This window comes from Fringilla coelebs, assembly GCF_963513975.1.
Source record: "Fringilla coelebs genome assembly, chromosome: 2".
Taxonomy (NCBI): Eukaryota; Metazoa; Chordata; class Aves; order Passeriformes; family Fringillidae; genus Fringilla; species Fringilla coelebs.
Window position 1 is genome coordinate 48,875,686 of NC_140029.1, and position 72,089 is coordinate 48,947,774.

Below are 72,089 nucleotides of genomic sequence, written 5' to 3' on the forward strand. Positions count from 1 at the left end.
TATATTTTGAAATTGGCATGCCAGTTTTGTGTTTTGGTCATTATTAAAATGGGCTCTAAGCTAGGCAGCAAAGCAGAGAATGAATCAAGGTACCTGCTGTGTCCTTGTGCATGTGTGCATTGCTCTTCCAAGATTAAATTTTTCTTTCTGCTATTTGGACTCCTACAAAAAAAAAAGTGATCTATTAAAAAAATGCTTCTACTCTGTGCAGACAAGTATTCAGGCCAGAAACAAAAGCATGCTGAGGAGTATGATGGTCTAGTTAAATAGTCAGAAACAGTATGAGAAGAAGGGACAAAATTTTCCATCCCTGTTTTCAGTTTACTCTGACTGCATGAAGCAAGAACACAGCAAAAGTCCTGGCAGAATGTGCCAAAGCCCATTGAGTTGTTGTGTAAAAAGGATAATTATAAAGCCCTGGGCTGTCATTTAAAAAAGTGTCAGCCAAACCTGTCAGTGTGTGTTATACCTGCCCAGAATACATTGGATGTATTGGACCTATCAGGGAACACAGGCAGAGGAATATTCACCATCCAGATTGCAACTTGGTCTCACAAACACAGCTCTGCTTAAAGCAGAGCAAACCTGGGTGCAGCTGGAAACATGAAAGTCACTAAGTGAATTTTTAATGGTATTTGACTGTTTCAAGTTGTGCGGCACCTGAGTGTAGTTTTATTTGTATGCATTTCATTTCAGCTTAAACTCTCCATTACCTACATAATTCCTGAGTTGTGATCTAGTTCTCAATGTGCCTACACCAGCTCTTTTCCTCTTTCTCCTTATTTCATTTCTCTTTATGGCAGATACCAACAAAATAAGGATAGAACTGGTCACAAAACCCTAGGAAAACAGCTCCTATCCGACCCAGCCTCCAAAAGTTAGTTCTTTCAAAGTAGTAATTTCAAAGGAGCAAGATAAATGCTGAAGAATTGACCTTGTTTAAATATCTTGGACAAAACAACAATGCTCATGCTGCATACCAAAACCCATGCCAAAAATGGTTCTGTTTTGCCTTGAGGAATGGTTTCTTTAAAATCTTTATCTAATAGAGCGCACTTCTCAAAAGATTTTTGATTTCAACTGCAGTTTTCTAATAAAAATCACTTTCTTGAGAAATGCCTAACTGCTTTTACCCACTAGCAGGACGTGAGGATTTTTTAAAGTTAGGTTATGACATATGAATCAGCTTTGCCTTTTTGAGAAACACAGCAGACAGTTCCACTAAGCCCCAGATTTGTCTGTTTTGCCCTGGTTTATGGGCAGTCAGTAGCCAGTAAACTGTGCTCCTTCAGTGCAATAACAAAAGCAAAGTGCATGACAGGCTAAAGCACAAAAACCTCATGCAGTTTGGCTCAGGATTGTCCTGGCAAGTTCCTATCAATTCTCCTTTAAACTCTTGAAGGAAAGTTGGACAAAAACATCATTGTTTTGCTCTCCAGCCATGACATGGTCTTGACTTTCACCAGACAATCAGTCCCTTACAGAAGCTTCATCTTCTCTTAGTGGTCCCTTGAAAGTGAGACTAGTATGGGCAGAAAAAACAAGGAAGGATTATACTCAAGCATCTTAAAAGGAATGATGTCAAGAGGGACAAATCAAAACAAGGCAAATTAAGAATGATTTATTATTTTTTCTCTCCTGGAACAAATTACAGCTTGTCACAAAAATTGTTCCAAACACTCGTGTGGTCTGGTTTTGGATTATCACTATCTTTTGGGGCTTGTTTATTCAAAACAGTAAGTGATATATAATTAAAAACACTAGGGTACTCAGTATTTCACACTGATGAGGGACAATTTGGATCAGAGTACTGGCTGCTCATTTGTTCCTTTGCTTGTCTCATTGTTCTTTGGCTAAGACAGCACCACTTGTTTATATGCCTTGATATGGGCTCATCAGTAAAGTGAGGGCTTAGCCCTGCCCTAGGACTGTCCTTAGTCGGGGGAAATTCAGGCCAGAATCCACTGGAGTATTTGTTTAACCACCCTACTGGGTCAAAAGGAGTGATCAGCATATTGGCAGATCAAGTCTGCCTGTATGATGCTTTGATAGGAAAAAAAAACTTATATGGAACCTCTAAATTTAATGTACATTGCACTTCTGGAACAAGCAAGCATTCAGGATTTGTTATGGAAGATAAAGGAAGTACTTTCTCTCTGCTGTTATTGGGGAGACACAAAATATTCTTAAGGTTACACCTGGGTAAAGATAAATTGTCTAAAGACCCTGGAGGTCTCACAAAGAACCCAAATTACTTTTGAAAGGTAAAGTATGGAGCACAGGGCATCACCAGCATTTTACATGAGACATATTCTAACATGCTCTTCATGCTTCAGAAATTATCCATATCTAATTATTTTGGGCTCATAATTCTTCCGTTATTTTCTGCATTTGAGTCTCAGCCAAGGAAAAAAATGGTTTAGCACAAAAAGAAAGCATAACTGAATCAAATGTATTTAGAAATTCAGAAGTGGAAACAGAAAGAAACTACTGACACACAGTGTATTGGTAACAAACAAATCAAATGTTTTACTTAAAAGGTCATGAGTAAGGTGGTGGATAATCAAGGCCCTTGGACAACTGTTGTTCAATTTTAGCATGATTTTATCAGTAAAAAGGTAAGGGAACACTGGCACTATTGGTAGTGGAAGAAAAGGTTTCCATGAATGTGTTAGGCAAAAAGCAGTGTGTTCTCACAGGGTTAAAGAAGATCAGGTTTTACAAACATACACTTTCATTGTATGACTTTTCCTTTGACAGCAAATTGGTTATTGCTGCACAGGCCCAGCAACATGTGGCAAAAGGTACCTATTCATGTTTTATCTCTGCAGCGACAGCATAAATGTATTTTACTAGGATCAGTATAATTTTCATCTATTCCACTCTGTCGACACATCTGCATAAATTGAGACTCAATTTAATTCTAGTTCAGACAGCAATTTCCTACTGGTAAACCACCTAAAAAAGCCTTTTATTTTCTAGATTCTGTGAAGGGTAGAAATCTTATTCTCAGCCAGTTCCAGATTGCAAGGCAAGACGTATTCTATTACCATCAGTATGGCAGTTGTCTTTTGTCAAGTGGGCAATTCTCCTTATGTCTCTCTCTGAGTGATCACAATCACTCCTCCCTCAGGAGGGGTCATCTGCTGATAAGAGGCTATTGAATGTCATGGCATGGCTGATAAGAACTATAGCATCCCATTGTGAGATGCTCCGCCCAGAGGGAGGAGCCAAGCATTCCTTCCCAGATATAATCTGGAGTTCTGAAACACCAGCACGGCTTCCCACTGGACTCCCCAGAGGAACAGCAGCTGCCTCTTCTTCCACTGGATCTTTGGAGGAAGAATACACCCTTTTCTACAGGACCCCCTGCTCCAAAAGACCCACACCTGACCCTCCAGGAGGACTGCAGCCACATTTCCAATTGGACTGCTACCCACACCCTGACCAACAGGGTGTCAGGTTGAGTTCTGACTCTGTCAGTGTTGTTCTAGTGTACTGCATTGTTTATTTTATCCTTTTATTTTTCTTCCCTATTAAAGAACTGTTATTTCCTGCTCCCATGTTTTTTGCCTGAGACCCCTTAATTTAAAATTCATAGCAATTCAGAGGGGTGGGGATGGTTTACATTCTCCACTTCAGGGGAGGCTCCTGCCTTCCTTAGCAGGAACCTGTCTTTCCAAACCAATACACAGCCTTATTTTCACACAGGAAAACTGCACAACCACATATAATGAAACTGCATCATGTCACTGAGGCGTCTCCTTACCTGCCTCCAAACATTGCAAGCATGCAATCCAGATCACTCCCTGCATCTTTACCTGTTCCAGCTGAGTATCAGGACACACTTTTTTACTGAAAGGGTGACTGAGCCGTGGCTCAGGTTGCTCAAGGAGATTGTGGAATCTCTAACCCTGGAGATATTTAAGTCACCTGGACATGGTCCTGGAAATCCAGCTGTACGTGGTCCTGCTTAGCAAGGGAGTGGACCAGATGATCTTCAGAGGTCCCTTCCAAACATCAGCTTTTCTGTCATTTTATGCTAGTGTAATCTTCAATGCAAAAAAAAAAAAATTCTTTCAAAGGACAGAAACTAAGACTTTCAAAGGAAGGATGATATGAAACTGGCTAAGAATAATAAAAAAAAAAGCTGTGACAGGATAGGAAATTCACTTATATTCAAATATTTAGTAAGAAAAGATATCTAAGGCAACATATTATCATAGCTCTTCAGCTTATCTAACTGTTTACCATACATTTTGCTACATAAGCCTGCTAAAATTCAGTCATACATTTGCTTTTTCTAATAGCTGAGAGTAGATGAAGACACTGGTTGGACTTCTGCCTGATAATGTGGAACAAAACTCACATCAAATATGAAATACCTGCCACATTTATATTGCACTTCTATCTTTGTGATTTGGTCGCTATTAAACACCCTGGAAACCTTACCAAAACCACTAAGAGTGGATCCCCACAAATAAATCTGAAATATGGCCACGTCAGGTCTCTGTAGCAGCAGTGAGATTTACCTACTGTCAGCCTCAACAGCTCTTTCAGAATCCCTTTTCTCCCTAATAACTTCATTCTCTGGTAAAGTCAAATTCTATTTCCTTCAGGGTTCTTTATTGACTCATAAGGAAAAGTCCAAATAGTTCTTCACTCTGTAGCATATAGTCTTCCTTTTTGGTCCACAGTTCTCAAGAAGCTCCTTAATTAAGGTTGTTCTTCAACTGTTTTCAGACAGGATCTTCCTGTATTCAGTCCTGGATATTGGTAGGGATGTCCAAAGTCTCTATCTGCATGATCTAAAATAACTTAGACACTTTTTTCAACTTCACAGTTATTTTTTGAGTACTCATCCTCTGATGCCATTTAAAGAAGTCTTCCAGGCCTTCATTCATCTATCAGTTCAGGAGAGAGCCATATTTCATAATATTGGCATGAGTTCATCTCACCAGAGTTCATAGGAGTCCTTTGAGATGGAAACTGAAGACTTCCTTTATTTTAAGCAGTCTTGTAAGTGAAATGTCTTGCTTGATCTGCAAACCACCTTAAAAGAAAAACCCTGTTCTGTTACTTTTCCAAGTTTACTTAATTAGCAGCCTATTCACACAATTTGCAATTGATTGACTTTAGATTACTTTAGATTACTTTACTTTACTTTACTTTACTTTACTTTACTTTTGGACATTTGAAATCACATTACAAAGATCTGTGATGTTTCTGTCAGGTCACATTCAATTCAGACTTGGTAACTGGCTAAGTACTTAATGAAGTGTTTTCATACAGAAAATCATGGGCAAATTTTGGAAAGCTTGGATAAACCAACAGATGTTCAAACATTTAAATGTTGTTTGAACTTAATAAGTTGTGTTTCGTGACAACCTCATGGCATGAGTTTCTCTCAAATACTTCCTAACTGTGACGGTGCCAGAAATACATGAATGTTGTAATTTCTTAAAATATACTGACATATGAATATCTAATTCTTCAGCAAATGATGCCCTCTAACCATTCAAAAATGATGTTAAACAGATTTAATTGGTTCGATTTTGGAAAAGGCATTATGAATTCTGGGTCTAACTGTTCTTCCTATAATCTCACTTTTTTTTTACAAAAGAAGTTCTTTTATTAAATATTACTGAATAAAATTTTACTGAACAATTGGCAATCAGTTATGCTAAAGCAAGTAAAATCCTGTGATGGCTTCTTGAAGTCCCTAACACCTTTGCAACTTTAGAGTATTTATCAGCATAGAAGTAATGGTTAAAGTCTTTTGTGAGATGAAAAGGAATGCCCAGAATCTTACACCTTCCAAATTTATCCAATTAATCTAGCTCACCTAATCAGTGTTTTAGGGCATAAATTATTATGACAAGATTCTTTTAATAGATCAAAAACAGCCAATAAAAATGGGTTTTTCCTCCTCACACGTGTAGAAATAAATCATCTGCATAAAATAGAAATTGCCTGTGTGCTTTTTATGAAAATAACAGAGCAGCTCAGACAATGTAGCCAAGGGTGGGACTACCAACAGTTATAAATAAAACATTAACAACGTCATTGTATTTCCCTTGACTTCCACACTTATATCTCTGGGGAAATAAAGGCCCTGTTACTTACTAACTTGAATTCCTGTCATTGTACTTTGGGAATCGGTTGCTTGAGATGAAAACCTACAACATATGCCTAAGGTTATCATATCTGGGGACATTCACAAGCACTGATGTAGAGTTTAAATTTTTTTTCCTTTTTTTTCTCTTTTTTTTTTTTTTTAAGAAAAGCACAGAGTTAGAGAGACTTGTAATAAATCAAAATAAACAACAATCTATGTGATGGCAGAAATTGCAGTGGAAAGTGAAACATGTCCCACTCTTTTTTAAAATTAAAAAATAAACACAATGTACTGTTATAATCATAACCTGTTTTTTTTAAGTTTTCAGCCCATCTGAAGTGGTGATGTGTCAAGCTTTGCAAAAACATCTATTCATCATTTCCTTCCTGATATCTTTCCCTCCTTTCTACCACTACTCTGTTAAAGTGAACTAATCACAGCAAAACCTTAAGCAAATTTTTTTCCTATTCTGGCATATGCCAGTGGGTAATTTTGTCTCAGGATTAGCAGGAAAGGAGGAAAGGGAAGGGGAAGGGGAAGGGGAAGGGGAAGGGGAAGGGGAAGGGGAAGGGGAAGGGGAAGGGGAAAGGAAAGAGGAAGGGGAAAGGAAAGAGGAAGGGGAAAGGGGGAAGGGGAAGGGGAAGGGGAAGGGTAAATCATTTTTCTCAGACAAATTCTACCCATTGAACTTCACTGGTTCGACCTACATTTGTAACTATTTCTAGTGAAATTAGGTCAGGGACTATTCTAACAAAAAGATTGGCAGATGCAGAACAGTGCATGAGCTCACATTTTCATTCTTCTTAGTTTTCTTGTACCATATGATGAAAGAGACATCTGAATCAAATGCATTATTGCTCTAAGTTTCCTTGCTTGTCAATAGATCCAAATCGCAGTCTGCATATGTCAATCTTCTCTCATCGAATATATGGGTTCAGGGAAAAATAAACTCCAAACAAACATGACTCTGTTAAGTTCATACATTAGTTGGAACTAAACCAGTTCAAATTTTGATACTCACATTTATCAAACACCTTGTATGAGAATGTGAAGCTCTCAGGTCAAAACCTGTATTCGATTGCTATTTGTGCATAGTCAACAAGGCTTAGGCCATCAAATTCAGTCAACTTATTTTTTGCACAGAAATTGTTTTTAGAGTTTCAGATGGTCTCAAAAAATGTATTCGTCTTGATGATTCACATAAAAAAATCCCATTTATCAGAAAGCATTGTTTTTCACTTTTAAGTGCAAAAAAGTTAGAATGTAAAATTCTCTTCAGTAATGTAGGGCATCCTGCGTCCTTTGCTCATGACATATCTATTACACCTGGATTTTGTCCAGAAAAATAAACTACTGATGTGAATTTATTTATTTTGGTATCACTGCTTTTAATATAATTGAATTCACAAAATATATTTATCATTAATGACCCCATCTGTCCCTCCAGAAGACCAATGGAAGTGCTATTATTGATTTCTCGAAGAGAAAGATTAGGTTAAAAACATCTGAATCAATGCCAAGGAAAAGTTTGTTTTGAGCTTATGGCTAATTCATTGAGCCCAAAATAGAGATAGAGGAAATGTTTAATCCTGATAATTAATATTAACCTATTTTAATCAAAGTATCCTAACTGTGATTTTAAATATGGAAACTGTCTGGATTATGCAGCCATTGTCTAGAAAAGGTGATCCAAATTTACTGGTGGCTTAATTGGTGACTAATGTTACACGTGGAGAAATAGTTGGTTAGGAAACAGATGTTAAGATGAGGAATGAATGATATAAGAGACAATATGACATCATTTGTCCTTGAGTGTATCTAAAATTTATGTGACAAGACATAAACAAATTTAAGAAATCCTAATAAACTCAATAAACAGATGTAGGAAACGCCTTTTATTTTTAACTTATTTATCCTATCCTACACCTTCTTGAAGCTTAAATTAAGCTTCACCTTATCTAGTTTTAAACAGCTAAAAGATTGAAAATTAAATCTGAATTAGTCACTATACTCTCACCAGACCCAAAGGAGAGAGAATAATAGATTACCCAGAAGACAAATCCTCTGAGCAATCTTACACCCATAAGTCCAGATGCAATTAATCACCTCCAGAGACAACTGATTTTATTCACGCAAAGAAATCTTATAAAAGCTGCTTCAGGTTTAGCATCCTTCATGCAGATGTCTAGCTTGGAAATTACTTTAATGCAGAGTACAGCCTCCAGCACACTTTTTGTGGGTAAACAAGGAGATCAGGAAAAATAGAGCTCCATTTATCCGAAAAACATCAGCCATTGTCTAGTCATCGATGAAAGTTTTATTTGTCTCCTGCTCTTGGAGAATTAACACAGTGCTGTTTAGACATATTATGGCCAAGCTGCAGAGACTCATTAGGCTACTTAGGTCTCCACCTAGCTTTAGAAAGGGAAGGGTTCTTTTTTCCCCTGTTCCACAGCTGCAATTCCCTTACAGTTCAGACTGCAATGCTCCATTGTTTTGCCAGATGACCTTTTCCATCGGCTGCTCATCTTCTCTGCTATCTGCATTACAAGTGGATCCTGCTCTGACTCTGCCAGAGCTTTGTCTGCTTACATTGTGGCAGTGACTCACGAGCTGGATGTCATTCCTTGCTGGCAGAAGGCAACTCCAAGATCCACTGTAACTCTGTCTTCAAGGCTTCCCTGGAAATTGCGGGATATGTCTGTAAATAGGATTAGCGATATGTCTGTAAATAGGATTAGCCAGGATCCCAGGCATGCTGCAACTTACTTGCACACATCTAAACCCTCTTCTCCACAATGCATCCCATCCTGTATCCACCAAAAAAAAAAGTGGTTGTGTCTAGATTCTTTACTGGAACAATCTGAATCATGCATCATGCCATCCACAACACACCCAGGCATTATCTGGGTGTCTAGCTGGTCCAGTCTTAACCACACTGCTATGTTGGGGTTCTCTCAAGAGTGGTGAATTTAACTCACCCATCCATCAGCTGATTAGAAATATGTGAAATTACACTTCCCAAAGCTTGCTGTTGAAAGTAAAGTTTAGGCCCATAACTGTTCATGGTGTTCAGTGGGCTGGCATGCTCGCAAAGCAAGTCATCTGCCAAGGGGGCGGCAATAAGTGGGACATTAAGTCCTCAGAAATGATGGTTGATGTACATTCTTAGGAACATACTCATCAAGATCCAAGGGAATGGCTTGAAGTTGTGTCAAGGGAGGTTTAGGTTGGATAGTAGAAAAAGTTTCTTCACCCAGAGGGTGTTTGGGCACTGGAACAGGATTCCCAGAGAAGTGATCACAGCACCAAACCTGTGTGAGTTCAAGGGGTGTTTGGACAATGCTCTCAGGCACATGCTGTGACTCTTGGGAATGTTCCTGTGCAGGACCAGGAGTTGGACTCAATGATCCTCGTGGGTCCCTTCCAGCTCAACATATTCCATGATTCTGTGATTGCTCAGCTGCTGATATGTGGTAGGAACCACTGATTACACATTTACAGCTAGCATGAAAAATTAGGGAAGGAATCTGATTTTCTAGTGTTTCCCTTCCCTTTTATTCCAGATGCAAGAAGTTTATATACCAGTTTCCTCTTTCACCTATTGAGCCTACTGGGGTTTAAAATATTAAAAGGGGCAAAAGGTTTGCTTAAAATAGCAGCTGAAAAAGGAATGATGAGAAAGAGAGTGGAGCATATCTTTTATTAATATTGAGGGCAAGCACAGAGATACATTGGCAGGCTCATTATTGGTCTGAATCATAACAGTGTTAACTAACCCCAACTGCCTTATGCCACCAATAAGCAGCAGTAAATCTGCCTATTTGCATTATAAGTCCACAAAAAGAATTCAAATTTAGTAGGAATTAATTTTAACATTTTTACATTTGTACTGATAAGATACTTTTGGTAAATTGGATGCTACTACAAAAGTTATCAAAAGCAGAGAAAATTACAGTTGTGTTCTTAAATGTTACGGCATCTTATTTTTGCCCCAATTCTCCTGGGTTCTTGCTCCTTGCATCTGGACTTCTGGCATAACACAGATTTCTATGAAAGAAATGCTTTCAGTCAAGTGATTCAAAGAAAGGTTTGCATCAATCTAAATGCACAGCAACCATTTCTGAAGGATTAATTTGTATTTAACCAGGAAATTCACACTAAAATAAAGTGTCTTGTTTGAAGAGCCTTCTGTGTTTAAAGATAGACAAAGGAATGATGCTCATTCACGTCATTAGAGTAGGTAGGCAAGGAATCTGTATGAGAACATGGGCTAATGGGTTATCATTCTTTTATATTTAACCTAAAAATACAACTTCGTACTTTATTTTTAACATAATAGAAGCTAGCTCATTCTGCTGACTATGGACAGAAATAGGGGAAATGGCTAAGATATATTGAAATCTTCTTTGACATTTTGCCCAAATAAGAATGACCCTTTTGGAAGATGCAATATTTGCACTTGCTTTTCTTCACTGTCATTTAATTTTCCTCCTTAACTGCTGGCTAGAAAAAGAAATTATGAAGAACCAAGTACAAGATAGTTATTGCACAATTTCATTCCTGACTAGAAACAAACAAACAAACAAACAAACAAACAAACAAAAAATAGACATGGACATAGACTGAGTTCTAGAGGGTTAAAGTTGTTTCCAAAAAGTGCCCAAGGCTGCATGTGCTAACCCAAACTGAATGCACATGCCAGCTAACATGAGGTAATACAGTACTGTGAATTTCTGTTCAGTTACTTTGCCCATTTTACATGGCCCCATTCCAAAAGACAATAGTATATGAATATCAGCCACACCAGAAAAGAGGAACACAGGGCATGGGAGTAAGTCTCCAAGTAATTTTATCCATTGTGCAGATTAGTGAGCACAGGAAGACAAAATATGCTAGAATAGGATTTCTGGGTCACCAGGAGACTGGCATGGTGGAGAATGAGAAATGAACGCCAAAGATCTGGAATGGTGAGAATGATGCAGAAGAATCTTGGAAAACACAGCATCCAATTGTCATTTTCAAGAAGCTGAATATTTATTTACTTATTTCAAGGACATTATCATTATGTGCAGGTGAAAAACCTTGAAGAATTTATTCCCAGGTTACAAAGAGCCTTTAGCAAGATAGATCCGTGTGGACCACAGCTAAGTTTGGAATAGGCTTTCTAAGAACTCCTCACCTGTTTGAACAGTCTTTCTGAAACCTGAAGCTGAAATTTCAGCACAGAATTAAACACATTTTATTCTGCCTACAGAATTACAACCTTATTCAGTTACAGTAAAAAAAGACTATAAGTACATCTGTAGGAAAATACTGGCATTATGAAGGAGAGAAGGTATCAGCTTCTGCAAACAGTAAGGGAGCAAGATCAAGTTTGCAGAGGTAAAAAATGAAACACTAAAATGAAGTCAGCAAATTTCACCTATGAAGGAAGGTAGGAGAATAGCAGCAACATTTGAATATCAGTTTTGTTAGAACAGATATCTGAGTCATGCTGTTTGGCTGAGAATCTGTAGTATGAAAGTCTCTCAGGGTGATACATTCCTGTCATATTCAGAAGCCTTGAAGCAGGAGAGTTGGAGAAGACATCAGTGGATTGCCTTGAGAAGAAATAGTATTCTGTGGCTGTGTCCTCCAGTAAAGTTCAAGTTCTTCTATGGGAAGATTTCAATAGATGTGGTCAAGGCTTCAGAAAGTATATCAGGTATAACAGAAACAGATAGACCAGCAGCAGGATTTCAATGACAGGGTGATAAAAACATAATAATAATTTGAAAAAAAGGAAAGTAACAAAGAAACAATAACAAACAATAACAAAAAGATCAGGGAAAAGTGAAGAAAGTAGCTGTGGAGAAGAGTAAACAATGAAACAGAGATAAAGCTGGACCTTGAAGACTACATTTGTACCCCATGAGAACTAGGGGAAAATGAATTGTGCACTGATATTCTGCCATAATAGGGCAGAATATCACTTGAAAAAAAAAAAAGAATGGCAGTAGCAAAAAGTGTCCAGCTTAAAAAAATGAGGGAAAGAGTTTAAGGAGTTAATTTCTGGCTGACATTGAGGGGAATATGATTTCACTGGCCTGGAATCTTAAAAGAAAGAGATACAGGTACACTTCTCTAGAAAAATGGAGAAAGGGTCATGAAGGAGAGGTTGCAACAAAATGGTACCTAAAGGTCAAGGATGGGAGAGAGCTAAAAACAGGTTAGGGAGAACATTTCCCTGGAGAAATCAAAATGTATTTTTGAGCAGGAAGTAGCTTTGGAGAGTTCCTCTTGAAACAAGAATACTCCATTTCCTGGAGATAAAAAATAGATTGCTGTTAGGAGCAAAGAAGTCCACTTCTGGGAATGGTGGCTTGGTCTAAGAGCAAATGCATGACCAGGCTTCTAGAGTATCTACAAAATATTATTATACATCTGTGAGCTCAGAAACATGCAAGGTAATGCTCTGTTAAGGGCTGCAAGAGGATTGACTGTACCAAATTCACATTTGTGCCAGCTGGGTACCAGAGTTCTGGGCTCCTCAGCCCAAAACAGATACAGAGTGGCTGGAAAGACAGCAGCAAAGAGACACAAAAATGATGACCTTCACAAGTCCTTTCCAACATCAGCCCTTATGTGATTCTGATGGTAGTGTCTGTGGCTACCAAGCCTTCTCAACTTAAGGACCAAAGACAGCAGGAGAAAATGTCACACAAAACCACAGTAATTTAGAAATAAAAATGGATTCCAGAAAAACAGATCAAAACAACTCAATGCACCTGGGAGGAAAAAAAGGCAGCCAACTAAGAGAAGAGTCCATCATGTAGCAACAGAGTGTTCAGTCTTTTATAGGGACTTTGAGGTTACAAGTCAATCAATACCTGTAGGAGTTTATATTCAAGGATTATTTTAACAGTGACCATACACCTAAACAAAAGGACCCTCTTAGGTCTTTCACCCCAAATTCCTCAGTCTGTTAAAATAATGTGACACACTTTCATACAGGAAGGAAAGTTTTTGAACCCAGAAAATCTTGGTACAACCAATAAAAAGTCAGATGTTGAGGCTTCTTGCGGAGGCCACCTTCTACAAATAAAACAGCATCTGGAGACATAATTCCTGTGTTGTCTTGGCTGACAGCATACAATCTTCTAGCACTAAATATAGATCTATGTAAAACTGGATATTAACAATTTGAGCCTTTACCATATAAAAGGAGAAGACACTACCCCATTACAAAGTTTTTAAATGCTAGAAGCTAGATTTTGTTGCAAAATCTACAAGGTAACAATAATACATGCCTGTTTTCAATATATTAAGGGCTGTGTTTGTTAATGTCCTGAGAAGACACACATCTGTAGTAAATACAGAATGTCTACATAGAATACAAATCCTTCACAAAACACTTTGGAAAATGTATTTAAAGTAGCCATGTCATCAAGCAGCTGCACTGACTTGAAAGAGTGTGGTTTCAATTCATTAGATCCCAGCCTCTCAAACACCTCCTGCCAAAAATGTGGTTTCCAGTAGAACCAGAAGTGTTAGGAGCTTCCAAAAGATAATAGCCAGCATCAGCCTTTGCTGACCTGCAGAAGACAGTGCTCTGATGTTCTCTGAGTTGAGAACTGATGAGCTACAAAGATATTTCTATGGCCAACACCCAAAACTGAGAGAATGTCCAAGCACTATTTTCATTCTCAATCCAACATTTGTTTGAAATAAAAGTGAAGAGCTTCTTCAAGGCTGTGATCAGTAAGGACTTACACATGTGAGATCTTTCCATGTCCTGTAAGAAAAAATCTTAGAGCCCGAGGTCATGACAGAAATTTTAGAAAGACTTTTTTTCAAGACCTCTGAGCATTTGAATAGCTTCCAGTCAACCACATAAAGAGTACTTCTACTTCTTGGATATATGGCATCTAAACATTATCTCTTGCTTATTTCCCTGAGTCTGTCAGTGCAGTTTGGTGAAAGCCACAGAATCATGGAATCACTTAGGTTGGAAAAGACCCTTAAGATCATTAAGTCCCCTCAAGGGAGCAGCTCTCGCCTTAGAAATGCAAGTGTCTCCCTCTCCAATGCAAGCAGAGGATCCCAGGGACCATGTTAGTCATTAGGAAGTGCAGCCACATTATTGCCTGGAAGGAACCCCAGTGCCTTTTGGCAAAAACCAGCTCCCATCACCACTTAGGCCTGGCCCCACAGTAATAGATTTGATTTTGTAGCTAGGTGGAACCACCCTGTGCATGAAGTAAACAAGAAGCCTGTGGACAGCCAGCTCTCTGGCACATGAAATCTGTCTTTTAATTCATAGCATGGATTTCCTTGTTCTGAGGATTCTTAACTGAATGATTTTATTGGTGTGCAGCTTATCAGTACATTTGAAAGGCAGAATGTGGGGGCAGATTTTCTCTATCCAGATGAACACAATGCTTGTATTACATGGCCACACTTGCAGAAAAGCATGGATGAGTGAATAACAGCGCCTCTTGCTGAAGTCAGGCATTTTGTCTGGAAATGAATTTAATCCAGACTTGAAAAGCTTGCCTGGAGTAATCTCTGTGTACAACATAAACAATGTATGGCCAGTTATCACCTCCCTTGTATAAATGCATACATCTATTACACAGCAGCTGAAACATGTACTTTTTTTTAACAACTGATTTTATCTAGGCTTCCTGGGCAATTCTGACCCAAACTTATATTACAGAAGTCTTATTAAAAAGACTATAAAACCCAGAGGTTTTCTTCTTAGTACAAATTTGATTGTCTTTCATTGTTTTGATCTTGCAATCATATGCAGTGCAATCTACATTAAAACAGGTATCTGCATCCGAACTTCATGTTTCATTGCTGCTATCTACTGGTAAGGTTTTATTGTAACTTTTTATGATAAATTTTTTTTCATTGTTTCAAAATTAGTATTATGTCAATACACTGCAATTGACAGCCAACACTATTATTTATGGAAGTTGCTTAGCTTTGTAGAAAAAGACAAAGCATAGCTACACATCATACTAAAAAGAATTCCATATTTTTGTGTAAGTTTAGACTAAGAAAAAAAAATGAGACAGATAATGTCCAGTACATGAACATATGCAGTTACAAAACTGCAGTATCTTAATCTCAAAGTACTTTTATTCTTTCAAAATTGCCCTTGGTAATGTTTCTATAGTAACTTCTGTAACACAGAGGACTATTTTCTGACTTTAATTGAACTCATGCATCTAATGAGCGGCTCACACTGAGACAGCTATTCTTTCTATTCATCCCAGACTTGCCCCAGTTAGTGGGCAAATTTCCACCAGACTCGATAAAAAGAAAAGCAGGCCTGATGGGGCAGACTTCTGGGCTGCTTTAGTTGCTGAACAACATAAACAGAAAGTTAATGGGATTTGCAAAAGTACCTGCAAACTCATAACAAAATTCTCATTGATTCAATAAAGTATTATATGAATGAAAACATGCAATCCAACAGTGTGTCTCATAAGCTTATTAATTAAAGCACTTTTTGATGCTATAATTGTGACCACTTCTCATGATTTATCCTACACATAAAATAATAGTCTTTAAAGTCTTTCTGTTGTTAAAAACCATCCTGGTGATGGTTACAAGTTATCCAGCCTTTTTACTTTGTAAATGGTATTCCAAATTAGAAAAAAAAAAAGTCTGAACATTATCAGTCATTGATGGAAATGTTGCATCTGATTTATAATTAAAACAATGACTGGCTAATTCAGGTAATTGTTAATATCTGTTGGGATGAAATGGAGTGGAACTGTAAAATACAATAAAATGAGTAACAGGCAGTCTGGAGGATCCATCTTTTCCTGCTTTGGACAAAAGTGAACTTTCCACAGGACAAGGAGTATTTCTGCTACCCAAAAAAAAAAAAAAAAAAAAAGAGAGAGAAAAAAGGCCAGACACATAAGCAGCAGCTTACATAATCCTATATAATGTATTCCATACAGTTCAGCAAGGAATTTCTTTCATAGCCTAATTAGCAGAGGCCACTTAGAGGGCAGAAGTTTATTATATTTACAGATGTTTTCTCTTGCTGCAGTCTAAATTAACCTTGGTAGTTGATCTTCATTCAAATTAATTTGCCAAGATATCTGATATGGTCTTGGTATTTAATACAGTATTAATCCTCACATAAATTTATGTGAAAATGTGTTTTTCCAAAATTTTCATTAATTAAAGCGGACTTATTCCACAGCATATGCTGGGTTTAATTCCTCAAATATCTGAAAAAATACTAGAAACAATAAAGGATGGCAAATGTAGCTAGTTGCAGCCAGAAGCAGCTTTGATGCTTTGTTACGTGGACTCATTTTGTGCAGTATTAAAGGTTAATGTGCTTTGGGTATCAGCATCTGCCCAAAGTTCTGTATATACTAAGTTTGTATATTGTAACATCAAACATTTCAGAAATTAAATTGCTGTTACTAAAACTTCTGGAGCTGGAGTAAGTGGTGGCAATGGAGATGCCACTAGTACCAAACATCTTATGGAGCTGTGATAATAAAAATGTTAGCAAACATAACTCACTGTAGTCACAATATATTTCTTGATTGTCTGGATCAGCATAGAAGCCTTTGAGACTTATCTGGAACCTTGCAAGTAAAAAAGCATTTTGAGATTAAAGTTAAAGCTGTGTTAATTGGCAAGAGTTTCTGAATGAATATTGCATTTAGCAAAACATTGTTCACTTATGGATTGCTGAACTGGAAATTGAGGGACTGCAAACTTGAAAACTGAAAAGGCTTTAAATCCCCAGGGCTCAGAATATAATCTTGAATTCAGTGTTCATGCTTTTATCTTTGGCAGAGGAATCAGCCATGGTGTTTAAAAATGAATCATGTTGCACAACACAGTCTGGAAAAGTGTGAACTTGGAAAGATCAGTCTTCCAGCTGGAGTGCAATCAGCCTCCAGGTACCCTTGTACAGTTTAGAAGTGACTTTGATGGCTTTATTCCACAAATACTGTCATTTAAAATGGGGGGGGGGGAAAATCACTGTGACCTAAATGAGGAAACTGATTAAGAATGATTGAATGGGAAAAGTGATTAATAGAGAAGTCTTTTAAACAAAGATGGGGATATGAAAAGGAAGCTAAATGAGGATGAGAAAAGGCTCTCTGCTCCAGCAGTGCAAGGGTATGTTAGCAGGAGATACTGGAACGATTAAATAAATCAGATCACCAATTTTGGAAAAAAAGCATGTGGTTTCCAGTGTTTTCCCATATGGGTTTGTCAATAATGTAGGTGAGCAGGTTGCTTCTGTAACAAAGCACGTATATATTCAAGATGAGAATGATTTAAGAAAAAAGAACATCAGGGAGATGTACACAGAGACGATGACAAGCAGTTTTAAAATCAACTCTCTTTAGTTAGACATGCAATTGTCTCCAACCTGCAGAGGCTGTTCTTAGTCTCCCCAAAATCCTGTACAAATCTCTTTCCTCCTTTCCTTACGCTTCACTGAAGGGTGCAACGACTGGAACGAGTTCACTGAGATCAGACGCCTTGCTAAGGCTGCCCAAAGCTGCAACCAACCAGATAACCAAACTGCAACTTCAGGGCAGCCAAAATACTATTTCTGATGTAAGAAATGTTTCGTGAAGAGCTTTAAAACGTGGCACTAAGCTCGCAGACCTTGTACAGGCAGCTTTTTCAGCGTGTGAGCCCCTTGGGGTGTGCACGGGCATTTCTGCACGGGGGTTTCTCACTCCCGTACCCAGCTACTGGGAGTGAGGCTCGGACAGGGCAGCGGGGAAGTGCCTTCTTCTTCACAATTGTCCTCCAGCAATGCCCATACCTCTTGTAACAACCCTCCTAAAAATTGTTTCAAAGCCCGCCAAGCCAGCCGGGTACAAGACAAGGGGGAGGTCGCAGGGCATTTTGCCTGGTCGGTACCGAGGCTGGGAGCCCTTCGGCCGGGGGGGACTCCTGACAGCGGTGATGGGAGGCTCCGCAGGGCCGGCGGGCGGGGGGGCTGGGCCGGGCTGCGCTGGGGGCGGAGGACGCGGGTGGGGTCTGGCTGTGACTGATGGGCCAGATGCGCTTGAATGTTTTAGAAAAGGGGGGGCCCTGCACCGCCGGCGCGACTTTGGCCACGGAGTCTGGTGCGCGGCTGACGGACACCGGGCTCTGCCGCCAGCACCCGTCCCTGCCGCCTTCCCGAGCGGAGCGCCCATCGCCGGCGAGCGGCGGCAGCCGGGCCCGGGCGGGGACACGCAGCCGGGGCGCGGAGCGCGGCGACAGCCAGCGGAGCTCGTCTGCCTTGCCTGGCCGGAGGGCAGGGAGGATCGGCTCGGCTCCGCTCGCCGAGGTGAGGGGGACACGAGCGGGGCGACGCCGAGCAGGTCCGGCCGGAGGGGCTGCTGGCCGCGGCCGCCACCGCGCAGCTTTTCGTCCCGGCGCTGCTCTGCCGGCGGAGCCGCCAGCACCGCCCGGGACGGGCAGCGCCCCGGCCCCGGGGCAGCGAGCGGCGGGCGCGGTGTCCTCGCAGCTGACGCCCTGTCCCCTCTCTCCGCGCAGGTCGGCGCTGACGGCGGCGGGGGCAATCCGCCGTGCCGCACAGCCATGCCCTCCCTCCTCCTCCTCCTGCTGCTCCTCAGCTGCCGCGCCGCCGCCGCCGAGGAAGACGGCTCCCTGCTCCGGCCGGGCCCGGGCAGGCAGAGCGCGGCCGCCGCGCCCCCGACGGCCGCGACCCCCGCGCTGCGCGGCGCCGAGCACAACGCGTCCCGCCCGGCCGCGCTGCCCAAGGGCCCGGGGGCGGCTCCGGGGCGGCCGCGCTCCGCCTCGCCCCCCATGTGCACGGGGCAGACGGAGATCAAGGAGACTTTCAAGTACATCAACACGGTCGTGTCCTGCCTGGTCTTCGTCCTGGGCATCATCGGCAACTCCACGCTGCTGCGGATCATCTACAAGAACAAGTGCATGAGGAACGGCCCCAACATTCTAATCGCCAGCTTGGCCTTGGGCGACCTGCTCCACATCATCATCGACATCCCCATCAATGTCTACAAGGTGAGGAGGGGCCGGGGATGGATTCGGGAGCGGGCGCGGGGATGCGGCGGTCACCGCTCGGTGCTCCTGGCTGGCCCCTGCGGATGCCCGTCCCCGCCGTGGGGAGACGCGTCCCATCCTGTCTGGGACACACCCGTGGACTTCACCTCCGACAGAACCCTGCCGGAGGGTGGTATTCTGGTCAGATGTGGTCGCAGATGCCACCCTCTCTGTGCCTCAGTCCCGTCCGTCTCAGCGTTCCAGGCTGGGAATGGGGCAGAATGGAGGTGGCCAAGCTCTGAAAATCACCTGGAAACAGGTGCTGTCGCAGGGATAAAGGAAGTAAATGCAATAGATAAATGTTCAGTGGGCTGGTCGAGGAATGGAGGGGAGGCACAGAAGACCCTCTCCTGTGGGTACCACTTGGTCCCTTGTGCTCAGCTGTGGCAAGCTTGGTCATGATATTTACATGTGTCTGTACAGTCCCTTTTGGCGCCGGGGCTTTTCTAGGAGGAACCAAGATCGTTCAGCTAAGCGGTTTTATACATCTTTTGGTTGGGAGGCACGATGCTTTCCTGAGCTGTGAACCCTTTCACCCTTTGCCAGTGTTGCAGCATGGGCAGCCGAGAGGGAATGAGCTACACCTGCTCCTCTCTCACCTTCACTAGTTTGTGCTTTGACTTTGTAAGACTTGCCTTGGAGGGGAGACAACCTCTGTCTTCTCTACCCAGCTCGTGCAATCCATTTGTCCTAAGAAATTAGTTGGGCAGTTGAATCCAGCCTCTACTTGTAATCTAGCACTATTTGAAGGTATACTGAAAATAATAGAGCTCCTTATGCCTTGAAAGTTTACAGTCTGGATCTCTGAGCACCCATCAGTGACTTCATAAAGTGAACAGAAGAGCCTTCATCTATCACCTTCTCTTCACTTTGTATGCATGATTGTACACTAGGGGTTGTTACTTGTACTTTTAGAAAGCCACGTTGAAGGGACAGATTTTGAATCCATAATAATTATCCCAGAAGCTGCTGAGATGAGAGAATCTTCTCTCTTTATCCTTTTAAAGTATTTAAGTATTACAAAACAGAGAATGTGATCATTGTGTTGAATTCATGATCCAGTTAATTTGGATTACATGATAGGTCTCAGATTTGAGGTTTCAGTGGTTTTTATACTTATATACACTCTCTTAATTTTTATGAGAGGAGAGGGCTCTTTTGAATGACGGTGGAATTTCAAAAGCAAATGCATTTTTGTAAAAAAATATATTGAACAAAAAGATTCTTTTCATCTGTTCTCAGGAAAATCAAAGAGATTAAATTGATAACAGCTGTTCAGTATGAGATTGCAATGTCAGCGATAATTTCAAAATTCATGTTAATATGCAGTAATATACCTCAGTTCTTATCTTGATTGAATGTCACCAAGTATATCATCATGCATAGTTAGAGCAGGAGGAGTAAAGGGTCAGACTGCTAACCAATAAATATTACACCAGCTGCAAGTATGGGATTTTTATTGTGCTATTGATAATGCTAGGAGGTGTGCAATAGCTCTCAGGTGCTAAATCCCCCTCACTGCTATTCAACCTTCTGAAGAGCCCATAATCACTTTATGTTATCCCTTATAATAATGAGTGAAATATTTGCTATTTTTAAACAGAATTTTTGAATAAATGCAAGTTTTAAAAAGCAAGGAAAAAACACCTATTAGATACTATGTTTATTTAATCAAACTTTTGAGGGCAGTTTGAGTTGATAACTTCTTATCAACTCTACATCTCATTTCATTCCAGAGCAACAGGGAGAATACATACAGTAATGCAATAAAGCCAAGGCTCCCTCAGTAAATCAAGTATACCTAGCAACTGTAGCTTGCAGTTTGAAACAATTTAAGACTGCAGGAAACAGATCCAGATTCAAAATTTGCTGCCACATTGTCAGTAAGGCAGCTGCATGAAACAGTGTGAGAGAATTTCTCATGTTAATAAAATGCCAGCAGTTTCTTTCCTCAACACTTGCCCTAGAAAGTGTGAAAGTGGCCGTGAATGCTTTCCAGACAGACCCGTAGGAGACAATTCAAAAGCTGCTCTAGAAGAAGCTTTTTATTAGGTATTAAAAGGGATAACTGCAAAAGATGTCTCCCCTGTGACTATTTAAGTGTACACATAAGTAGCTGAAAAAGTGCACAAATGAAAAGTGACATCTCCTAAGCTAAGGGTATCTAAAGAAAAATAGGTGTTACCTGGACAGGGAGGCAAATGCACTCCAATGCATAAGATGCTAATTAGTCCATTGCATTCCTAAATTTGAATATAATGCAATATGTTCAGTGGGAAATGGAAAATATCAGAATCTGTCACACATTCAGGAAATTGGCTATGAAATGAGGGCTTGAAGGGTGTTCAGTTCCAGCATGTAGGACCTGGCAGATCTTTTTGGTGTTCTGGTCCTGGTAAATGGTATGGCTCTGCCTGGATCATGAGCTGCAGAATGGGAAGCAAAGGGAAGTCTGAGACAGTCATTCTGCAGCAGGTAATGTTTTGGCAGTGTAGAAACTTTGCAAAATTGCTACTAATTGGATGTGCAGGTGATCCTATGCAGCTCCACTAAGCAGAGTAAGTGCTTGTTAATTTGAGGCCGCAAACAGCAATTAAGGAGCAGAGGGGTAGAGTAGGTGGTCAGTGAGAGGAGAGTGTTCTTCTCTGCACTTAAACGTTGGAAGACAAGACAGTGGCAGCTTGTGCACCTGACAATACAGGCCTGCAGATTTGGACAGTTTATGCTGGCTTTCCCAAGTAGATAAAGTTGTTAAGTCCCATGTCTAAGACACCAAAACATCAGGACTGAAAATTCCAGGCTTACACTAGCTTTGCCTCTCATAGGCTTGAAATCGCATACTAACATGCTTTCTCTTGTGATGCACAAACAACATCTCTCTCTCTCTCTCTCTTATTTTCTAATATTTATTCCTGTATATTAAATTTATTGTCATATCCCAGCAGAGTTTTAACAAGGGGAGCAATTTAGGCTCTGCACATTATTGTGGGGTGTTCTGAACTCTTGAACTCTTGACTACCAACAAATGTCTGAGGAAGAATGTCTATCTGGCAATACTGTCATAGGGTCCTTTTTCTCAGAGCTCAATGGAAAAGTGGAGAAAAAAATTTCAAGGGTAGGAAAAAAATCTGGTCTTCATCCAAGCCACTAATCAAGGGCCAGAGTCAGCTTTGTAGGCACTGATTTCTTTTCATTAACTTTATTTAGGGATTACATAAAAATTATGGTTAACATAATATGGCATTATCAAGCACTGGAAATACAAGAAAGACCAGGTTAGGGACTCTATATACCATGCAGACACAAATTGGCTCCTTTTTTAATCTAGCTATTCTCTGAAAAAAACTCTGAAGAAGATTTCCATGGAAATTTATTTGTGATGAACTTACTAACTCTTGTAATGCAAGTACCTGTAGGCCACGCATTATGGTAAAGCCAACCTTTTTCTAACTTTCTAATCAAGGTGCTTCTCTTTAGAAAGGATTCTCACTCTTCCGTCCTAGAACTCTTGGTTGCTGGTTCTTCTGATGTTAGAGATAGGGCCGTTTTATTGGAAGAAATGCATTATTTCCTTTCTTTCAAGGTCTGAACCACTTACTTGAGGTCTTGCAAAGTTCATCTCAGAATTTCTTACTCAAAGTTTATTGATTTCTAACCCTATTAAGCTAGAAATCTGTTTTGCTTAAGAACCCTTTATGGTGAATGAGTGCAGGTTATAAGCGCTTGAGAAAGATCTGAATTGTCCAGTGGAGGAACCTGTCTGGACTCTGCCGGCAGTGGTAGGGAGGGGTAACTTTGTTCTGTATTTAGATGGGAACAGTCCATTCTGAAGTCAAGTATACAGAGTAGTGGAAATGTCTGAATGCTGTTAAAAGTGCGCATACATAGTTTTCATGGTGGATCTCCAAATTGAAGTTAGATTACGCTAGTATAGATTTGTAAATTGAAATTAGTTTTTTTTCATTATGTATACATTTTTCATTATGTATGCATTTTATACATTCACATGTATAAAATATGCATGTGACAAATTTCAAAGCAAGGTTTGACCTCTTTTGGCTTCTCCCCAGTATTTATGCATCCCAATCTGACAGCAGCATGGTTTTCTAAGTGATTACTTTTGATGCAGTCTCTCCACTGGAGTTATGAAATTGCAGAAATATTTTACTTCAACAGCACATTACAAGGTTTCTGTCATTTTCAAGATTACTCTATAAAATTACTTTTTCTTAATTTTTTAAATTAGGTTTCCAGCAAGAGTTATAATAAAGATACAAGAAAATAAAATGATTGTGTGGCTCATATTAAGATTTTACACAGTTTATTGGATGGGTCAGTAAAGCATTCCAAGCTACCTTTGAAAGCAGGAAATATATTTTCTTGTCTGTAAGGGAGATCTTCACCCTGATATAATTATCACTAAATAGTAATAAGTTTGTAATGTTGTCTGACTTATCCCTGACCGTAACTGTAATTTCCAGGGCAAATTTTCTGTTTAGAAAAATGCTTGCTCCTGTAAAATATCTGTATGACCTCCCCGTGTCAAAAAAAAAAAAAATCAGATGAAAATCTACCAGTCATTTCAGAGATACCTGGAAAAACTGTTTTGTGTGATTTAGGTGTAGAGCTGCATGTCTGGTTTCTCTTGTGCCTGCTGTTTATAATGATGAAAATCAAGTCCAGTGTCCTGCGAATGAGACTTGCTGTGAACGCGCAAAGGCTTGGCGGAAGCGTGAATTCCTGCTCTGCGTTTCCCGTGGGCATTCACTGCTTGGGACTGGAACACTGGCGGGAATATTCGCACGCTTTGCTGCTTCTTCCTGCCCCACTGCCGCCCCTGAGCAGCGGTGGGTTGGAGCCAGGTATCAGCCTTCTGGCTGGGGACCACAGCAGCTGAGCCCCAGAGCAGCACATCGTGCTCTCAGCCCGGCTTGTTCCAGCAGCAGACTGAGAACATCCTTCAGCTCTTGCACAACTAAAGAGAAAGCAGAGTGGGAATTGTGATTTGCAGGTGCGTCTGTGAGTCACAGCATCTCTTGGGGCTTCTTTCATAGCTCTGCAGCTTGCACATCAGTTTAGGCTCAGATCTGTCTGGTCTGAGAAAGCGTTGGCTAGGCACACATCAGATGTATTGGTTCTTTTAAGTATGATTTCACTTCATTCATTGCAATGTTTTCGTTTTCCTTTTGATCTATTTCATCTTAAACAAATCTCTGCTGCTCAGCAATTAAAACTTTGCCTGTGTAAAATAAGTGGCTGTAAAACATTGGAAAGGTCACTCGGAATGCAGCCAGTGGTAGAGTACTCTTGGCATCTTACTTATGAAAGCACAACATTATTTTTCTCTTTGCTGCCACTTGGCAGTATCTCCTCTCATGGCTCCAAGTCATTTGTCATTTGTAAAATGACAATCTTTTTACAGCTACGCTATTGTGAGGCATAACAGAATAATTTTACTCATATAAAATTGCAATACTGTATTTACTAAGAGTTATCATTGTCTATAAAGGTGATGTTCCCAAATACTTTACATTGGATCTTCACGGTACTTCAAGGCCATATTTGAAGGGGATAGCAGTACAGAGAACAAACAGAAGCATCGAGGAAGCATAGTTCAGCAAGCAAAACTTTTCTTTTTTCTTTTACTTTCTTAATGTTTTCAAGCTTTTGATGTAAAGCTTGTATCATTAACCACTTGCAATACCATGATGGAGAAACTTGTGACTCATGCATTAAAATGCTCAAATTTCACAATACATCAGCTGCAAGACATAAAGCACATGTTTTTGCAATCCAATGCAGACAGCTGCATGTCCATTCTGCCCTGATATAAGCTGGCTGAATGAAAGTAATGTTTTTATGTTACGATAAACCGAAGCTAATGCATCCTTTCTCTGAGTAGACTGCATTCAGTCGTGTGCCACGCCTCCATAATCCCAAACTGGAGCTGGCTTAAATCCAGGCAGTTTGGAGCACAGGTGTGACTGTCTGCACCTGAGTGATGAGTATTAGTTCAGCAAAATCTACAACATATGGCTGAACCGCTGTGATTTTAGGGAAGAGAGACAGGGAGTGTCTACACAGCAGCTAGATGTAAATAAAAGTTTTCAACAGGTCCTGCCAATAGAGATTTGACCAAATTTCTGCGTTTCAATAGCAAAGAAAAGAATATTTAACTTCAAAGTGCTTTTTAAATGAGTTCTCTCTCGTCTAGTATACACTCATGTACAATGTTCATCAGGTGCCATAAATAAGTATACAATGTACTTGCTACCCAATCCTTGATTTCTGTGGCAAATAGATGTGAAAGGCTGGAATTTCACTGCCTGATTGATATAAATCAGTCCAGGTGTCATTCACTTCTGTAGGGTGTAAATTTAGAATACATGTAATTATTCAACATTACAGTTTTAATAGTAGATTGTTACTGTCACCCCCTTACAGAAATTCAGAAGTTGTTTCAGGGAGAGGCTTTACTGAAAATACTTTAATTACAGACTGTGTTTTTTTCCCACATCACATAAGCAAAAGATACTGTGTGGTTATTACAACCTCATCCCTACTTCCTCTGCTTTTTTACTTTCCATAAAGTTCTTGAGAAACATTAATCCTTAGAATTTATTTCTCTGCTTCATTTCTGCAGAGGCATTGTATTTATTGTCTTACTTAAGTAGATCATTGAAGAAGTAGAAAGCTGGGCCATGTTGCATTTTGTCTACTGCTGTTCTTTAAAAGATTCCATTACAGCACAGAGCTAAAGCAGGTATTTGGAGGTATTCTGGTTTGTGAAAATACTGGTGGGTACTTCATAGAGGTTCCCATAAAATGTTCTTAATTTCCTTTCTGTTCAAATAAAATTATATTTAAACTATATCAGGACTCTTCAAAAACCTCTCATTGACCTTGTAAGTGTTTACCCTTAGATGGACATGTATGTTTGCTGAACCAAACCAATGTGAGCAGGCAACTCTGTGGCTGCCTTCAGTTATGGAATCGTGGAATAGTTAAGGTTGGCAAAGATTTCTTAAGATCATCAAGTCTAACCAAAGTCTAACCATCAGTCTTGCCACCACTGTGTTCATCCCTAAACCATATCCCCAAGAGCTACACGTACATCTTTTTTTGAACTCTTCCCTGAGCAGCCAGTTCCAATGCCTGACAGCACTTTCAGTGCGATTTTTCCTAATACCCAATCTAAACCTTCCTTGGTGCAGCTTGAGGCCATTTCCTCTTGTCCTGTGGTTTCTTCCTTGGAGAAGAGGCCAACTCCCACTTTGTTAGTCTCCTTTCAGACAGTGGTAGAGAACAATGTCTAAATAATTCCAGCTCCCTCAGCTGCTCCTCATGCAACGTATTCTCCAGACCCTTCACCAGCTTTGTTTCCCTTCTCTGAACAGACTCCAGCCCCTTAACCTCAATGTCTTTCTTGTCGTGAGGGGCCCAGAACTGGACACAGCACTTCAGGTGTGGCCTCTCAGTGCCAAATACCAGGGTCCTTCTGATACAGGCCAGGATGCCACCTGAGCACACTGATGGCTCATGTTCATCCAGGTGTTACCAGGGCTCCCAGGTCCTTTCCTGACAATCTTTCCAGCCACTTCCCCACCACTCTTCCTGCCTGTAGCACCGCATGGGGCTGTTGTGACCCAAGTCTTGTTGAACCTTTTACTCTTGGCCTCAGCCCATCAATCCAGCCTGTCCAGAACCCTCCTTAGAGGCTTTCTAGTCTCTCTGGTTCCCAGAAACATCCACGCAGTATGATGAGCTCTTCTTCCTTTCTTACAACCCTCTTAAATGAGTTGTTTGAAGAGGCTCTTATTTGAAGCCAAGGGAAAGATTTTCCAGCCTCTTTTGGGTAGTCCTCATTCTTCCTTCTCCTTTTCCATTTTGCAGCCCTGTATTTGCAACAGATTCCGAAGACCTCATTTGAAGAAAGTTATGAAAAACAGAGATGGGTTTAGATAATCTAACTAATTACAAAAACTCCAAAAGTTTACTCTTCTATATAACAATTGCGTCTATTTCTTGGCACAACTTTTGTTGTGGAGAACATTGTTTTAATGAAAACTGGAAGATTTGGCTGCTGCTCTGGTGTAATTGACCATCAAAGAAGCTCATAGCAGAGTTCAAAGGCTAAATGTTGCTAAACTGAGGCTACAGATGTTTGTCTGTTCATAGAATCAGCTGTGAGTAAGGTGCTTTCTGTGTCCAGTAAATATTTTCCCCTAAATCAGATAAAATGTGCAGCTGGGGATGTGACAAGATTTCCATTAAAGTGTGTGATTCAAAGTGTAAGTGAGCCATCCTGAAATGCATTGCGCTGTTTTCTCTGTTTCTTAGTACTTAGAGGTATGCTGAATGTGCAGGTAGTCCTTTTGGTATTGTTATACAGAATGTTGGTGAACTGGTCAATAAAGACCATTAGTGAGGGATTATTCTGATGTTTTTACCTGCTACAAAACATTTAGATCAAACTATCTGCCTATGCTCCTTGAGTATCTTTTCATTTGTCATCAGAAGGTCAGCTAAAAACTGGGGGAGGTACATTTCTCTCCAGTGTTGCCTGACTTCTCAGCTGATGGAACCCAGACACTAAGCTTTAAATAAACCCCACCCCAGATATGCACCTCTGGCTTTGTCCCTGTTACGATCAGCCTCAAGTAATTTTCTGATCAAGAAATTTGTTATTTGCAACATGTAAGAAAAGGAGTGAATGCTCAAGGGAGATAAAGACAGTTCAAAGATGTGGAAGATCCTCACCTGCTCTGTCATTTTTTCCCATAAACACTGCAGTGATGAAGTTAGAAGCAAAAGGAGTGGAGTTTGCAGGGCTTAAAGAAGCAGGGCTAAGACTGAAGTGATACCCTTGTCCCACCAGGGTGTGACTACGCTGCTACTGTCTAGTTTTTAGGGCACACACCTCAGGGGCTCCCTCCTGGAAAGGTTCTTCTTGACTAAGTTTTGCATGGTTGAACTTGAACGTTAGAGGTTGTCTAGTTCCAACCTCCATGGCATGGCATGGGCAGAGACACCTTTCAGTGGACCAGGTTGCTCAATGCCCTGTCCAGCCTGGCCTGGAACACTTACAGAAGTCAGGCATTCACAATATCTCAGTTTAAAGCCAGTCCCCCTTTGTTCTATGACTAAATGCCCTTGTAAAAAGTCCCACTCCAGCCTTCTTTCAGGCCCCCTTTAGGTACTGAAAAGGTGTCCCCATCACCTTCTCTTCTCCAGTCTGAACAAACCCCATTCAGCCTGTCTTCATAGGACAAGACCTGGTGGAAAAGGAAAACAGTCAAGACAGAGCTCCGTGTTTCAGCACTGGGAATGACTTTTTAAAAAATAGTTGTTGTTTTCTTTTCACAGCTACTTGCAGAGGACTGGCCCTTTGGTGTTGAAATGTGCAAATTAGTGCCCTTCATTCAAAAGGCGTCGGTGGGCATCACAGTGCTGAGCTTGTGTGCCCTCAGTATAGACAGGTGAGACCCATTTGGCATTGAAATCTCTAATTTGTTTCCTATACAAGCATCAGCTCAAATTCACCTTTCCACTCAGCTGATACAATGCAAATAAAATGAATTGTTAAACTGGGTGGGTTTTCTCATATTTTGGATTTGTAAATGTGTGCTGCCACTTCAGGTACCGAGCAGTCGCTTCTTGGAGTCGCATTAAAGGGATCGGAGTGCCGAAGTGGACTGCTGTGGAGATTGTCCTCATCTGGGTCATATCAGTGATCCTGGCTGTTCCAGAAGCTATTGCATTTGACATGATTACCATGGAGTACAGAGGAAGGTATCTTAGAATCTGCTTGCTTCACCCCACGCAGAAAACATCCTTTATGATGGTAAGTCACTAACATGGATAAAGGAACTGGGATAGTTCCTTGGTCTTCGCAGTGTTGTGTGGATTGTAATGTGCACAGATGTATGTGACATGAATATCATGTTCAAATGAAATACTGACATTTCTGAAGCCTACTGGTTCAAAGAAGAGCATTCAGAAATCTTTGACTTTTTGTGGGCTTTGAACACACTGCTATCTTGTCCTGTTTTCTCACCTGCAATGTACACCTAATAGAAATGCTTTTCAGGACAGGCTGACCAATTAGTTACATCACACTTAGCAAAATGCTCAGCATTTAGTTCCTAACCATGTTTTTTGCTTTGCTTTTTTCTTTGCAGTTTTACAAGCAAGCTAAAGACTGGTGGCTGTTCAGCTTTTACTTCTGTTTGCCACTGGCTATCACAGCATTTTTCTATACTCTCATGACTTGTGAGATGTTGCGAAAGAAAAGTGGGATGCAGATTGCTTTAAATGACCACTTAAAACAGGTAAAAATTTATCCCTGGCCACTCTGTAACTGGGTTAACCAATATCTTTATTGATTTTCCTGCAACATCATTCTGTTCTTGTATGACTTCAGGATTAGAAGCAAAGTGAACTTTCCTAGCAGTGGTGCTGCTGAACTCATATACACATGTATGTATCAGAGCCCTCAGGAACCTAAAATTTTAACTGAAAATCAAAGCATTGGTTCATTCTTGTTTGGTTTTATTGTTTCAGTTTTTATAGGTTTTATTTCCTCTTTGATTTAATGAGAGTTGGCTATTTTGTAATGCAAACTGAAGTCATGCTCTAGTCTAGAAGGTGGTGCTATAAAACTGTTAATTACTTTGAAGAAAGTTCTTGCTGAACCCTAGTGAGGTTAGCAGTATGTGTTAGCAGAACATATTCCAGCAGACATTCTGAGGTACTAGTGCCCCAGACACAAACATCAGACATCACTAGAATTAAACTATGATTGTTCTATAATGTGTATTTGTGCTCCTTTCCTCTTACCTGGTTAGAGCTGCAATTGGAATCTCTTGGGGCATTTAAAATAAGATGTGAGATCAAAGCATAAGGAAATGTAATAGAAAACAAGCTGGTATTTGAAAGTGATCTGGAAGACAAATATGTTCTTAATTTTAATTTAAATTATTGCTTAAACTAGTGTTTTCATGATCTCTATTTTTCATATTATTACTCATACTTCTTGAAATAAAAGATATCAGTGTGAGATATCTAGAACAATGGAAAAGATCAAGCACATATTCCAAGAAAATAAGCTATTTGATGTTTTCCTAACTCCTATTGTGATAGGCTTTTTTATCTTGTTTGTTAAACTTTTGGATATTAGAAGACAACAACAATCCAGAGGGAGAGTAACTGTAGCACTGTTTTGTCCAATTTTCTTTCTCAGAGACGTGAGGTGGCCAAAACTGTGTTCTGTCTGGTACTTGTTTTTGCCTTGTGTTGGCTCCCACTTCACTTAAGCAGAATCTTGAAACTCACTATTTATGATCAGAAGGACCCCAACAGATGTGAACTTTTAAGGTGAGAATGCAAAAATAAAATGTCTGTATGCTGTGGGCATAAGCATGTTTGGATTTCCTATTGAACTAGCTTACTCTCTATGTCTAGAGTTGTCCCTGCTTCTTCATCTGGGACTCTCTGCTTTCACTCCAATAGCAGAGAAAGAAAATTGTGAGAAAGAAAGAAAGTTTTTTGAAAGAAAATTTTCCTCATTTTCCTCCTGACCCTTTTTGGGACTCTTCTTCTGTCATCTGGTGCTTTGAGAGTAGAAAGGGGATTTCTGTCCCTGTTTTCCCTTGCAACAGAGCAGCTAGGATTCAATTTGTGCAAAAAGACCTTGTGAACATCTTCTTCCAAAAGTTAAGATGGTTGGATCTCTTAATACTACTTTCACAAGAATGGTCTTCTGAGTCAGACTTTATTGTTGAGTGTAACTGTTACCTGCTTGAGTTAATCCTGTTAATTTAAGCCCCATTGCTATTACATTTAATAGCTAGTCTTGATTAGTGAAACAGAGTCCAATTTCCATGGTTGTATACCTCTACTAAGCCTTTTCAAAGCAAATGAGAAGTGTCTCACTTTAATTTCCACACAGCTTTTTTCTTGTGATGGACTATATCGGCATTAACATGGCTTCACTGAACTCTTGCATCAATCCAATAGCTCTGTATTTGGTGAGCAAAAGATTCCAAAACTGCTTTAAGGTAAGTGACTGCTGGGAGTTGCTCCTCTGGTTAAAAGATGATGTCAGTAGTAAAATTCATTCCTTAACAAGCACAAAGTGTTTTAAACAGTCATTAAATTTTACTTTAAATTTTAATTTGGTTATGGTAAATGTTCTCTCCCTTTCCTGCTGAAGCTCTGTAGGAAGGAACTGAGGTTTGGTGGTAACAAAAAGAGAAAGCAAAAGAGCAGTGTGTAAAATGAACCCTCTGGGGACCATGCTAATCAGTGCTGCATCACTTCCTGACTGAGGCTGGCACCCAGCTGCTTCCAGAGCTCTGGCAAAGCAGACTGTGCTGCAGAGATTCACGTAGCCATATCCTCTGCATCCTGACAGGGAGGGTGCTGACCCTGGGCTCCCTCATCCTGACTGAGCACTTCATCAGTCATGTCAGGCAGAGGGTGCAAATCTGTTCTTGTCCCTTTCCAGTGCCAACATTTTATGAGACAGACCTGTTTGTAGTCCTGGCTTGGTCTGGGAGAGTAGAGCTGGACACTCATGCTCCACACAGGATTTCAGGCTCTGGATTGCATGTGGCTGACAGCCCATCAGTCCTTCAGCCTTCGTGTCTGCTTGGAAAATATGAAGAGTTGGGTGCTTTTTCTGAACCCTTACTATCTTTACACACTGTATTGGAGTCCTTACATTGCCTATGGCAAATTGTTAGATTCTTCTTTTCTTCCCAAGCATTTAACCACTGGCCACAGCTAGGGTTATTGCCTGGCTGTTTAAATTCCTTACTAGCAAAATGGAAACATCTTTCAGTCAGTAGCCAGTCAGCTCCACATCTAGTAGTGTTAATGTATTTCCCACATAATTGTGACAGCACAGGTTGCAGAGGTTTTAGTGTTGGTCTTGTCTTCCTTGGCTCCCTGAAAGAGTCACTGGAGCTGAAAGCACATAAGAGATCTCCAGCATTCTGAGCATGGCAGTAAGTGGGTGTGAGGAAGGCACTTCCAGCACCCAAAGACCAGACAGGACCATGAGAAAAAGGTCTGCAGTACATCTAGTAAATGTATTAATTTTATGTAGCTTTTCACCCTTCTAACTTCTCCTTTTTCCACCTCAGAACAATGAGCTAAATAGCAGGATCTTGCTTAGAAAGCATAGATAAGAATACTTTTTTTTTCCCCAAGAAAGATTATCAGAGAAAGGACAACAAGGAGTCATCATTTTATTTTCAGATGCATTTAGAATTGCAGACCAGATTTGAAGGGTAATGTGTGTGTGTGTCTGTTACTGTATACAACTACTCAGTATAACTCTTCCTGTACTCCAGCAGAAAGGTTGTTAATGAGCCCATTTGAGCAGCTCAGAGCTGAACCCCATTTCTGTGCTTTGTGCTCTAATCCCAGAGCAGCAGCTTGCACATTTGCCATTTCCTACCCTACCCCTGAGAAAGGGCAGCTTTTCAGTGCATTTTGCCACGTGTGCAAAAACAGAGTGATGTAAAACGTTTATTTCTTTTATTTTAACAGTCATGCTTGTGTTGCTGGTGCCAATCCAAAGATCTGTTGTCCCTGGAGGAAAGGCAGTCCTGTTTAAAGTTCAAAGCTAATGATCACGGATATGATAATTTCCGCTCCAGTAACAAGTACAGCTCTTCATAAAACAAGCATAAAAGGTATATTCTCTTACACTAATGCTGGTGCCTTTTTAAGTAAAAGTGGCAGTTACTTTTAACAAGATGGCAACATCCAGAAAAATCTAGTTTTGAATTTGCACAAAGAAAAAAACATTTAAAAAAATTGCCCTAAAACTGTGTCACATTGAAAATCGCGGGCGTTTATGAAATCATCATTTATGGAACATGAAGAGAAGCATGGAAAGAACAAGTCATTGTTAGCACTTGAATACTTCTGAATCAGCACTTCTAAATGATCCCCACTTCCTGTACACTCAGTTTGTATTCTCTGTAACACTTGTAGGAACTGAAGTCACAGTAATTATTAAGCAGCATAATATCAAGTTAATTGGATCAAAGCCATTATTATATATAACTCAATGTATTATCTTTTATAAAGCGAATTAACCACCATCACTATTGTGAATTTTTTAAAATAAAACATGAAATACTTTGTAATAGAAGTCTAAATGTTAAAAAGTAGAATTTTTATCAGGTATATTATAGAGGTAGCTACTGAAAATATTAAAGGATGCAGTAAAGCCAAAAAGTGCATTTTACTTGGATGATTGTTTTTACCTATTATTGTCAGAAGGAACCTCCCAAGGGCTCTATAAATTCCTTTCTGTAGCCACTGTGTGTCTCAGTGCATTTGCCAGCATTTTGGGTATGAGTATTTGTGTCTACTGATAGCAAAGAAGAGAAAAACACCAGAAGCAAAAAATTACCACTAGTAGAAACATACAGACAGCAGCTATTATTTCAGCTGTTGTTTCATTTTTTGTTGAAAACAAATGGATGGTATCCTGTGTAAAAAGTGGGCATTCCAGAGCCTGATCGTTCTTTACTGGAGATACTTTTGTGACAATTTAAAACTGTTTTTGCAATCCAAATACTGTCTTGGGACAATTTCTTTTTAGAAATAGTGGGGGGAAAAAAAAACTGTAACCAAGGTAAAAAGAGAGAATTTGAACTTCTATCTCCATTTAGATTTAAATCTTCATAAAGAAAATAATTCATGAACTGTACTTCTAGAGAAGAGTACTGTGTTGCATACTTCTCTTCATACTGTTTTAAAATAGATTCTACTTCTGTAGTTCCATGTTCATGGGCCTAAGAAGATGTGTGATTAGTTTCTGCTTCTGTAAATAGTAGTGAAATGTAATTAGTTGTAAAGTATTAAGAGAGGGGCAGGACCCTGCAAGAACAGAAAAAGATAAAGATGCCTGTAGTAAACACGATGTGTGTTGCCAGGAGCAATGCATGTTTTGTATGTACATGACAGGTCATTCTTTGACTTTGCATTTCCTATTAATTTGTTACAGATGTCCCCAAAGACTTATTAACATATTTTGTGCACTAAGGCATGAGTTTATCAAGAAAAATTGTCATATAACATGCTTTTATAAAAGACATGTTTTCAATAGGCTTGATATTTTATTATAATAAAATTATTTATCAAAACTCAGGAATTTTTTTATTTTAAATTTCCAGATCTCACATGCAAGGATTTTTATCTTTTTTTCCAGTCTTGATTGACTTCATATTTTTTACTAAAGTGCCTTAAAGGTGCTCAGGATGAAAACAGCTTCCATTAAAATATTCAGCTGATGTTACTTTAGATGGGTTTCTGACGTTAGGTAGCTACAGCTACCTTGCAGACAGTTAAAAACGGGGTGGTGAGCCCCATTCCTGGTGTTGCCCCCAGCAAAAGCTGGTAAGTGAATGCTTGTATAATCAAGCTGAAGAGGACCCCTGCACATGCATTTGGGCATGGGCACGTGTGTGTTTGTGTGTGAGAGTGTGCAAGAATGTGTGGTGAGTACCATAAGGTTGCTGTTTCCATCTTGCTGCAGCACATCCACTCAGCTGCTATAATGCTGAACTTTTTTACATATAAATCTATTTTAGGTTTCCTTCTTTACATTTTTACCTTCATTTTCATGGTAACTTTCTCACAGTAAGCCATGAATATCACTTCACGTCACCCTACCTGCATCTATTTCTGTGAAATGCGTTTCATCTGTTAAGGATGGATAGTAAGTGAAATCTTAGATTTGATACTGGTCAGTATTATTTTCATCAAGTTATATCATTACAATATTGTACATGTATATTATTGTTATTTTTATTTAAAATATAGCCGTTGTATTGGCAACTGTGTAACATACTTTTCATTTTTTCCTGGACTAATTCTTTGTTAAATCCTGCTAAGTCAGATATTTAGGTTTTGCAAATAAAGACCATATACACTTTTTGGGTTCATATATAAATATATTTGTACACCCGTTGTCATTTTTTCAGTATTATTCAAAGCAATATTTTTATTGAAGCTTTCATTTCCTGTCATAAACATTTTCAAAACTTCCGTTCTTATACAGTTCTAAGATGAAATCTCTTACTACTCCACACAGGTGTTTGTTGAAATCCTCAGTACAGGTTTGTTCCTCCATTCACTGAAATCAGTAAACATTTAACCATTCAATTCAGTTCGAGCAGAATTAGGGCCCAACATAGCTCTTTGAAAAACCTATCTGACATTTGCTACTTCGCACTAAAACAGAGAAAAAGCTAAATACTTTTTTAAGGGGTTGGTTAGAAAACCTAGAAAAAGAGGGTGAAATCAGCTTGTGGGGTAAGACATGCAGCCCAGTGCTCTAATCCTCAGGCGGGGTCACAGGTAGCAGAACAACTGCACAGAGACTCAGGAGTGGGATGTGCTTGCCCAGAGCAGTGCCACAGAGTAAGAGCCATCTGTCCCAGTGGTCTGAAGAGTTCACACAGTATGGCTCAAGGTAGAAAAAACAACTTGTAAGAAACTACATCACAACTCTGTGTTTTGGTCTTCAGATAGCAGTTAGATTTGAGTTCACAGCTGCTCTGAATTCTGCCTAAACTGAACTGAAACACTGGTACTACACCTCAGAGAATCAAATGCAAAAGTTGATGGTTGTGGAGCATCTGCTGTGAGCTGTGACATTTCAGTGTCCCAAACAGCTCTTAATCAAGACACAGCTGGCTTGGCAAGAGAATGTTGTATGGACTGAAATAATGTTTAAAGAATTTTTAAAAATTGTTCTGTATAGCTGTGTAAAATAATTCTATATTTCATTTTCTGTGATCACTTAAAATAGCAACTTCTGTAGATCGAGCAGTGTAAACATTCTAAATTACCAATAAATATTTGTAATTTTGATTCTTTACAAAAAGGTGTCTGACCTTTTTTCTCCTAGGGGGTCCCATTTAATTGCTAAACAGTGACAGTGATGTAAAAAGAAGTAAGCAATGCTAATCTAAGTATCAAAGCTTTTGGGTGGGATGGTTTTATATAGCTGTTTGAAAATTGGAGAGAGTTCAGACTTGCATATGCGTTGCAAAATTGTCTGATGTTTACTGGAACAATCATGCCTATCTTTGCTCCGCTTGTTTTTGCTCAGAATGTCAGTCGCAATCTGTTCTCTACACACCCTTATATAGTCACAAATTCTCTTGTGTTTGAGACATCACAAATAAAAGGCAAGAAGCTTTTAGTTCGTTAATTTAGAAGTTTATGCACTCAGTGCTGGAATATGCCACATGAAAACTCTCATCCCTTTTTATGCTGACAGCGTAATTTCATGTATATTTTAATTTACCTTCCTTGAAGAAGTGGGAAACTGTATCAGACTAAATATGCTGTAACTAGTCAAATACATAACTTGATTTGCTTGTGGTATCTGTACATCCCAAAATGTTTTTGATGCTACTGCTGTTTTGTTCCAAATAGTTAAGTTTCCTTCTGTTTACTTGGTGGCCTGTTGCATCCATGTAGATTTGTCTTTTTTCATGGTCCCAGGACCTTTAGCACATACTTTCCAGTTTCCTGTGCCTGGAACAGAAGCACCTGTGGAAACAAGATCCCGTGTAAGCAAATGTTCTATTTAATATCTCTCATGGCCTCTTCATTTCTTTTGCCTTTACTTTGTGCTGTGGTCCAAGGTCTTCACCAACCACACATTATGAGGAAGCACTTTTTGCACCTTTTTTTTTAAGATCCTACAGGAAGGCCATAACTGCAGCTTTTTGTCAGTTTTCTAAAGATGCTAGAACTTTCCCAGCAGTGTGCATGTACAGGTAACTTACATTCTTCAAGCACTGCCTTACTCTGACCTCTCTTGAGCAGGCAGATTTGGCACTCTGGTGGAGCAGGATGGTCCAGCTGGTAACCTGTGGCTGGGTCTGGTCCACAGAGTGATTCACATTTTATTGCACTGTCCTGTAGCCTGCTGCTCTGACCACCATGTTCTTGTACTCTGTTCAGGAAGGAACAGAGTTCTCCATGTACATGATGTGCTCTTGGATTCCAGTTTCTAAGCCAAGTTACTGAACCCTTCAGAAGACTAAGGCAGACAAAAGGACTTAAAAGTGCTGTCATTAAATAAAACCATGACATCTCTTTGGTCTTGTCGGCCCTCCTATGTGCTGTCATTTAGCTGTGAAGGCAGTGAAAAGGCACCATGTGCCCCTCCCCTTTTCTTACTTTCAATGAGAAAAATCTACTGTAATGAAAAGTAAAACCTTCAGAAATTACTGTTTTACCTTAGTGATCAGTATCCTTCATGAAATCACTGTGACAATCCAAGGATGTCCTGATTGTGGGAGGTAGTATCTGGAAGGAATTTTAAAGTAAATGTGGCAAGTGGCCAGACTCATCAATATCTATACGATACCCATCAGTACATATCTTCAACTTCAGTGTTGCTATAAAACTTTGCATCTTGTGTAGCCAACCTAGAGGAGTGCTTTGGAAAAAAGTGGGAGTCAAATCCCAAAACCCAGTAAAACCTGAAAGGACACACTGATGAATTAGGGGTATTAGGGGTATTAGGGGAATTAGGGGTAACCAGACCTTCTTCAGGAATCACGTCCTCCAGAAGTTGCTTATACTATTTTTGCTCTTGGGTGAACAGGATGAGGGGAAGCATTTAATGCCCTTTTACCTTTTCATGATCTTCATTTCCCAAAGTTTGTGTGAGTAACTCATACACCGGATTACCCTGAAGAAACAGATCAATGGTGAAACCAAGGGAGTCAGACAATGGCTCTCATTTGAAACTATCAGGGAAAAGAATAATGGCAAATCCCCAGAAAGCTCACATCTTCCCCAGATAATGGGTTCAACACATGCAGCCTTTGCAGGAGCAGGAGAGAAACATGCCAAGTTAGCAAAACAAAAACTGGTGGATTTGATAAGTTTTAGTTGGAGCTGCAAGTGAAATGATAAAGAAATTCCAGCAAACTGGAATTTTTTTTTCCTTAATTAAACTGTACCAAGCATCATAATTGCTAACAGGTGTTCACAGGACCAGAGTGGATCTTGCCAAAGATGCAGGAAGCTCCTTCCTGGAAAACACCTACAGCAGGTAGCACATCCTACAAATTTGGCCCCACTGGCCTCAAGGAACTAGCATAGATACAGCATGAAAGGTTCATATCTGCCGTAGTCAAATACTCAACACATGCAGTAACCAGGTACATACACTTTTGGTGTGTATTTTTTATGAGTACACAGATAAGAATACATATGTATTTATATATTTATACTTGTACATATAAAAGACAAATATATTTCATATTATATAGTATAATCTGTGTGGTATTCAGAATGCTTTTCATTAGTTTTATCTGAAAAAGTTTTCAATGAAATAAATTTTTAAAAAGCCATATCGCTCAACAAAATATGACCCTCTGTCTTTAAAAAATCACAAAGACACCACTTGTAATGTGTTTTATCACTTTAATCTCATATTTTGAATTTTAAGGGGTTTTTAATATATTTGGAGACAGTCTTACATTTGTTCATGCCATAATATGACTAATGTAAGCTGTGTATCACTCATGCAAACTATGAATGTCTGCCTAACCACTGGACTTGTCTATTGCATTCTTAAACTTTGTGTTCATTAACATGAATAATAGAGACTGCAGAGCACCAATGGAAATATTTTTATTGTTTTCTGATGTGGATATCAGCTCATACTAATGAAAGTTTGAAATATTGACAAATCACACACTACTCACACTGAATGGCTAAACTATGAAATGTAATGAAAATATGTATAAGTGTTTATTACATGTTATTCATGAATTCAAAGATAATTGGTTAGGAATATTTTTATAATTTTGTTTTTTTAATAGTTTATAATTTAAATAATTCATAGAATCTAATTTTGTAACTTTTTTAGCTATTAAATGACAACAGAAAATATACTTTTTCAAAAAATTCAGAACTTTATATTTTTATAGGAGATGGAAACAGATTGTGAAATGACCCATGACATGAATGCTCTGCATTGAGCACCTCCGCATAGGTTATGAGGACACTTCCTGTCCAACTAACTACTAAAATTCTCATTAAGTTTGTTTGCCCAAATTTCATGTTGAAGAACAAATAGACAAAGAATAGTGCAAGCATCTTAATATTTTCAACTCATTGTTTAGTATCTTAGAAGAACTTGATCTTTGTAATAGTGTTCATACTGAAGTTGAAATATATCACTTACAAATGTCTTCATAAGAATAACAATATGTCACAAATAGGTGAGGCCATTAACATTTGTTTACATATGCACTCCGTCCATGCAAGAATTCAACAAATTATTTTTAGTTGACTGAAAAAGAATAAATTGATATTGTAATAACGTGCAAGTCAAATACCTTTAAATTACTCTATTAACATATCCATGCATACATGCATTTTTGCTTCTGTGTGTAAATACCTACACAAATATGCATAAATTACAAAAGTCAAGATAATGGTCACAATACAAGAGTCGCTGAAAAAACTAGAGAGGTATAGCTGGGAGTAAAAATGCCAGAAATATAAAACATGTGTGATTTGCTGAGACTTCTATTGTGCTTTTGCCTGAAGAGCTTACAGCTTAGAAGTAACCAAATTTTCCAGCTCTTCAAGGTTTGACCATCCTTACTCCAGACTTCCCAATGAGTTGCAAAACCTGCAGTCGAATGACATTTCATGGCACTCTTACAGCAGAGCAGGAATGCCAGCCGTGGTGTCTTGGCCAAATTCCAAATTAAATAATTACAGTCTGTTTCCTCTGTTCCTCTCACTTCCTGCCAGTTGCAGCGTGGGTTAGCAGAGCATCCTGCCCCACTCTTCAGTTTCACACTCTGCATGGACACATCTGCTCTGTCGTGTGCTGGAGGTGACCACATTTCCATGCTAGAAAGTGGGAGCTTCCCAAATCTCTTGAAAATTTGTAGAGTATTTGGGAGTGTTTCAGAATGAAAGTGAAATTCAAATGTCAAATCAGTATCTCAGAGTTTCTTTAAGCATATGTCAACTCAAGGTTAAGTGGATCGAAATCACCTCTTTTTTACTGACTTTGTTCAGTTTTATAAACATGCCTTAAAAGGCTTTTAAAGCTTTTTGTATCATTTATTTGTATAGTTGGAGAGATTTATTATGATCTGGAATTCCTTAAATAGTGCTCAAATATTTGAGAAGGCATTAAGGATGTCTACAAGGCTGAGTGTAGAAAGCCATGAGCTGCAGAGATCAGTGTTCTCCAAGCTCAGACTTGAAGAAGTTGCAGTGTTTCCTGAGCAAACCAGAATAACTTCTGTTCAACTCAGATCTTGGCTAGACTGAGCTGCTGTCAGTCTGCCGTCGTGCACGTGGATCCTAAGTGAGGGTTAACAAATTAAAAAGGCGAGACTAAGTGTTTGAACCATTAGACTGTGCAAGTATAATGAGTTAATAATCATTTATTGCCTGAATTAAAAAAAAAAAAGAGTTGCTTGCTTATATTCAGAAATTTCATAGACTGGTTTGGGTGGAAGGACAGCAACCTGGTTGCTCAAAGCCCCATCCAGCCTGGCCTACAACTCTTTGAGGGATGGCACATCCACAATTTCTCTCAGCAAACTGTTCCCGTGCCTCACCACCCTCACTGTAAAGGAATTTCTTGCTAAGATCCAGTCTAAACCTGTAGTTTCAGTTTAAAGCTGTACCCCCTGCTCTATCAGTATGTGCCCTTGTAAATAGTCCCTCTCCAGGGCCTCTCCAATAATTTAATTGGATTTGTTCGAAACAATCAACAAAGAAGTGGCAATATTTGCTTTAAGGTATCTAATTACTTAAATACACTTTTGAAGGATTTGACAGATAAGGAGAGGTTGAGAGAATAGGGACTACATTCCCTGGAGGAAAGAGGGCTTTGGAGGATTTAGCTGATGTGTACAAATACCTTCAGTCTTCAGTGGATATTTTGGAAAGATTCTCTTTCAACACACCAAAACTGACTTCATTATTGAGAGAGCTGGACAGCTGAAATCAATGGATATTTGGAAGACAAAGATGTGTCGAACATTCTTAGATAATTAGTTTAATTTAGTTTAGTTTAGTTTAGTTTAGTTTAGTTTAGTTTAGTTTAGTTCAGTTTAGTTCAGTTCAGTTCAGTTCAGCTGAAATCAATGGATATTTGGTAGACAAAGATGTGTCGAACATTCCTAGATAATTAGTTTAGTTTAGTTTAGTTTAGTTTAGTTTAGTTTAGTTTAGTTTAGTTTAGTTTAGTTTAGTTTAGTTTAGTTCAGTGTGGGCAAATGCCTATCAGGTGCAGTGCTAACAGTACCAGGCAAGTATGTTTACTTTTTAGTTTAAATATTCAAAGTCTGCATGTCTTCTTTTTGTGGACTATCTAGGGTTCATCTACCCTTTTATATCCTTCAACAGGGGTTAAGTTATGATGGTGCCTCTCACTGCATTATTATTTCATTGTATAGGAAATACAAAGCCCCGATCTCTCAAGAATTTGTTTTTCTGAATGGCTTTTTTCTATAACTTGATTGAATAAGATGAACCTACTGGATCTTTTGGAGGATGAGAAGCAAAGGCATATGTTATTTGTAAGGTGACACTGGTGATAGTGTATACACTCTCCTCCATTTTGTCCCATAAACAATTGTATGCATTTCAAGTGACGTTGAAGTAGTAACTCTGTTGCTCAGAAACCTTTGATTTTGTTGCACTTCTTGAAAAGCAGGAAGGAAGTTGTGAAACACATATCACATATATACAGATGTCAAGTACAGTTAATGAAGAGAAGCAGATGCATTCCTTAATAGCAATTAAACAGGAGGAAGGAACATGCTGTCCACTTCAATTAGGAATTTTCTCTTCAAGGCTCCCTACTTGACAAGGACTGTCAGCTCCTTCACCTCATTTCTATCAATATATTTTTACATTACTCCGGAAAATATACACCACATCAAAAAGAAAACTTCACCAGACTTCTATGTAAGACAGGATTATAGATTTGCAGCTGCAACCACAGTGTAAGTACTTGAAACGGTGACATATTGCTGGAACAGGCACATGATAGACACTGACAAACTACTGCACAATACTTAAAAGATATTAAAATCAAGTTATATTTATCATACATATGATTGTCCTTTCAGTATGTTCCAAAATGAGCTTTTTCTCTCTTTACAGTGATAAAAAACTTCATATTATCTTAATACATTGGTCTGATCTTTGCTCCTTGTAGCAATGTATACTACTTGCCTTTACAAAGTTTCACACTGCTGGTTGCAGACTGCCTTAGTGGTCTCAGATTCATCAAGTCAGTTTTGAATTCTAGTACCATCTCCCAGATTGCTTCCAGAGTCTATTTCATACTCAATTTCTTAAGTGTACTCTGTATAAACAGCCCAAACCTGCAAAAGTGCTGAACAGAATCACATGCACAAATGACACTTGCAAAGTCTTGCTTGAAATGATCCACGTGCTTGACAGAGAGAGCTCCTGCTTGAGAATGTTTTTAGAACATTTTGAGTTCAGAACAACCTTAGAGCGATTGCCTTTTAGATAAATCTTGTCCAGGGTGTTCACAAGGACATTACACGAGACAAGGTCAAGGAAAGTTGAAGTCCAGCCTCTGAGCTAGTCCTTATTTCTGTCTCACGTAAATCAAGCACATCACTGCTCAAACCACCACTGAATACACAGATCTCTTGAGCAGACCCTTCTTTCTGTTCCTGTTCATGCTGTATCCAAGTGATTCTGTGGTGCCTTCTGCTGAAACTGCTTTCCCACTCTGAGTTTGGACAAATCTCACGGACTTGAGATCCAGTAAGGAAGGACTGGAAACAATCCTATGGCCACTGTGACTATCCCAGCGAGACATTTCTTTCAAAGAGCTGTTTTCTGAGATATCCCTTTTTCTGAACCAGAAGTCAAGAGAAATTGGTGTCCCTCTCATGGCTACTACTTTGAGCACATGTAGAGATCTCAGCTAGAGGTTCTGGGCCTGAAAAAATGGCTTCTTGTTTGTATGCAAAGGGACAGAATTCTCAGCGCTGAACTGAACAGTATTCCAAGGAGCTGTGGGAAGGGAAGGGAAGGGAAGGGAAGGGAAGGGAAGGGAAGGGAAGGGAAGGGAAGGGAAGGGAAGGGAAGGGAAGGGAAGGGAAGGGAAGGGAAGGGAAGGGAAGGGAAGGGAAGGGAAGGGAAGGGAAGGGAAGGGAAGGGAAGGGAAGGGAAGGGAAGGGAAGGGAAGGGAAGGGAAGGGAAGGGAAGGGAAGGGAAGGGAAGGGAAGGGAAGGGAACTCAAAAATCTATTTTCAGGTCTGACACATGAGCAGCTCACTCAGTTCATGAAACTATATCTGAAATACCTTCTTGAACAAAAAAGACAGAGGCAGAGGGAACACTTCCTGGTGCAGCTTGGTGCTCTGTAGATTATATTCTGTACCTCAGGTTTTAAAAAGCACAGTCATGGCACATGATCCTTAAAATAGCACAAACCCCACTCTGGGATGACACAGGTTTTCTCAGCAGCCTTGTACTGTCACATGTCTGTCAGATATGCACTGGCCATGACATGGACTCCATCAGTTCACACATTAATATCCCCATCAGACGCTGGACACTTCAAATGGAGATAAATTTTGTTTCTTGCAAAACTAATCTAGTTTGAAACCACTGAAATGCCCTAAAGACCAAACCAAATCCCAACAGGTGAAGAACATTTGAGAGCTTATTTACAAACTGCTCTAGACAGGAGACAGAAGCATTTACTTTAGGAGGAAGAATTCAGGAGACATCTAAACTTTAAATACAGATTACTCCCTTAGTCTATCATGAGTTAACCTTCTTATGCGTTCACTACTTTCACACCCATCCTCAGCTTCTCAGCTATTTTTTTCAAATTAATTTCTATTTATTTTTCAAATTATTAAAGTGTTTCTGTGCTTGCATTTAGTGAGAATGCTGTGATTTTAATTTTGAGCTTTCATCATTATATTTGTGTATTTGCATTGCTTAGGGAAACCATTTTAGAAAGATGTTGTAAAGTTCTAAGTGACTATAGCATGTAGGAAACCCTTGTTAAAGCAGAGGATATAATATACAGCCCTAGCCCACAGGTATTATGGAATCAGAGAACATCTCTGGAAAATTCCAAGGATGAGACCCAGTAATACAAATAATTACTTGCATTTTGCAAATGTTTATCTGGAGTAAATAAAGAGTGAGAGAGGCTGTGGTGCAATAACTCACCTACTGACTGATATGATAAACAGTTACAAACAACTGTGAAAAGGTCTCAATTTGATTTTTGTCATTTCACAGTTTTTCACAGAAGAGTTATTCATTTCCTCATCATCTATTTCCTCTTCTCAGTATGAATAATGTCACAGTAAATCCTCTGTTCCTTGTTTCTCATTAAATGATGCAAGTAGAAACATCAGAGCCAAAAACCAGCAAAGAAAACCAGGAATAATGTGTCATAATGTGGCTAATATGCAGAGAGAACCAGACACCCTGTCATGTCTCAGCTATATCTGGATACATAAAAGAGTTTAAAATACCACAATACAAGTTACAGTAATGACTCTACCTTCATTAAAGAGACAAACACTTTATTGTGACCATTTTTTTTAGTACACGAAAGCAACCTTGCTTAGGGTCTAAATTGAGCTATACATACATCAAACAGCAGCACAAGCCTGGCCAGTATAGAGCCAGCTCCAGCAAGGGAAGCAGCAGAGTCACGTTATCACAGATGACTGACTGGCCCTTGTGCGTGACACGGCTCATTAGCCCGAGCTGATCACCAGAGCAGCACTGCTGTACTGCTTATCAGATCCAAGGTAGCATCCTCTCCATGTCAGGACATACAGATAAACAGCTCCCTCAGAGCACATATCCATACAGCCACAGATAAGGAGCAGCAGGGTTCAAATACCCACTCTGATCCCATCAATGACAGAGTCTCACAGAGTCTCACAGGGTTATTTTTGCTTCAGAATAAGTAAACTTGCCTTTAGAGACATGCCCAATCTAGATTTAAAAACTGCCAGTGGTACCACACTTCTTCAGTGAGTGAATATAGCCATTAATTTAATGGATTGCTAAGGAAAAAAAGTGCCTTATTTTGTGTTTAAGTTTTAACTTCACCTTTTTGACAGAGGAGCTTGTCAGACCTCTGATTGTTGGACTGAACAGCTCTTTGCTGTTTGTCCTGTTTTGTGTACCGTGACCAGTTATCCTTAAGTCATCACGTTGATAAACTGAGTAGATTGCACTGCTGGAGACTTTCCAGGTCCTTAATATTCCCATGGCTTTTTGTTGACCCTTCTCCAAATTATTCACATCCATCATGAATTCTGAGCACTAGAACTGGACGCTCTATTCCAGTAGCGATTGCTTCTCTGCCAAGTGTGGCAACCCTGTAACCTTCCATCTCTGTCTGGTGGATATACCTAAGGATAGCATTAGCTAATTTTTTTCCATGTGGTCTAAATAACATGTCCTCTTCAGAATGTCTATTTCACAGGAAATTCCTCTCTCTTGTATTTATGGCTTACTTTTTTATTCCTAAATGATAGACCCTCTATTTGGCTGTACAGAACTATCTCTTTTTTTTTCCTATTCTTGCTTACACAGTGTCCCTGGATACTCTGTTCCTGATCCATCTTTTCCTAATTTTTCACTCCTGTTCTCCTGTGTCATCACCACATTTTTCCAGACAAAATGTGATGTCCTTTTGCTCAGTTATTGGTAAAAATGCTCAATTACATGGAGCAAAAATTGTCCCCCTGGGACTTCTTGGAATACAGTTAGCCAAACAAGACACAGATACACTCATATTTACAATTATGTTTGGAGATAAACAGTTTTGCATCAGTTTAATGTGTGCTGCATTGACCTGTTTTTCTGTGGTATATTAGTGAAAATCTCACACAGTACCAAATCAAACCCCTACCAGAAATTTCTCAGTTCTCCAACCAAACTTGGATCTTCATTCAAAATATTCAGTACCTTTGCCAAGATATATTTCTCTCAGTGTTATTGACTGAAATTAATTATATTAAAATATCTTAATATTTTTAATCTGTGTATGTATACTGCTCCATTATTTGTCCTAATACTGTGCTCTGACTGCCAGACATGCATTATTCAGGTCTGGGCTTTTATCCATTTTCTGTTTTAAAATAATGGCACAGTGTTATCTTCTCTGCAGTCCTCTGGAAATTCCAAGGCTTCTTGAAAAGCAACCAGAAGTTCTTTACATTAATCTCAACATTAATCTTGACAAGGGTTTGGTTGCACGATTATTGGAACTGCTAACTTAAAATCATGTGATGTCTTGCACCTGCTAGCTATGCTTAGTGCCACTGGAGAATATCAGCATCATCCAACAGGAAGACATAATTCATTTTTCTCCCCAGTCCATAATAAAGAACTGAAGCACTTATGGAATGCTTCTGCCTTCTCTATGACAGTCATTGCAATTCTCTTAGGGTCATCCTGCTTTTATTATTGTTAGTATTGGTTTTGTTTGGATCTACTCAGAAAATACTTTATCTTTAACCCAGATGGTTACTCTTCCGTTCCATAATATTTTTTCATTAATTTTCTTTATTTGCTGGCTTTTATGCTGTTCACTGACACAACTCATAAATATATCCCTGATATCACTCATAAATATCTCTTCTTTTTTATTATTTGTTCTGCTCTGACTTCTCGTACATCAAAACTGCTTATTTTCTTAGATACAGCACTGTTTTCTTTGGGGTACTGTAGTTTTTTCAACCTCTAGTAACATATTTAGAAGCAAGTGCTAGTTATTCATATTTCTTTTCATATTTTTTCTTCTAACTGGATATGTGTATCATATTGAGTGATAAGGCTTAGTTCTGTGCATACAACTAAGAGATTGAATTGCAGACTGAATTGCAAAGCCTGCCACTCCCAGACGAATCAGGCATCCTGCCACTTCAGCTATCTGGCAGTGAACCAGCACAGGTTTAGCAGGAGAAAACAGCCTCAGAGGGATCTAGTTAGCATTGCTTTGTACAGAAAGCAGTAAGAGTCTCCCCATCACCAGAACAGCAGTAGCACCCTCATGTCAGCAGAAAAAGACGTACAGGAAAGCTTTGCTGACACTGAAGAATGAAACTCGTGTAGCATTCAACAGCTACATCTTTGTAACAGCATATACAAGACCAGTGTCAGATATGAAAAAGAAAAAGAATTATATTAAAAGTTTGTTGCAGTCCTTGGTAGTCTTTTTAATAATATTTGTAGTCCTTGGTAGTCTTTTTAATAATATTTGTACTATTTGTGCATGCTTAAAATGTGTTTGTTTTTTGGTTGGTCTTTTTTTTTCAATATTTATTGCCTACTTTAAGGCAATGAGAGGAAGTAACAGAATAAAAAGATAAATCCCTCTTCCAGTATTTGGTTGGGTTTTTTCTCTGGTTATGGTAAGTAGAAGCTTTAGTGTGCATGTTTGGACACAAATGTGAAGGCTGCAATTTACGCTGTTGTCTGATCCCAGGAAAGGGCAGAGTATCATTCCATTCTTTTTCTTGGCTCCACATATCTAGGCTGCCAGCACGAACACTTCCTGTAGCACCTCTGCAAAAATGAATCCAAGGGTTACAAATCCCAGCTGTTCTTTTGATGTGTGGCTCTGCTGTTTTTCCCGTTAGCCTTCCATGCCAACTTGCTTTCTCAGCACCGGCTTCATGGCAGAGCAGCATGGTGACAGAGGCCAGGTGGAAATAATCTCCCCTAACCTAAAACCCCAGCTTTTATTAAATGTGAAATGTTTTATTTTGGCAAAAAGGATGTGCTATCCAGAAACTCCAAGATCCTTAGAATACCTCCAGTGAAAACTGCTACAGGTTACTATTATGCTTTGGCAATCAGCTGGTAAGAAAATGAAGAAACTGAAACATAAGCACTTACTCATCAGTAAATAATTGATTAAGCAAACTAAAACCTTTCATGCTTTCTCATAGATTAAATCTGTCAATTAAATTATTTCATGTATTTAAAAAATAAAAAGCAATGTTTCAGAAAAGTTATGTAATATATTGTCTCTTGCCCTTTCATAAGTCTCCTGTCTACATGCCAGTACCTCCAGAAATCCCTTCTACTTTTTTCAGCATTCATGGACACCCACTGCTTTCCCTTTGACAACACATCCAGCCATTCTATTATAGAAGGCAATCAGATTTGGATAGGCATTATTTACCTAAATCATGTTAATCAAGTAAATGTAAATGGCATTCTTTTCCTCCATGTGCCTGGAAATGGTCTCCAGGAGGATTTGCTCTATAACTTCTCCAAAGACTGAACTGAAACTGACTGGCCAGTAGTGTCCCAGATCCTCTTCCTTGCACTTTCTGAAGGTGTACATAACATTTGTCTTTCTCACATCTTCAGGAACCTCCTGCACTCTCCACTGCTTTTCAAAGACCATGCTGAAGAGTATCCCAATGCCATAAACCAGCTCCCACAGCAATCTTCAAGTCATTCTGTCCAGCCCCATTGACAGAATTCACCTGTCCAATTTGTTTAAGCAGTCTCTAATTCCAACTCGCCCTACCACAGGTAACAGTTCTCTCCCCCCAGACTCTGCCACAGAGATTTGGGAAGCTGCAAAACAGACCTTGCCAGTAAGAACCAAGTCAACCTGTCTTTATCCTTCATCATTAAGTCATTCATCCTATTTAGTGGTGGATTTGTATTTTTGTTGGTTTTCCTTTTGCTCCCAATGTACCTGTAGAAGTACTTCTCATTGCCTTCCCTATCACTCACCAGTTTAAACTCCAGCCCAACCTGGGTTTTCATGACTTCACCCCTTCGAGCTCAAGCTACCCATATTCCCATATTCCCATATTCCCATATTCCCATATTCCCATATTCCCATGTTCCTTAGCTGATCCCCACTTCCATTTTCTGTGTATTCCCATTTTGTGTTTGAGCTCAGCCAGGAGCTCGAGTTCCCTGTTCAGCCGAGCTGGCTGCCTGCCACACCTGCTGTTTCCTGCACCTCCGGATGGTCCCTCTTGTGCTTTGAGGAGTTGTCCCTGGAGATCACTGCCCTGCCCTGCTCCTTTGAGAGAGGTCTTGCTACGGAAGTCACTACCAAAGAGCTCAGATTTTCTACAATTCTCCTAGAAGAACAGTTTATATTAAGGTTTCCTAATCCACTTGAGAAAAAGCTAACCAGGTAAACTGCTTAAAATAAAGAAATGAACCCAATCATTTTTTTCTGAAATGAGTTAAGTATTCACAAATTGCTTTAGGGTTGGATAAAGGGCAGTAAATAGCACAGAGGTGGTAACAAAACAGCTGGAGGGAAACAGACCTGGTGAATCCATGTCTTCAGCCCAGGAAATACTTAGAGCAAATTCAAATGGGCAATACTTGGAGCAAAAGTAGGAAAGGTTGATCTGGCACCAATCAAAGTGAATGTTTGTCAAGTCAGGTGGCAGAACTCCCACCCCCAGAACATAACTTTATATTCATTCATATAAATATATATATGCAACGGTTGAACAAATGATTTTAAATTAATTTTGATATTCTAAATACCTTATATAGGTAACTGGGATATTTTGATACTTTCATTGTCTTACTAACGCTGCTTCATTTTCTCTTAAATACTTCAATAATTCACATGTGAGAATGAAAGGTTCTTATAATATTCTGAACATGGAATATTTGGTAGAAAAGTAGAAGCACTTTTTAATTATTTTAAATGGCTAAAGTCCTGAAAACGCCTGAAAAATAAAAACTACTCTCATAGCTACTAACTGCTCTTGAACTAGTTGCATCCCCTCCTTGGAGTCCCACTGGATATCTGTACTCCTGGAGCCAAGTGCACAAGCACTCCAGCAGTGATTGTGGGGATTTCTGGTTGTCCTCACCTTGCCAGCAGGCTTGGAAAGGTTGAAGAACAGTAGAGCTGGAAGAAACTCTCTGCAGTTACACATGGGCATTGTCACTGTGCAAAACCACAGCTCCTGGCCTTCAGTGTGCCCCCTCCCTGTTGCTACAAATGCCTTGCTGAGTGGTGTGTCCAGCTGAGCACAGACACCAATTTGTGGGTGATATCCACTTGGGAAATGGTCTCTCCCTCACTCTCAGCAGACATGATATGGAGCCTTTGCTAAGCCCTTGCTGTGCACCTCCACCATGGCTCTCATTTTGTTGGGACCATGAGGGCATGCACAGCAAGCAGAAGTTGGGGAGGCTTAATGACTGTTCCCCTGGTTGTGGGGTACACCAGAGGCCACCTCAGCACACGGGTCCTGTGAGATACCTCTGCTAAAATCTCAAGAGATGGACAGAATCCATCTATCTGTTCCCAACTAAACAGCCAAATTTTGCTAGTTGCAAATATAGATTGAATTTACATGTACATTAACATTTACATTTCAATCATCTTGCTGGCAAATAACCAAACTAATAGGAGAAAATATTATTCAGGTCCAGACTTATAGTCATTGCAAAACTTTTATAAAAACTCAGGCACAAATAAATTATAAACATCAGTGCTTTGGAAAATCAAAAAGACAGCAATTTTCCTCTTTCAAATACATGCACCTTTTTTTCCCAGTTATTTCCTAGCTAAAAATTCTAGTGTTCCCTCCATGGCTTGTTTTTTTCATAATGATTTTGCCTTGGTTAAATCTCCTGCCCTTTACTGGAAATAACATTTCATTTTTCCCTCTCTTCAAACATCCTACTCTGCAGATGAGCAGGATACAGAAAAAGGCACACCTACTTACCGAATCTAAACACGCCTGAGTTATCATGACATCTTCAAAGTGCTCCTCTTCCTTCCACTCTTCCCCCCACCCTTGTTGCCACATACATATTACAATTGCTTTTGATGTCAATGTGTCTGGATTCCTGGTTCTAGTGACAACCATCATTTAGGATACTTAAAAGAAAAATTGAAAGAGGAAGAACGAGTCAGACTAGGTCTGTGCATTGTCGCAGGGAGCCTTCAAAACATAAATCATTTTAGAGACAGGAATAATTGGATTAAAATAGGGGCATTTAACCCATTTGCTTTAAGAAGCTGTGGAATTATGTTGCAAGCCCAAGGTCTAAGGGCCAAAGCTAGATCCATGGTTTTGTAACCATAGCATAACTTGGTAAGTTGAGGCATGCTAGGAGCCAGGAGCCAAAGAGCAGATTAATGGCATCAGCCATGCTAAGGCTCGAGTAGAGGTCTCCAGTTTCCTAAACCCCAGTGACTAGAACAGCTAGAGATGTCCTGCCTGCTCTCCCCAGTGTCCTTTTGTGTGGCATAGTCAATGTTCTCAGTGTAGTGCGGGGTGAGACACCTCCCTGAGGTCTCTGGGTCATCTCCCACAGATCCCCTCCCCAGCCCCCCCCCCCCCCACCCTGCAGTTACTGACCCAAAAAACAACTCTACATGGGCAGTGACGTTTTGGATACAGTCCCACATCTACACCAGTGAATGTCCTGTGACAGCCTGCATCTAAGCAAGCACAGGATTGCTCCTATTTTGGCACAGGTGAGCAGCTCAGCATTTATCTCATGTTTATACATAACTGGGACTTTAATTTATGCCTGTTTTCCAAGAAACCCCGTCTGGCAGGTAGACTCTGTGCACACATAACACACTTCTAAGGCATAAATTCCATGAAGGATACACCAGCCGTGACCACCTTCCTTCTAAAATTCAAAACCATGGCATTTGCTATGCAAAAAAAAGGTATTTATTATTAAAAAAAAAAAAAGTTATTCACTGTCTTATTTCTTCTCAACTCTTTATAGAGCAACTCAAGAGACACAGTACCTTCTAAGAGCAGTGGATGACAACACTGTTCTCAAATGTCAATTTGCCTTTCCTCACCTCCAAAACATGTACTAAACATCAGGCTGCTGGCTGTTATGTCAAGAAGCAAAGCTTATCCGTCCCTGATGTTCATCTGTGCTACTATACATAAATCAAAAGTGCAGCCAAGATTGATTAGTCTGGAAAACAGCAGAGAGCTGATTACTCTTCTCCAGCAATTAGGACACTCACTCACAAATATAGGCTTTTCATTCCTACTCCAATGTCTGCATTTGACACGAAACAGTCACTAGCTAGCATGAGGACTGGGTGCATTCATGGTTTTATTTTCTTGCTAAATTTTGCAAAGCCCTGAATGTGAAGAAAAAAACCAACGAAGTCTTTCTTCACCAGAAAGAATACCTCATCAATACATTTCAAAAGTCATCACAAAAAAGCTGGATTTGCTGTCTGAGACTAAATAGGATCTATTCAAGTCTCTATTTAGAACCAGGACAGTAAGGTCATGGCAAGTCAGTCAGCAGAAGTATTTAATTCAGAAATCAAATTATTTTGGATTGCTCTTTGTATTTCTTGTTATATGTAAAAAGAGAAGGAACCCATTAAGCTGCAGTTTGTGAGACATACTAGGTATTAGTTCTAAATTCAGATTTTTTTAAGGTGGCATAGATAGCAAAGATACATCAGTGTTAACATTGACACAGATACACGCAAATCTAAAATTGCTGATGGAAAAAGTCTAATACTTTTCTTAAAACAAACTATAAATAAGACAGAGTCTATCTAAATGTCATGCAAATATTGCTTTGCAAATTTGGGATTTCTGTCAGTGTATTTATGCTTTTTTTTTTTCTTCTGCACTTGGAAGATTTTCTAAAATGTGTCGAGGGGGGGTGTGTGTGCGATATTTTGGGCATGTAAAAAAACTATTTAAATTCAGTTTCATTTCCAGTACCATATATTATTTCTAAAGCAAAACAAACAACCAAACATGTCTGAAATATCAAACCTAGAACTGCACATGTGGGTTCTTTTTCTTTTAATAAATTTATTTAATGTTTTAAATTTTAACAAGATCTGTGGAGAACATTATGACTTCTCGGTATACAGGTTCTTTGGGCTCTTTTAAATAGATTAATTAACTTAATTTGAGAGTATGTTATAATGGATGTTTCCAGTCCCAAATTCTAAATGTAGCCAACCCATATGTGTGCACATTTCTGAAGAACATCTCACAAAACGTCTGGGAAAATCCAGCCTCAGCAACCAAGGGAAGCTACACTCTTATCACCTCTGAAACCAGCAAAGCCCTGTCTGTGTTGGCATCTGGTCTTTCACAGAGGTCACAGAGAGCAGGCCACAGGCAAGCAGGCAGCATTCCTGCTCCAGGACAGAGGACCATTACTTCCCAGGCTATGCACTGCACACAGCTTTCGCCTGATCCAGGCAGCCAGCAGAGAAGTGTGCAGGATCTTTACTGCTCCTCAGAACTCCTGAAAATAGGCACAGTTGCCAATGGCCGTGCTGCTTCACACAGCTTCATTTTTTGCCTGGAAAGTTAATTTAGATAGATTAAAATATGTCTATTTGGTAGATTTAAGAGAATTTTTTATATATGTCTGAGATTCACTGTGGAAATCTGGAATAATATCCTGATCTCCTGTCCACATAAACTGGATTTTTTTGCAGCATGACTGGAGATTAGCTGCCCAGGAGGTTCACTGAGAACATGTCGCGTTTGCAGCATGTTTCATGTTTACTTTCACAGCTCAAACTGAAAGAGGGTAGATTTACATTAGATTGGGTTTACTCTGAGCAGGGTGAGGCACTGGGAGAGGTTGCTTGAAGTTGTGGATGTGCCCCTCCACCCCTTCTCCGTTCCTGGGACACAAGGAACACTCACGTTCCTAGGACATTCCCTAGATCAGGGATGCAAATGCTCCCCAGAGGAGTCTGAGTTATGGTGCATGCATCAAGCTCTGCTGTAATCCCTTTATTAAGAAAAAGTGGTTGAGCAGTCCCAGCAGAGCTGAGCTGAAGCTGTGCCCTTCTTCCACAAATTTCTCTTCTCCCAAGGATTCAGAAGCAGCGACCTGGCTGACACCCATTACCCCACAGACACTGCCTTCATCACAGAATCACTGAACAGCTAAGCTTGGAAGGGACCCTGGTGGTCATCTGGTCCCACACCCCTGCTCAAGCAGAACCACCTACAGCTGGTTGTCCAGGACCACATCCAGACAGCTTTTCCAGTGGGGGAGATTCTATAACCACTGTGGGAAGCTCAGTCTTCCTCACAATAAACGCAGTGTTTCCTGATGTCTGAGTTTGTGCCCCATGCCTCGTACATCCAGCCCTGCACAGAGATTCAGCTTTAACTGCAAATGAGGACCATCCCTGCATCTTTACTTTGGCAGTGATTATATAAAATAGTGACTAAGGATTCAAAGCTCTTTGCAAAAAGGGCTCAGAAAACAAAGCTCCCGTTTCCTATCTCATGAGTTCCATGTCCTGTCTCTGTTCGCACAGAGAAGTCAAGCAAGTGTTTTCCATGTTCCCGGTGGAGCACAGTTTATCAGCTGCAGAGGGCTTGATCTTCATTTCGTGCAGGTAGTTAAACACTTTCTAGGTATAGAAAGGCTTACAGGCCACAGGAATCACAGGTACCTCAACTGGTAGGTTAATGTAGCCCTACATGTTCTCATTGGCCTCTAAATGGATCAAGCAGTGCACCAATAAAAGACAGAGATTCCTTGACGCACCAGATGGCAAAAGCTATTATATAAAATAAATTGTTGGTCGTATCTAGCGAGCACGTCATGTCTTACACACCATCTTACTTTATTAGAATGTAACAAAGATTGGAAGGCATGAAGACAAGTAGCAATTACATTAATAATTTTGTTTATTGCTTGCTGAGTCACTTGAGTCATCCTGAAAGAGACTGAATTACTAGTTTGGCAAGTCTCTCTGAAGAACAGGTACTTAACATTTAACAGAAGCATTATTAGTTTGCCCTTTAATACCCCCTGTACTTCAAACCTGACAGCAGTTCAGCATTCAGCCTCCTCTGCACTCAATCTAAATCCCATTAAAGTCAATGCAAGTCTCTCCCATTTTAATGGGATTTAAATCAAGCCTTTAATCCTCAGTGTCTCCATCCTTTGTGTCATTCACAGACAGAAAATTATGAATGTGTGTTCCTGATGCAGATATTGCTGCAATGGGAGGTGAATGATAGCAATCAGTGCAACTTATGGTGAAAAATATACCTTTGTGTCTCTTTCCTATTGAGAGCAGAGTATCTTGTATACTTTAAGAAAAATTAAAGAAAATATTTAAGCTGTAAAATCTTGGAGCCCTTCATTCTGCTAAATCTAAATCTCTGAAGGGATTCGTCTGCATTAATGAACTTGGCTAAATATTGGAATCTACTCCTTCAAGTTCCCTTTACAGTGCAAAAGAGTCACCTCCAGAGGGCAATTCATCTGATCTGTCTTTCATGTATTTTCAGCTGAGATGAACACCTTTCTTCTGATGCTTATGTCTTGCCATTGATCATACTGGTTGAATGGATAACTCAACTATCTCGTGTTTAGGTGTCTATAATTAAGGCAGATATAGCTCACCCCTTACAAGGGAGCTTTTAAAACCACAAGAGCCTGGAAAGTAGGCAATGCACCGCTAGTGGGATGGTATTCAGTCACATTTCTAAGGCTAGATGCAAGAGCATAACATGCTGGTTCTGAAAACTAATTTTTTTCTTTAAACCCAAATACATATTTCAGGGAAAGGTGTTTGCCCTACAACTGTTTTTATACACTTATTTTGAATTACAGAGATATAATCACATGTCGTGTTAGGTTGTTGCTATGATTAATTATCCTTACTGCTAAACATATTATTCCAGCTCTGGTAGAACTTCATCATTTCTTTAGTATTTGATGCAAACCCTCTCTAATAATTTGGTGTCCATACATGCAAGCATTGCATTTACCCTTTTAATCACAGGAGTATGTGAGGAGCACATAGATAATTTGTTCACTGAAGCACTTTAGTGCTTTTAGGCACGTTGCTTTTCAAGGCATATATCTTTGAATAGTAATATGATCTATATTCACTTTTCCTGCAGTGAATGCTTCATAATTAGCTGTACTGGAAACCTGTTTCTCTTCACTGAAGAGGCTCTGTGAATTTGCTCTGCTAGCAGAGTTATTTCATCAAAACAAAATACTGAAAGTGTTTTTCCACCAGTGTGTCCACCACGCCTACTTTAATGATGCTCACTAAGCCAAGATTAGAGCTGCACATTGTGTGGACAGATAAATGAGTTTAGGGTGTGGGATTTTTTTCCCCCCCAGCTCAGCTGAGACATCATACTGACAGAAAAACTTTCCATCATCCATATCCATACCTAAAATTTTGCCCACAGAGCTTTACTAATAAAATTATTTTAAGGGAATAAAAGCAACCAAACAAAAAGAAAACTTAATGTACACACAGCTTGCAGTATTTACAGCAGTATAATAATATTGCCTCATTTCTAAGTATTTCGTTGCTACAGAAATCCCACCCCAAAAATCTGTCCCTTGATGTTATCACAGCCCTGAAAAAAGTGTGGGACACCTGTTTGAGTCTAGCATGCAACATGAGCTGCAGGAATGATCTTTCCTCCTCACAATTTAACTGTTAATTCTCCTTGTTATTGACAATACATAACTGCTGTAAAACCTTACTATTATGAGAGTTCTGTTGCGGACATTGTGATGAGGTTTCTTTGTTACATATGATGTAATTGTCGAACCATGAATTCTTTTGTTTTTTTCCTGCCTTGTATTTGAGGGGAAAAACAAAATACTAATTAGAATTGAATAGAGGGAGGTCATTTTTTTTGCTGAAGTTTCTAAAAGTATAAAAGATATCTGGTTAGGGCTAAACTGCCCCTTGTAAACTAGACACTGGAATACGTGTTAAAACACAGGAAAAGTTCTTATCCTTTGAGTCACATAAAAGATGTATAGCTATAAGCAAGAATGCTCTTCAAGTCACGTGTAATTTTATAGCACATATATTATTGGGTATGTTTTCAACTGAGGGGAGAGTTAGGGTGACACAGAAATGTAAGGATGTTGAACAAGTGAACAACTTGATATGAAAAAGTCTTTTATAAAACTCAGAAAGACTTGTATGTAGTTGAAAGTCTCTAACCTTTTTCTGATAAAATCCTTATCAACCAAGATACCCTTGAGAGGAAAAAAAAAAGAAAAGAAAAGAAACAAGTAGGAAGAGTGAAGTAAGTAAAGAAAATTGAGAAGCAGGAGTTAATTTTTAATTTGTGTGACTACTTGAGAGCTTACAGCTCACAGCTACTGGCAGATGTGACCGCAGCAGTCGCAGTAGGTTGCTTGTGCCTTGTCTTCACAAAGCTTCCTTTTGTGTGATGGCTGCAAATGTTTGACAGTCATTAGAAAGTCATCCAAGGAAATACTTCCTTTCCATGTACGAGATCCTTTTCGTGGGTTTTTAACACTGAGCATTCTCAGTAATTCAGCTATCATTAGCAAAAGAATAGTTTCTTACAGCCTGCCTCTGCCCTTAAGGGTCTTTTATAAAGAGGACAGAAGCTCTTTGTTGTCACTCCTTCACACGTTATTAACAGAGGTTTAACAGAAAGAAGAGGGGCTTGTTACATGCCGGCTGCAATTTGTTCTTTTTTGGGTTCATTCAGATTTCATGATGTCCACGAGAAGATGGATTAAGCCAGATCCAGGGAGACTGTTTCCATACTGAATAGAAAATGAATTCAAACAAGGCAGACAGAATAATCTCTCCCTGCAAAGAATCAAATCATCTAACGAGATGGTGAATATTCCTGCATGCCAGACAACATTTTCGTAAAACAAACTGTTGTTTGACAAAGGAAAGTAAACCCCAGTAAGATATATTATCTTGATAATTTGATATGATCATCATTTTGCCATCGTTTTTACTTTTTTTGTCTCTGCTGCCTAATTCTTTCCATGCTACCTATGCACATCCGTTGCTGATCCTCCCGATTGTTCTGCACAAAGCAGAAATTTACGGTGATTGCTTCCAATCCCATCGCATTTGGGTATGCAAACTGATAGCTGCGATGGGGCTGTCAGACGGTGTAAAATGGGAACGCTCTACTGATGACAGCTGACTCAACACTAGCTGAGCAACGGTTCAGCCTTTGGCAGGGTCCAGGCCCCCATCATGACTTGCCACTTTTAGAATTCTAGCAATATTTTCAATGAATTTGGGACCATGTCCAGTATGAATCATATACAACTCTCCAGCACTCCACACAACACTCCAGCTGCTCGGGGCAGGAAGTTGTAGATTTTTCCATAGTGGCCCAATGAGTCATTAAGGTTTCTGTGAAAATTTCTGTTGGTTCAGAATTTCATAAAGGGATGATGAAAAGAAAAGACCCACAAATATGAAAAGGGAGTTCACAACAACTGCCAAGCTAGTGCTACACATCATGCTGATATACTAAAAACTCTACTAAAAAACTTCTCGACAGTCAAGCGGTCTCAGCCTAAGATATTTTAAGAGTATCTGAATGCAGAAGCTTAAAGACAAGATTGCTTATGTGCAGCTTATCCAGGAAAAGGTATCTAACCTACCTTTTTCTTAAAGCCTCTAAATCTTCCACGTTAAGAACAGTGCAGAGCAGGTCTACTGATTTAGTCCACGGTAATTAGAGAAAACTCCTTCCCTACAAGTAAAATTCTTCCAGCTATTGGATGGGTCCTCAATTCAAGGAATGTAACAGTCTCAGAGCCAGGATAGATTTGGTCATGTGTGTGCAATGCAAGATGTTTTGTAAACAGCCTGGCAAAGAGAGCCAACAGTGCCCTGGTGGAGCCTGTGGATGATATTGAGTCATTCACAGTAGTGTAAGCAAAGAGAAGTGTCCTGAGCAACTGAGCAGTAAAATGACAGTTGGAATTCAATGCAGATAAATGTGAAGTAATGAGGAAAACCATTTGGAAAAACAGACCTGGTATCACATGTGAAAAATTGTATCATGTCAGCTCATGTATTCTGCAGAAAGATTCTGCAGAAAGGAAAAGCTTAGGCTAGATAGCACTGTGAAAGTAGCAACTCAGTGGTCAAAAACCAAGCAGAATATCAGAAAACATTAGGAAAGCATGACCAGACATAACCAGAAAATCTTTATGTCTTTGTTTAAATCCATCATTCATTCACACCTTGAATAAATATTGTGTACAACTTTGATGCCTTAATCATAGAAGGAACTGACAAAATTTTGCCCAATTTTTCCTTCCTTTCATGTCCAGCCATGGACATGGACACTGGTAGGGCAGGGTACTGTGCTGGACAGACTCTGTCTGAACCATTCCCATGCCCTAATGTGACTGAGAGGCACAGCTTACAGTTCAGAAAAATGAGTGTTGGCAGCCAGTTCCAGCTGAAAAATGCAATTTGGCAATGGTTTACCTGTTGTATACTCAACATCATGCTTCCATCAGGGGATGGAGGGGAAGAAGACTCAATTACAAAAAGAGCGTTTGAAGCACTAAACATATGAGATCATCTCAAGTATAATCAGCAATCAGGGTAAACAACTTGCTATGCCACCTATACAGATGTAAATTTGAATGCTTATGCAGGTGGAAGTAATGCTATAGAATGCAGTAACTGCTCAGTACTCTGATCAGGATTAAAATGCAGCTCAAAATCTTCACTGTCTGTGATCAAGCCATGACAGGCACAGACACATATTACAATCATCTAAAGCAATGCTCTAACGGGGTTATAAAATAACCAAAGGCTGCTGCACAGATAGGGCTTTTGATGCCATTATCCCATGTTCAGTTCAAGCCCACCCCATCTTTCCCAGAGCTGCACACAGGGCACCACCAGTGCTGGAAATCTCCCAAGCAAATTTATGTGACTTCTCTGTTAATGGTTGCAAATCCCACAAGAAGCTGATTATTCCCCCTTTGTATCTGCAATATTTGTGATGTGGGAAAGTGCAAGCAATTCAAAGGATAAATTTCTGCTGCTATGCCAAAATAAAATGTCATTTTCAGATCTCTGAAAATATCACAGACTCTGGTAACCCAACAGTACCCTATTGTTGGAGGCAGTCACAAGTGACACACACCCCATTCACTTGGCTGCTCAGACACTAAGGGAGGTATTCTTTTCCTCATTCTGCTTCCCCTCCACTCAGCTGCTAAAATGACAAAAGGAGGCCAGCTGAACACTGTGGGCATTTTTAATGGAGTATAAAGCTAATGTCTTCACACGGTCTTAGGAAAACAGTAGTGGAGACACACTCAGCTGCTTCAGAGAGACTGAGCAATATGGAGATACAAGTTGGACTAAGATCAGCATCAACTCACATTAGAACTGTGTCTGTGCTGCTTGCTGACCATGAAAAAAATGGAGCTGAAAACCTAGATATTGCTGACAGTCTCTTCCTCAATTTTATATGGATTAGGGCTCAAAAGCAGTTTGAGTGGCTAGTCACCCCTGGTACTGGTATTTCAGGTACCAGCTGGGAAAAATGGGTTCAAAATTAAGCAAGACCTTGATCAAAGCAGTGATGAGTTCTGGTGGAAGAAGGTCTAACTGGTCTAACTGGTGGAAGCAGGGAGAATAGTTTTTCTGAAATGGGACTTGTGTACAGTATTTGTTTCAGAAACAAGGAGAATATACAGCAATCGCTGTGGCAGTAACAATGAAATACACCCCTAAGGGTTATTAAAAAATATGGCCCACTGTAAATGAAAAAAACCATCCATAGTGCAATAGGTGTCAAAAATGAAGGATCCAGAATAATAGTAGAAAAGATAAGGACAGTTAGCTCTGTGATGCCATTCACTATGCAGTCATCCTAGAAAATGCATGTAGCTAATAAGAAAGCTGCAGTTCATCCCAATACTGGTGTTAAAGCACAGTGAAGGGAGGGGAAGCCACCAAAAGCATAAGAAGTTGGAAGTACTGCCAGGAACGAGGACCCAAATCCCAAAGATATCTTCAGCCTCAAATAGTCTTTATGCAGCGCCATCACCTACTTTGTGTGTTGTCAAGTGAAATTAGTGCTCCCCAGGTGTGTTAACCAGCCTGATCATGGTAAATCAGCCTCCAGGAGCTCAGGTTTTCACAGGTCTAGATTGGGAAACTTTTGAGGTTACATGGGATCCTGAGTTTTCTGTTCTTAGGGAACGCTGCGCTGCAAGTCTAATAGAATTAGAGACTTGCAAGGGCCATCAGCCATCTGTTGCATCCTTAATTTTTCTTTTAAATCTTGGCATTCAAACTCAACCTGAATCCAGGTGAATGCATCTCAAATCTCAGTGTGAACATTCTAATGCAATGCTGAGTGTGCCTTTCTGCACCTAAGCATAATCCCAAACTATACCAGTTCTCATAATGTATTAAACAAAATTGCACAAATGTGTTGCTATTGCAGATAAGGTGGTACACGTAAAACTTCAGACATACTCACCTGGTGCTTTTCTGTCTTCAGCATGGTAGGGCTTAGAGAAACCTTCCCTTAAATTATGTGCTTCGTCTAGATACCTGAATTCATGTGAAATAAACCCAGAACATAATGCCTGGACAAAAGGAAGTACACAGTGAACAATATCTAGCAGAAAGACTACTGAAGTATCTCTCTTACTCAGTGAAGTCAACTGGGCAATCATAAAGTACTATTCATGTATGTGAGAATATGTATGTGAGAATGAGAAATACTTTCTACAGGAGAACACTCGCTGCTGCATTTCTTCAAAAAGCCAAAGCAGATCATCTTACCAGGCTGTGTTCAAGTTTGAACTCAGAAGGGAAAGCAGGAAAAAGAAGGAAAAACAGCAGCAATGACCTCCCTCTTATACTTTAGGAAATAATTGTTTGGAAGAGTTGCATGAGAACATACAGAATTTATGTTTTTGGTTTCTTATCAGGCTGGACCAAGCTCAAACCAATGACCTGAAGGTTAAAAGCCCTACATGTATTTTCCATGTTCCTAAACAATCTAACCCTTCCTACTAATAAAATACCTTATTTGGAAGTCCATACTGCTGAATTACATACCGCTTGTAAAAACAACTAAGTCTAGATAAGGATGCTATGAGGTTATGCAGGCAAAAGATTTTAATTTTTTTCAGCCTAACTAGAACTTAATGCAGTTACTGCCATAAAAGACAATTTTAAAGGTTTCTATAAATAGGTGAGCAAAAAAAGGAGAATCTTCATCTTCTATTGGATGGATATTCTGGCTTGCTGGATGAGCTCAGATGGTTGTGGTAAATGATCCAGCTGGTAGTTGGTCACAAATGGTGTTCTCCAGGGTTCAGTTCTAGGGCTTGTTTAATATGTTTATCAGTGATCTGAATGAGGGGATTGAGAGCACTTTCAGTAGGTTCACAAATAACACCAAGCTGGGTGGAAATGTTCATCTGCTGGAAATAGGCAGGCTCTGCAGAGGAATCTGAACAGGCTGGATTGAGGGGCCAAGGCCACTTGTATGGGGTTCAAAAAGGCCAAGTACCAGGACTTTCACTTGGGAACACACAGTGTCTCTGCTCAGACAGGACAGGACAGGACAGGACAGGATAGGATAGGATAGGATAGGATAGGATAGGATAGGATAGGATAGGATAGGATAGGATAGGAGCAGAGCTGCCAGATACCCAAAGTGCATGTGAGGAGACCCAAGAGGAGGCACAGGAGGGGACACGTGAAGATACAGGAGGAGGGACAAAAAGGGACATTTTGGAGGGCACAGGGGGAGATGCACTCGAAGGAGGCACTACTTGCCAGAGGACTGGAGCCCATGCACAAACCTGTGCCCATCATGGACATGCCCATCAAGGGACAGTGGTCTGTGGAGGACCCCACACCAGGGCAGAGCAATTAGAGCAAGTAAATGTTTAGGAAAAACCTGGCCTGGATCAGCTGTTGGTGTTTCATTGAAGTCCCAAGTGTGATCCAGATGGATGAGCAGTCTGTTCTCAGTAGGTGTAATTTAGACAGGGAGTATAAAGAACCAAGTTACAATTGTCCACAGTAAATCACAACTTAGTCTGGATGAGTCCAAAAGAGTCAACATCAAAGAATAAGTTCACCTCATAACAATTTAGGCATTTCAGAGATAGGCACTTTAAAATGGTTAAAAGACATATTGCCTTTTATGACTGTTTTCCATGTAGCCACACAAAAAAGCCAGACTATTTTGTTATGTGAATTAGCTTGACAACTCATCTGGGTAAATTATGAAAGAAGTCTCTGCATTGCATTCTGCATACCTGAATTCCTATAATAGAGTTGCTCATTAAAGCATATACTGTGTCTGAAAATTTCAGTTTTTTCAGTTTAATGAAATTTTTATTTTACTAATGCAGTTCTCTATGTTTGGCTGTAAACACTGCATATATTAGTATTGAATATAGTTTAAATCAAAATGCTGTCTAATTACCTAAAGTTTTACTTTATTACAAAGAAAGGTAGTTAGTTCAATATATAGGAAAATGAATGTGTAATTACTATGATGTTACAAAGATGAATGAGTTGAGGGAATTACAATAAAATTATGGGGACACATTCCAAAAGACACTAGTTGAAAGAACTTTGTGTCATTAACTTTATTGGGAGCCCTTCCAAAAGACTCCAGTTGAAAGAACTCATGCCATTAATATATTTGGGAGCCATTCCAAAAAACAGTAGCTGGAAAATGTTTTTGTAGGTTGATTTATTTGTTGGTTGAAACAGATAAATTAACACTTTTTGGTATTAGATGCTGGATTTTTACAGAAATTCACTCTCCTAATGGCTCTTGTAAAGGGAGGTAGGATTTCCTAGATTAATGTTAATTTAATGTTGAAGTTAACCACTTGAAATCAGGTAACTTTTCTTCTGTCTTCTCCAAGCCCCTTTAAATAATTTTTTTATGGCATGAGCACAAACATTTATTTTCTTGATTCTTCACAGCTCAGCTTTTCTATATTCTCTCTGTCTTGTCCATATCCATATCACTGACATGTGTTGCTACTATTACTTTTTCATTTGAAGCATGCTTTTTCTGCCATAACAGATCATGTTCCTGCAGATAAACTCAAAATTTTTAATTTACTGGTCAGTGCTTCTGTACTGACAGTAGGTGAAATGCTTACTTGTCTTCTTCCACTTCATGACTGCCTGAAAAAAGGATATTCTCTGTAGTACATAGACTGAATCCAGTACTAGGAAATTTTCCGCAGTCTCTTACAGGATCAGGGAGATAGCTTGCATATTATGCTGGATAATATTGTGTCACAGCTTCACCCTATTTTCATATCTTTCCCCACCCCTATCTCACTTTTTTTCTCAGATAATTTTGGGACAGGACTTGTGTTTTCTGTCCTTTTGGAAGAGCACTGAACATAGAGGCATCCTGGCCACAGCTTAATTCCAAATAGTGTCCTATCTTTGTAGCAATGGGGAACAGAGTCTCCCACAGACCTTTATTGTCATGTTGCTGTATCCCATGTTTCACGTTCCAGTCTCAGTCTCTTGATCTTCCTGGCCACATGCATGCTATTGACCATCCACTATTCCTTGTGGAATTGTGTTGGAAGGGCTGAAGACTAAAGAGTTTACTTGTGAAAAAAAGAAGTGCAAGCATGAACTAGGAAACAATGAATGCCAAAGTTTTGTTCCTATATAAAACAAAAAAATAAATCCTGGCAGATCTGGTTTGCTCAGCCTGTAGGCTTCATGGCCTTGTGTGCCCTTCCTGATTCTCATGCTATAGACCAAAACAACATGCCTCAACCTTGGCAACGTGCTACAAAACATTCCTGGGTTAGATTGTGAGGCACTTGTCTTGTTTGTGTCCATCACTGAACAAAATGGTGCCAAACAGCATTTCAAGAAGCGGCAGCTGGAGCCAAGAAGAGATCAACACTCATGGTTTCACCACTTCAAATTCAGAAAACATCATCTGAAGCCAGAAAAAGAAGCTGGAATTTGAAGGAAGTTTCAGTATTTCCGAAATATGCACAATATCTTGGATGGAGAATTAGCCATGGAACGTGCCTATGAAACCATGTGCTCAGGCCACACCCTATACAGAGGCGCTAGATTCCAAGAGATAGCGCTGAGTCCCAGCATCTCCAGACTGCCCAAGGCCCAGCTGTGCAACATCCCACAAGATTAGCCTCCAGATGGTGGTAACCACGGGATTAACTGGACAAGCACGTGGTCAGGACATTCATGAACCTCCTCACTGATCCTCAATGCTCTGCAGGAGCAGGAGGTGATGCCTCTACTGATTCACACAGTTTTAGCTCTTAGCACGGGGAAATCTGAGGGGAAGTGTCCCTTTAGTGTCGTATATGCACCGTGGGAAGGTGCACTGATTGCTTCAGAAAGGCCAAGAGCCCAAAAGAGAGAGGACAGGAGAAGGGTCTTGCCTTACCTTTCCTCTGAGTCAGCTGAGTTAACTCTCTCCAAACCACTGTGGGGTGGACAGCTCCCCAGGGCCATTTCCTGTCCATGACAGAAAGGTTCTAATGATGCCATGTTGCTGCTGCAGGGCATGAATGAATTCCCCCCTAAGAACTTCATATGTTCCCATTCCTAACTTCAAGTTTTGGAGGTGCTTTGAGCACCCCAATGATGCTGCCATCTCTCTCATCAAGAACTGTTCCTCAGCAACGAAGTCTGTGGCTGCCCTCCTGACAAAGGGAGATAAAGGGTTGTGTTATCATCAAAACAGCCTTTTCTGAGGGCATTGGAGACAAGAGGGGTCCATCTTGCTAAGGTCTGCTCATCCTCTGCTAGACATCTTTCCTCCAGCAAAGGGGGTGTAAACAAACCTGAAATATTCTTCCCAGTCAAAAGCATAACACTGTCAATAAAAAATCAGGAGGCACACCAATGGACAAATTACTTAAGAGGTCCAAATAAGAGGCTAACTGCCTGTCTCTGTCATGCAGAGAACTGGAGACATTTAGAACCCAAGTGGACAAAATCCTGAGCAGCCTGATCTAAGGTTGCACTGCTTCAAGCAGAGAGTTATATCAAAGAACATTAAAGAAGAGGTCTCTTCCAGCTTAAATTACTCTTTGATTCAGTGATTCTAGCCTGTATCTATGGTAGAATATCATCACACTCACGTTTAGGAGAAAAAATAGTCACCTAACTTAGAAGACCAATGTGCAGTCAAAATGAAATCATTGCTAGTGATTGTGATACTACAATATAAAGCTTGAAGGTTCTTCAGAGGCTGAACATACCACCTTTCTCTCTGCCTTCGCTACATATGTGAAAAATAGAATACATATAATAAATAGCATGGAGTAATTTTCAAATTACTTTTTATGTACAGCATTTTTCTTTGCAGTAAATAATTCACTATACAAGAAACATTATGACAAATAATATGTGTAGCATGAAACCACAATTTTTAAATGACAGTCTATACCTTGAACTAAATTTCAAAGGAGAATCCACTTATCTGTAGACTTAAACATGAAGCCCTGTTCTGTAGTCTGTCTTTCAAGACTAAATAGTGTAACAATGTCTATTTAGGCACAAGAACACATGTAAAAAAAACAATTTTCTCTCATTCAACACAGCAAAATTCTGCTTCCCTTTGTCATCAAAATCTCTGACTCCTCATTCTCTTCCTCAAAGAATGATTTTTCAAATGCATTGATTTTGAAATTTGATATGCATATACTGTGCAGACCTAATAGAAGCTCATACTGTGCCTTAAGAACCACTAAGAAACATTCAATTTACCACGCTTGTATAAATATACAATCAGAGAAAATTTCAGGAGCACAAAACTTAGAAAGAGCACGCACTAGTCAGCCAAAGGGCAGAGGAAAGGATGAACATACGAGCACAGCAAACAACGTGGTAGTAGCAAACATTATCTCTGTTAGCATTGCTATTATTTTCTTTATTCGTTGCTTAAATCTCTTCAGTGGAGTTCTGAGAGGAATTAGGTAGGTGGAAAAACAAAAGGATAGGAGTAAATCTGTGAGAGCAAATGGGAGATCTGTATGGACAATAGGTTATATAGAATTAAGACAGCAGAAATAAGCTTTTTAAGTCATCACAGCTTTCAGCTTCCACAGTTTTTGCATTGACTCTGTCAACTTTACTGTTTGGCTGGCTCAGGTCTGCTGCTTCTTTTGTAGATTTTAAAACCTGTATGGTGAAGAAAGGAAACATTTAAGCTGAGTCCAATTTACCATCAGTGATGTAGTCCCAGATATCCACACGAGAATCTGTTTAAGCAACATAACTTCTGCCCAGTCTTCATTCCTAGCTTTCACTGCAAGCCAGGAAAACTGTGCCTCTCTATCATCCCAGTTGTAGATGCACTTCTAAGCCTGGTCATCTAGACATGGCCTTAGTGATTTCTAGTCCATACTTCTCAGTTTGGAAAGTTATACAGCTTTACAGAAATCTTTAAGCATCAATTGCCTATGCAGACTATACAGCAAGGCTGAGTACTAGCTGAGGATAAGGCTTTTTAAAAAATAACAAATGCAGTTAGCAGAGGGTGGTCTCACCAATCCTGTAAGAGGGAATTTCAGACTCAGATGGAATTTTGGACAGAAAAAGGAACATTTTTGCAGCCCTGCTTTTATAAAAGACCATACAGGTTATTTAAGGACTGAAAAAAACTAAGAGAACCAGAAATGCTTTATATTGGCTCAGCTGAACAGAGATATTGAGCAAACTTTCAAGATGTGTTGTATATGCCAGAAGAATAAGCCAAGTCAAGCAAAAGAGCCCCTACTGGTGGCACAGGAAAAATTGTTCCCTTGGAGCAACATAGGCTTAGATTTGTTTAGATTGGCCAAGAAAATAAATGCACTTTTTTTTTTTTTTTTTCTGGACTAAGTTCACTAAGAAGCTGTATTTTGTAAGTTTGGGTATAGACAAGTTACTGCTAGTATGCCCTTGGTCGTAATCCAAGTGACTTTTGAAAAATTTACTACAAATAAATCATAGGATATGACAACTAAATACAGGTTGTGCCTGTAGGTATTTGTTTTAGTAGACAGGGAGAATTCTAACACTTTTGCTGATGATAGAAGTCAATGTCAGAGTTTTGTGGAAGTATAAATACAGCTCTATGCAATATGATCAATCCCCTGACTCAAAGCACTGTGTATGCACATGATGGAGATTAGTGATCAGAACACCAAGGAGATGGAGGAGCACAAAGTCCAAGAAAAGTGCCTCATGCCATGCACTCTATTCATATGATGACTGACCAAATTTCTCCAATTTCCTACCTTTTCCTATTTACACTGTGGCTAGATAGAGATGGACTCAGATACTGCTGCTGCACATGCTTATGAGAGTGACATCAGTGGGCAGATGCTGCTGCCTCCAGTTCCAGTTTCAGGAGAGGATGTAAGAATCATCCTTTCTTTTTTTTCTTTTCTAGTCATGCTTGGGCAGAAGTTACAGCAGATAAGGCATCTAAACCCCAGGTTCTTAATACTACCTAAATAAACTTACAATTTCCAATTAGCAACAGTTATGATATTTTCAGAGAGACCTGTCATCTCAGAGACTAGTCAAAAATACCTCAGCACATGAAAACCAGTTTATGTAATAGATTCATTGCAAATATTTGGAAGCAAGCCCCATAAGTGTAGATTAAGGATTAATATATTAAGTGTTTTGGTCAGGATGTTGAGCAAAGAATTTCATGCTCTGCATGCATGGAAGACCTCTTAGATTATGCCTCTTTGCTGGCACAGAGGGGAAAGTATGGAAGCTGGAGGAATGAAAAAAGGGACATCCTTACGTATGTTTTATGCTCATTTTTTGTTGTATATCCATCTAAAAATTCATACTAAACACAAAAATATTATGTAACTGCAACTCCAGTAAAAAGCCTTCTAATCCTTCATCCTAAACTGGGAGATATTTGGCCTTGACACCTGGATGGTTCTACAGTGACAGAGATACAACCAAAAGTAAGTATCAAGCAACCAGAGCTCTGCAGTTCTTGAACTCAAACTAGAAGCTGTGTACTTCAGGGAGGAAGATGTACATTGTTTCTGATTCTTTGCTTCCCCTCCTACCCTTCCTCCTCCCCTCCTTTCTGCCCTCTCTAGCACTGTTTAATTTATTAATTTGTTTTGTTCATCACAAATATCTGGAGAACTATTTTTCCAGAAAAAATATGTTTATTTCCCCAGGTTTCCGGGTGAATATTCAAATCTCTTTTAAAAAAGAAATTTCTAGCATCCTTGTTTTTCTGCCAATAAGGCCAGAGAAAAAAACCTACTGTTTTTAAGTTTTAGCTAGGAAATTAAACTGTGGTGTTTGAAATCTTACCTTTAAGGAGTTCATCTTAGAAAGCGTGTCACTGATCAAAAGGATATATCCACAATCACAAACCCTGAGGTTACCTGGTTTGCCTGTTGACCACAAACTGCTCAACAAAGCCTGCCACTTTGGCTGGCACCAGCACGCTTGCCTCAAACTGGCCTGGGACTAACCTCCTGGAAACTTGTCTTAGAGATGGCTGCTTGAAACAGCCCAAAAGAAAGAGAGAGAATGAATTAGAAATTAAACCATGTTGGGTATAGTGCCTGAGCTTCTTCCTCAGCTCTCTTCTTTTCAGCAGCAAGGAATTTCTCAACCAGGACAGAACAGAGGAGGTATCTCTGCTAACTGTTTGAGGATTGCTCCTCAGAAAGCTTTGGTTATTCCAAATTATTATGTGGTGTAGCTGTGCTATTATGTGGCTGTCACACCAGCCTTGCACCACAGCTTGCTCCTCTGCATGCAGTGTGTGGCACCCTTCACAAGACATACAATAAAGCCCCAGGGAATCTCCTGCAAGGAGCTCCCAGAAGCTGACACGAACACAAAAGTTCCCGAGTCTAGCTGTTAGCAGAGATGGCGCTGACATCTCTTTGGAAGGGCCTGATGATACGGGATCTCAAGATGTCAGCCACCCTGCCCAGAGGTGGTTTGGAACCATCCCATTGCATTTGTCTTTCCAGATCCCCTTTCAGATGGATGGTTTGTTTATCCAGAAATGTCTCTTTAAGAGTCGCTGCCTCTTCTGCCGAGGCAAGGAAGGGACTGAGCTGTCACCTCAAAGCCTGTGTCATATTCATGCTCTTTGGTACACTCAAACTCAGCAACTAAGGAACATGCAAAGGACTTCTGGCCTGTGACAAAGCATACTCCTGGACCAGAGCTGCTAGAAGCATTATGTCACATGAATGGTCAGCTGTCAGTTCGTATCCAGCTGTATTTTCTTTTGGACACGGGAATATAACCATTTAAAAATAAAACCCAAAGCACTCTACCGTGCTAGTCATGCTTCTTACAGATGTTATTAATTGCCCTCTGTGACAGAAAAATAATTTTGCTCATGCAAAAGTACGAACATGATCTAGAGATGATTTTTAAGAATATTTTTATCACTCCTTCAGGCATTACCTTTCTACAACATTTTAGCACATATGAGGTGTCATATGTTTCATTTAGAACATATGTCATATGTGCTAAAATGTTGTAGAAAGGTAATGCCTGTTGTATGTGACATTCTGTCATGTCACAGAATACCATATGACTAGCTGTAAAAATCAATTGATGTATGGTACTGCATAACTTAATATAAACATCCTAAAATGTATAAAAATGTACTCATTAAAACCTACCACATAAAATTCAAACAAACGAGAATGAAGTGAGCATGGAAAAAGGGTGTATGAGCTAAATAAACCCCAAGTCACTGTTACTTAGTTCTAACATAGTCTCATTTATCTAACTGGTACTGAATCAATTACTTTAATACAAGGCAGCCGTACACCGATTGGAAAAGCTCTCTTAATAAATAATTCCACTGCTCTCAACTAAAATGCCACCTTATGCCTGCAAATAGAAAAATTTGGCTTCTACAAGTCAGATCAAAACCCATTATAATCAGCAATCTATTTTTCTGAAAAATTTCTGTTAAATTCTGTACAGTGTCTAGCTCTCCAGACAGCACTGAGAGTAGTAATTAAATGTGCTTTGATTATAAGAGGAGCTTAGACATGAATTCATTTGGAAGCATTACATTCAGGCATCTACAGTCTGGTACTAAATCCCACTCCTAAATGGTTTAAGTGGTGAAAACTTGAGATGACAGGACTTGATTCAAAGGCTTAACAAGAACAGGGCATCAGGCTGGGCCTCCTGCCTTCTGTCAGGGAAGAGCACAGACCTCCCACAAATTCTGGTACTTTATCTATCAGTGTCATGTGTGTGGCTCAAGGTACCTTATGGAGCAGGGAAGTATATTTAGAAAATTGAATTGGTTCCCACATTTCAGTTTCTAGATGTCATGAACAAATGCCTGCTTCTCTCTACTGAGTATAAAGAAAGAATAGCAGGTAGCTCAGGTATCAAAGCTGAGCAGAAGAATCCCACAGCAAATGATCTGAGTGTGATTGATGGTGACTTAACAGTAGCTGGAGAATGAGCTCTTCCCAACTGAAAATGCTGAAGAGAATTTCAGTATGTAAAGTTCAGCCCAGTCTTTGTGCATATCCAGAGACAGATAAACAATCTTAAAAATGCATTGAGTATATCATCTTGAAGAGAACACAAGGAAAGTAACAAAGTTGTTTCCTATCTGTGGCTCATCTTGGAGAGAGAAACTCCTCTTAATACCAAGCTTACAGTTTCCAGCCATATTTCAGCACTTCCATGTGTCAGTAGTGATTGATTACCAACTCACAAAAGCTCCTGTACTGCTGTTTACCCATCCTCTTTTCCTCAGCCTTACAGCATGACTAGTGCAGGTACTCTCCAGGTATAATCTCACCCCAAAGGACCTGGTCTTGGGCCAGGGCAGGATGGAACCTGCAGCTTCCAAAGCTCAAGTCTATCAATAAAGACTATGTGTTTCAGAAGGAAATTAATTTTCTGGGGAATTAATGTTAGAACACACCCAAAAACTCCACACCAACAAACAGCAAGATATGTCATAAGAAATTTCATGTAAAGAAGTCATTCTTACTAAGATGGGTTTTG

At 39.7% G+C, this 72,089-nt stretch overlaps 1 protein-coding gene across 1 annotated transcript; it reads left to right on the forward strand.

The window, feature by feature from the left end:
• Positions 1 to 18,164: 18,164 nt before the first annotated feature.
• On the forward strand, positions 18,165 to 36,063 carry EDNRB (endothelin receptor type B). Its single transcript, XM_084201197.1, has 8 exons — positions 18,165 to 18,443; positions 18,653 to 19,144; positions 28,550 to 28,662; positions 28,823 to 29,027; positions 29,365 to 29,514; positions 30,426 to 30,559; positions 31,134 to 31,242; positions 32,741 to 36,063. The coding sequence occupies exons 1-8, from the start codon at positions 18,171 to 18,173 to the stop codon at positions 32,870 to 32,872; spliced, it is 1,608 nt and encodes a 535-aa protein (XP_084057323.1). The 5' UTR covers positions 18,165 to 18,170; the 3' UTR covers positions 32,873 to 36,063.
• The last annotated feature ends 36,026 nt before the right edge of the window (positions 36,064 to 72,089 follow it).

Coding starts and splice junctions, on each gene's coding strand:
- EDNRB (XM_084201197.1), top strand. CDS start 18,171: ATGCGCTTGAATGTTTTAGAAAAGGGGGGGCCCTGCACCGCCGGCGCG. Junction 18,444..18,652: donor GCTCGGCTCCGCTCGCCGAG/GTGAGGGGGACA, acceptor CTCTCCGCGCAG/GTCGGCGCTGACGGCGGCGG. Junction 28,663..28,822: donor TGTGCCCTCAGTATAGACAG/GTGAGACCCATT, acceptor CTGCCACTTCAG/GTACCGAGCAGTCGCTTCTT.